At 36.0% G+C, this 72089-nt stretch overlaps 1 long non-coding RNA gene and 2 other non-coding genes across 4 annotated transcripts; 2 read left to right on the top strand and 1 right to left on the bottom strand.

Annotated features, from left to right (window-relative positions):
- The first annotated feature begins 15231 nt into the window (after window positions 1-15231).
- Window positions 15232-18221, top strand: LOC116110695. 2 transcript variants are annotated; one of them, XR_004124940.1, is made up of 3 exons: window positions 15232-15326; window positions 17357-17532; window positions 17731-18217. It is a non-coding gene; the product is annotated as an uncharacterized LOC116110695 (long non-coding RNA). The 2 variants fall into 2 exon arrangements; XR_004124941.1 differs by lacking the exon at window positions 15232-15326 and adding an exon at window positions 15341-15914 and having other exon boundaries at window positions 17731-18221.
- Window positions 18222-33019: 14798 nt separating this feature from the next.
- On the top strand, window positions 33020-33126 carry LOC116110700. The gene has a single exon (XR_004124943.1). It is a non-coding gene; the product is annotated as a small nucleolar RNA R71 (small nucleolar RNA).
- A 4476-nt stretch (window positions 33127-37602) lies between these two features.
- LOC116110707 lies at window positions 37603-37708 on the bottom strand. Its single transcript, XR_004124950.1, has one exon. It is a non-coding gene; the product is annotated as a small nucleolar RNA R71 (small nucleolar RNA).
- Window positions 37709-72089: the final 34381 nt, after the last annotated feature.

Here is a 72089-nt window from a genome sequence, read left to right as displayed (position 1 = left end):
GATTTCTTGGATGTTTCATTATCTTTCGGAATCACAAAAAATACAATAGCAAAATCAACCCCTTGAAAATGTCATGTTTTCAAGGGGTTCATTTGTCACTTTTTAAATGTATAGGGACTAAAGTGTAATTTGCCATATTTTTTATAAAAGGAGAGTGAATAGTAGTGAGAAGGGAGCCAACTACCCATTGCCCAAACCCTAGCTCATCTCCACCAGATTCCGACCATCTCCGATGACTGTTGGTTTTCCCCAAGCGTTGGTTCACCTTCTGTCACCATCCCCACCATTGTTCAAACGTTTTTCGGCGACGTTGCGCATTCCACCTCCACGCCTCTTCACATTCCAGCAACTTTGGAGTTTCTTTGATGTCTATTCACCTTCCCCAACTCAGATCCATCATTACCTAACCTTCTTGTCGTCGTTTCACCGATCGTTGTTGTGAGTCCATTTGCGCCGTCTTGTCTCTTCGTATTTTAGCAATGATTCTTCCACTTTTTAGCGCCGATTTGTCTTCCCTTATGTCAATCTACCTCCCAAGAGCTTTCCACTTTTGATTCGTCTTCTCTAGAGTTGTTTCGTCTTCCCTGGTTGTCTTCGCTAGCTACCATTAATTGAACTACTCCGACGTCTCTTGGACTTCCTAGCTGTGGCCATCACATCATCAACCACAATCCATTCCCCCAGCCGCCGATGACTCGATTTCCACCATGACCAGCCACCATCCATCATCTCCATCCTTCGTTGACGCCACCATGAGCTGTTGCGCACCAGTTGCCTATTAGGCAGAGGCAAGACCAAGATTCAGCCTATAGTTGTCTTCACTTAAACTCTTGACTGATTGGATTATTAACTAGACATTGAACATATGATTCGATGCTTGTGTATTGTGATTTGAGGATTGCTTTGTTTCGATATGATTACAATATGATGCATGATTTGAATTATGAAATGCTTTGATAGATTTGTGTTCGTTGTGAAATCAAATTGATTGCATGTTGAATGTTGGGTTTGAAAGTTCTAAATGATTGATTGTAGTTTCCAATTGTTTTGATATTGATTACAATCTTGCTATATATCGTCATTAGTAATGTTTTTGCTATAATTTCATTCAAGTGTGATAAATTTGTGATTGTATTACAAGGATTATGGATTGTATTTATTCTTCCTATACCAATTAGTGGTTTTAATTGTTCGAGTCTCTTTGTTAATTGAAGATAGTCTTTAACCAATCAACCTGTAGCTAAGACGACAGGGAGACATGATAGATTATACCTAGTGTTGAGAGACTTTTATGTGATTTCCCTTGCTTGTAGGTTTAGGAAGTCTAAAAGTGAGAAAAATAATTGTGTGCCAATCCTGAGTTAAGCTGAAGTCATAGGGCAACATCTTTAATATTGTGTTTCAGTTAGTAATTAGATTTCCTGCAATTATTTTCTTAGGATATCAATTGATTAAAACTTGTCATTTTTACTTTAGTAACTCTATCATACCTTAGGTTGATAGTAATTGCTCTTTGTGGATTTGATCCTACTTACCGCTAACTATAGTACTTAGATTAATTTTGTAGGTGTGATGATTGGTTTAACATTAAGAGAAGTGGGAAATATAAAAAATTTGATTTCTTTAGAAAATCACAAAAAAAGCAGCAAAATTGAAAGGTAGGGAAAAAATTGTGAATCATGAATTATTGTCAATGACAGAGGATAAGATCCATTTTTAATTCAAATTTAAAAAAAAAACTAAAAAAAAAAGATTCAAATCAGTAGTTAGGATACTTACAATTGATTGGTAAATGGCAAGGTACTTTTCCTTATAATTGAAAATTATTATTAATTTTTGTTGACATTTATAAAGAAGATTTGTGAATTACTGGCATTTTGCAAACACATATATATATATCAACAAAAATTAATAATAATTTTCAATTGTAAGGGAAAGACTCAAATCGGTAGTTGGGATACTTACAATTGATTGGTAAATGGCAAGGTACATTTCCTTATAATTGAAAATTATTATTAATTTTTGTTGACATTTATAAAGAAGATTTATGAATTACTGGCATTTTGCAAACACATATATATATATCAACAAAAATTAATAATAATTTTCAATTGTAAGGGAAAGACTCAAATCGGTAGTTGGGATACTTACAATTGATTGGTAAATGGCAAGGTACATTTCCTTATAATTGAAAATTATTATTAATTTTTGTTGACATTTATAAAGAAGATTTATGAATTACTGGCATTNATATTTGTAGTTTTCTTTAACAACCTAATAAGGGATTTCTTCTTCCTTTTTCACTCATGTCGTGCACGTGATTATTGTGATCTTGCTTACTTGGTTGATGCTGTTGCAGGAGCTGTTAATATCTGAAATATGCTTTGATGGTGAAAAATGTCTAAGTGCCATGGACAACCTCTCCTAGTATAGACCTTCTTTCTGTTTTAATGACTATGAATAGGCATGGTATAAGTCAAGTTCTAGTTGTGTTGGAGCATACCGAGGATCAGAGAGGACACTTTGTTAGCCTTTCAGACAGACCCTTCATTTTTTTTTTTTTTTAAATCCTATCTGTTAATGGATGAGCAAAATATTATATAAGTATGCACACATCAATCTCTACCTCGTGGAATTATCTTGTTCTATAATTTACCCTCATTCTCTAATGCTAAGTGGAAACATGATAATTAAGTGCACCCTTAATTTGTAGAATCTTAGTGCCTAAAAAAAAGTGGTGAATGAAAACTGCAAAATTCTGATCTCCAAAATAGTAGCCGCTCTCTCTCCCTCTTAAAATCCCCTTAAAAACTAATTACAACCCTTATTTATAGTGCTAGGGTTTGGAAGTTAATCTGGAAAGAATTAAATGCCTTAAACGAGTCAAATTCGAACTAAGAGATAAAAAAGCCCATCCAAACCTGCATTCCATCACTGCAGCAACAGAAACAGTTGTTGCGATGATCTTTCTTTCTGTCCCACGGGTCTGGAATCTTTAGAATTTGGCAAAGTCATCAACATAAACTTTGTAGCCCTCTGAATTACTTTCCAACACCACAAGAATAATCAAATTCTGATTTCTACAGCTCAAGTTATGATCAAAACATTGAAGCATGGTCATCTTGAAGAATTTTCAGGTTTTGAGTCTCATCTTTAGAGCATCATAGCTTCCTCATTTAAATTCCGATTCTTGCACCGTTTGTTCCTACTTGTCAAAAATTCCATCGACATCATTCTTCTTCATTCAAACATCATTTATAACATGAAAATACTCAAAATGCACTCGTGGTCCTTTGAAAGGTATTTATGAAATAATTAACTCAAATTTCCCAATTTAAATTAATTTTCCCACAAATAATCCAATTAAATCACTAAAAAAACACGTATTTTCAAGCTATTATCAAGCAACAAAAGAGCATGAAGGGCAGTGATAAGCAGTATAATAAGGCGAGGAGGACAGCTGGCAATGAGGTAAACCTAATGTTGGCAAAACTTGAAGCAATCAAGCAAATGCACATATGGAAGTGCCCTAGTAGTGAGGTTGACATCGACATTCAAGAGATTCCTTGACGAGAAACATGTATCAGGTTATGTTGCAACATACATGACTCCGGATACCAAATCAGTATTGTTTAGTTTCAGTACATGGATTTAATTTTGGAGCACATATTTCTTCTGATGGAAAATCATCTTCACCTGTTTCACTTTCCAAGTTCCCAACAACTTGAATGTTGGTTTAACATGTGCCACTCTGATCATTAAATAGGGCATCTTGAATGTTGGTTTAGCATGTGCCTCTCTGATCATTATGTAAGGCATCAAGGTCACTTGCTTTTATACTTTTCCAAACCTCCCTAATTATTGAGGTGCACCTCATCCTTACTCTAACATATATTTCATGTTGTAAATTAAGTCTAATTGAACAATCCTAAACACTAATCAATCAAACACAAACTGAAAAGTAAAGAATCAAGAGCAACACACCAATATACCGTGGTTCACTTGTTCAAGATCAAACAAGCTACATCCACGTTGAGCTCCATAATATGGAGACTTGCTGCATATGATTAAAGCCTCAAGATTACAAATTACAAACCAAATCTCACTCTCAAGTTTAACCTCAATTGCTCACTCACCATAGCCCCCTTTTTACACCGCAAATCTGAAATCCCTAGAGAAATCTCTACCCTTGAAGGAACACTCAACCCTCAATAAGATTCTAGACAGATTTACACAAAGAGAACAACTTGAATGACAAAACTCTAACACACTAGATTGCAATCGTGAATTACAGAGAGAAATTGAGAGACCTCACAAATTTGAGAAAGTGTCTTCTTTTAGACCGTTAACTTGCTGGGTGAATTGTGAGCCATTAGATCATGCATCCATCAAAGAGCTAGGATTTATTGGAGCTTCACAAAATGACAGCGCATTACTTGAGTTCAAAACGGCACCGCAAACTTCACAAGTTAACATTTCTCTAGTTTATCCATGGAAATTCACTTTTGTAGCTCATCACTGAGACTCTTTTATTTGTTTTTGCTTCCAAGTTAATTCACTTTATCCTTCTCAAACCATCATACTCTTATTCATCACTCTAAAAGCAATTTAGGCTACACAAATGAGAAAGGATTACTTGTAGTAATATCTATAGTTCTTTTGTAATGTTCTTCTTGTTTGGTTTCAATTAAAGTCAGATAATATTTAATAATAAAGTGACTAGTCATCAAAACAAAATTAATTTTATGTTTTTTAGTAAAAACAATTTAACATAATATTTGGCGATAAACTGTCTGAAGTAGCTGATGTTGTAGAGCTGGTTTTGGCTTCAGTATTAAAGAGAAGAAGAAATTGAAGTACTGGAGTTGTTACGAGAAATAACTAACTGGTTTTGGTGATCAACATGTAAATGTGGTAAGCTGCATCAATCTTCATTTCCTCTCTCCCAATCTAAGGTATCTTCTCTATTGGAATTAGTTTTCTATGACCTGTGGAGACCAGCTCCAATACTCTCCAAAGACGGTTATAGATACATATAGTATTCATAGACAATTAATGTAGGTACCTTTAGATTTATTCTCTAAATAAAAAATCTAATCTAGATTTTGTCCGACCAAACAAGGAAATGGGATTCCATTCCCATTCCCTTTTTCATTCCACCAAACCAAAAACCTTCTTAGTTTCTGTTGAATGATGAAGCACAAAATGGTGTTGCTGGGCATTACTTAAATGATGCCACCTCATAATAAAGCTCCAAGATTGATCTTGATCGTTGATTGCTTGCTAAATCTTATGGCCAAGGTTCTCCAACAGTGCTAGTATAAAAGAATGCCCTTTAGTCCAATTACATAGCCTTTAGACTCTCTGTTTTTGCCATTAAGCTCTTCTTTGTTACGGTTTCTGATTTCTTGTTTCTCATAGGCTTGTAATCTGGTACGATTGTTGTAATCGTGTTGTGTTTCCTTCAGGTTGTGAGGATCTGAGTTAGTATTCTCATATAGGATAGGTTACGGGTGAGTCTTTAAGAGGGTTACAGGGACTGAGTGATTTGATTGAGTTCAATTTAGTTATATTTGTAATGAATCTTGATCTTTAGTGTAGTAAGCCTCAAGTTTATTGGAGCTCGACGTGGATGTAGCTTATCCAATTTGGGTAAGTGAACCATGGTAAAAATTCTTGTCTTCTTGTTTCATTTTGCAATTTGATTTTTGATTAATTGTGTGAGATTGAGTGTCTTGGGTTTGGGAATCTTCTGATAAACACAACAGTTTCCAACTAAATTTGCATGCAACTATGCTCAATCTGACAAAGACTTTAAACGTTTAAGTCTTTGATGCTAATTAATTCACTTTTCTCTAAGAGATTAATTTTTCTTAACTTTGAAGTAGTGGTGGTGAGACTAATCTTTAATATATCTAATAAAATGTATTAATGACAATTCTCAATCTTTGTTTATAAAAGATGAATTGATTCTTCGATCTTTGGACAATGTATGCATTTATACTCACGAAACTATAGGATGCGGACGATTTAAAATTTTCAATGAGCGAATCAAAAGTTATTGTATGATATATATATATATATATATATATATATATATATAGATTTTGATTTTTGCATTTTGTGAAACTAACCATTAGTTGTTGACCTATAATCTGTCATATTAAAAACATTAGGAAACATGCATTAAGAACTGACTAGATACGAATAATTGGGTATTAAACTATGTTGCTTATCATCAACTAAAAAGTAGAATGATAGTGACTCTTTTGGTCCCAACTTAAATTGACTCATAGACTTTCCAGGCAAATGGTTGTGCAAAAAAATTTGATGGGACTTCGTTTCTTTATCTCACTTCAAAGAGTTCAACGAATTTGGGCTAGAAAAATGAGAACTAAGAAAATTATAAATGAACATAGGGACTGTTTATTACACTTTTTGAAAAAAGTTATGATGAAAAAGTGTTTTAAGTTGAGTTAAGTTGAATCAAATCGAATTGGATTTGAATATGAAAAATGTGTTTCGTAAAATATCTGAAAATTATATCAGAGTTGGATAAAATATTGACTAATTGTTTGATACATTTTTTTTTTAAACGGTCTTTAAGACAGAATAGTTGTTTGGTACATTTTCCGAAAATATTTATTATTTGATTCTGAAACTTTTTTTTCGGTTTAAATAATATTAAATAGTTGTTTGTTAATTTTTTTTATCACTGAATTTAAAAAATAGCCACTTCTAACAATGTTCTCTTTTATTTCAAAACTCAGCTAGACTCTAAAGCCAATATATGGGCTGCATTATGACTCATTCCAACCCCAGTGCCAAATATTTCTAATTCCTTAATCCTCTGTCTCAAACACGGCTTATGGGCCAGAGCTGGCATGCTTTTCTTCACATCTTCCATATACCACCACTAACAAAACAAAATAAAGTAGACACTGAAAAATAAAAAAACATAACATCCTTCACAAACATTCAGCATTATCTCTAATTGATGCCGCGTGAACAGCCACCAAGTCATCTATTCAACAAACCAATCAATTCCTGGCACAAATTCATTGTCCTCTCCCATCTACCCTATCAATTAACATAACTATAGCTCGTCAAAAATAAATATCTAAAGCTCGTATATGCGTTTATAACTTTATATAAATAAATAACTAACATAAATAATTAAATAAACAAATACCTAAGCACGAGCAAAGCCACAGAGTGCAAAAGTCACTACAAGGAAAATGACATTTGGCGTCTATCGAAAATAGACGCTAATAGTCGCATTTAGATGCTGATTGTTTATCGCATCTAAAATTCCTTAGTCGCCATCTAGTTGTAAAATCGATGTCCCAGAAAGTAGCAGCGACTAAAAACGTGGTTAGATGCCAAAACTTTGTCTTTAGCGACCAACTAGTTACTAATTGCTTCAAAAAATAGTCCCATAAATTAGACTTCAAATGAACAAGAGTAATTTGGTAAAATTGCATCAAGACTGTTGATTTAGTTGCAAAACGTAGCTTTTAGTGACTAAAAAATGGATGGTAATTCCCTAAAAAATAGACGCTGAATACTTAAGGGTAATTTGGTAAAAGCGTTTAGGCAACTACTTTTTTATTGGAAAATGCCTCTTATAGTGACTAAAACTTTAGTGGTAATTGCCAAAAATTTTACTCAGTAAATGTTGAACTGAAATATGGTAATTTCCTTTCCGCAACCATTAAATTAGTTGCAGAAAGTTTGTTTTAATGACTAAATTATTAGTGCGAAAGCAGCTCAGTTTTAGTTGCTAAAAGTGTTTGGCCAATTTGCTTTCTTTTATTTCGCAACTAATCATTTGGTTAGGAGAATGGATTTTTCTACATCTAAGTGGTATAGTTTCCCATAGTATATGAGATTTGGAAACTAATTTTTTTAGTCAGTAATAATTGATTACTCTAGGATTGTTTATTATTTCTACGACTAAAACTTTAGTGGCAAATAGGATTACATTTAAGAGCAATATTGTTGTTCCCTATAATTCACCTGGTGAACACATTGAAAATCAATAAGATAAGAGAGACACAATACAAAAATGTGGATCAATAACATCAATTGTCTTAATTGCCTGTAAAGTCAACAGTCCATATATGGATTTTTGGCAACATGAGCAATAAAAATCCAAAAAAGCACTATCATGTGTGCATAACAAAAACAAAAGCATGCACCCACCCATTGTTTTCATCAATATATATCTATCTATACATAACTCCAACTTACAAAACGCCCACCCTATGTACACCGTCTAAATATATGCACAAGCAATCCCAAAATGTCCCCAAAAAAAAAAAAAAAAAAACCTATCCTACCCCGATGTCAGAATATATGCTGCTATTGAGTGTTGGAAATACGGTTTTATTTAGTGATTTGGGGGTGAAACTGTAAGGAATATAAGGTTTAATGCATGATTTATGATGTGATTTCTTGGATATTTCGTTATCTTTCGGAATCACAAGTGTTGTTGTGTTTTCAAGTACAAAAGAATGGATTAATCAAGGTGAGAAGAAAATAGTGAAATCTTACTTTACGCTGCAACACGATTTTTCTTCTCTTCTCTTCTTTTCTTTTCTTTCTTATTTTTTCTTATTCTTTGCCGATCGGACTCGGTTGATGCATGGATTCGGAACCCTGGCCATGTGAGTGAGTACAGTCCTCATCTACATGCACTCTTACAGACTGTATGAATTCTTTTTCTTCTTAGGCCACTCATTAAAGGTGTCGTGCATGTAGGTATATTCTTTTGGGTACAGCCCTCATCCACATGCACTCTTACGGGCCGTACAAATTCTTCTTCCTATTCTTAGGCTGCTCACTGAAGGCGGCGTGCATGTGGGAATATTCTTCTTCTTGTCACCCACAAGTTCCTCATCGCAACAACATTTCTTTTCTTTTCTTTAGCACTTTTCTTTCTTTCTTTTTGTTCTTTAGTGGTTCTTTGTTCTTTAGTGCGCTTGTATGCATGTATGCATGTAGATGGATTCTTTTTATTATTCTTTCTCAATTCTTAGTTAAATGCAAAGATGCAATATGACATGTAAACATGTCATTTTCTACTTTCTCTACCATCTACAAACTCATTTCAAACTATTGTACTATCATAACCATACATGCACTTCACTTTGGAATTTCATCAAACAAGTGGTATGCACAAATAAGCACTAAATTAGCTACTCTTCTATCTCTTTTTCTAGCTACCAAAATTGAAACACAATTCTCCACAATTAACCTCAAACCTGGCCAGGAAATTCACACTTCAAAATTCTATTCCAACTCTTTCATAACTTCTTTAAACTTCCACCAATTCATCTCATACTAAACACTACTTCTCATGGTGGAGTTCAAACCACACTCAACATCAATTTCATCATCAATTCTCAATACTCAAACATGTAGATACATATAAGGAAATTCTCTACTCAAGTATTGCTCAAATCAAGGGCTAGGGTTGGATTTACTTACCTTGAACTTGATTACTTCCACTAGAATCTCTTTCTCTTTGGTAAACTTCCTCTTTCTCTAAAATCCTAAGCATATAAACTATAAGAACTCAACACTTTAAAAATTAATCTCACATCTATTTACAAGAATTCTTACCTTCAGATGCTTAGGAATAAATCTCTATCAAAAATCCAACCAAAAGTCCTCTAAAATACCTTGAAAATTGGTGAAGCAAATTGAGAGAATTGAAGATGAGAGTGGCATGTGAGGTGTAAAGAGTGATAGGGTTTGTATGCTTGAATCCTTAATATCTCATATTAATATGCATACTTTCCCATTTTACCCTTACACTTTGTTAGAAATTCCATCTTTATCCTTTAGTCAATTACAAGAATGCCCTCACCTTCATTGCATTCTGCATGAAATTTCCTTACTTTTCATTCCCCACATTTACAACTAATTAGGGGTAGAATGGTCATTTTTTCCTCAAGGAAATTTTCTCTAGAATCGTCTCAAGATTTCCAACCAATTCTTTGCCCTGGCGAAAAATTTTCTTCGTCTCGGTGAAGCATTCCAAAGCATACGTCGCCGCGGCGAAAGTTATTCTTCGCTGTGGCGAAGCCTGCAAATTCTAGAACACGGTTTGGATAGAGAGTTTGTTGCTGTGGTGACAAACTTCCTTTGCCGCAGCGAAGTCTGCACTTTCCAAATTTTTAAATCTTTCACTTAACACAAGCAAAACTCAAGGAATTAAAGGCATAAAAGCATAAATAACTTACCTCAATGTGGGTGTTACATTGAACATAATCTCAATTTTTGAATTCTTTTTTAGAGCAAAAGAGATTAAATGCGAAAGTTCTCTTAAGAAGTAACCAAGTGTAGCATTCACACTTGCAATGAGGTAGCCCTCTTAATGGTAGATTTTCCAAAGACAGGGATCTCTACATCTTAGAAAATTACTCAGAAATGACTTTAACACTGCTAGCAAGGTAGCTTTTTCACAAGGCGTCAATATTTCAATAGAAGCACTCAAGATGAAAGAAAATCCTTATACTTCAAGAGATGAAAACAGTGTAGATACATTTCTCACAGCATACACTTCTCAAGAGAGAAATAATTTCCAATTCATCACACAAATCTAGCATACTTGCAACACTAAAACAGAAGAATTTTTCTCATAAATTTATTCATTGACAATAGAAAATTACTCAAGTTGAAGCAGTCCAATAGACTTCCTCAAGTTAACAAATGATTGAAAATCTATGGCTTTTGTAAACAAATTTGCAAGTTGAGAGTTTGTGTTCACATGTGCAAGTGAAATGATTTTCTCCTCAACTAACTCTCTAATGAAATGGTGCCTAATATCAATGTGCTTAGTCCTAGAGTGTTTAACAAGGTTCTTTGAAATGCTAATGGCACTAGTCTGATCACAAAACAAAGTCATACACTCTTGATCAAAACCATAGTCACTCAACATTTGTTTAAGCCACAAAACCTGAGTACAACAACTTTATGCAGTAATGTATTCAACCTTAGTAATTGATAAGGAAATGGAGTTTTACTTCTTGCTATACCATGTTACTAGTTTGTTACCAAGGTAGAAGCATCCTCCTAACATGCTTTTTCTATAATCTAAGCTCCCAGCCTAGTCAGTATCACTGTAACCAACAAGAGATGAATTAGAGTCAAATGAAAACCTTAGACCTAAGTCAAATGCACTTGAGATGTACTTCATGATTCTCTTCACTACTATTAAGTAAAGTTCTGAGGGGTTAGCTTGATACCTTGCACAAATTCCTACACTAAAGCATATATCAGGTCTATTGGCAGTGAGGTACAACAAACCTCCTAGCATGCTTCTAAACAATTTGGTGTCTACCTTCTTTCCATGTTCATCTTTGGACAATTTAAGAGTATAACTCATTGCGGTTTTGGCATGTTTTGCATTTTCAAGACCAAATCTCTTTAGCATGTTTTTGACATATTTAGTTTGTGATACAAACATTCCATTTTCAAATTGTTTGATTTGAAGTCCTAAAAAGATACTAAGTTCACCTACCATGCTCATCTCAAACTCATTTTTCATTAACCATATAAACTATTGAGACTCTATCTGTGATGTTGAACCAAAAACAATGTCATCAACCTATATTTGAGCACACAAAGCATCACCATTAATGTTCTTAATGAACAAGGTTTTATCAGCATTTCCTCTCTTGTAGTTGTGATCAAGGAGAAATGATGTAAATCTCTCATACCAGGCTCGTGGGGCATGTTTCAACCCATAAAGAGCTTTTTTTTTTTTTTTTTTTTTTTCAATTTGTAGACATGATTAGGCTTGTAAGGGTCTTGAAAACCAACAGGTTGTTTCACATAGACCTCCTCCATCAACATCCCATTCCAAAAAGCACTCTTTGCATCCATATGATAAAGCTTAATCTACAAACAACAAGCAACAAGCAACAATCAACGACAATATGATTGATTCAAGTCTAGCTACTAGAGCAAAAGTCTCATCAAAGTCTGATAAAGCTTAATCTTCAAACAATAAGCAACAAGCAACAAGCAACAATAATATGATTGATTCAAGTCTAGCTAGTATTGCAAAAGTCTCATCAAAGTCCACTCCTACTTATGTGTAACCTTGAGCAACAAGTCTAGCCTTATTCCTTACAATGTTTCCAAACTCATCAAACTTGTTCTTGAAGATTCATTTTGTCCCAATGACATTGATCCCTTCAAGTCGAGGAACAAAAATCCAAACATCATTCCTCTTAAACTATTTAAGCTCTTCATTCATGGCAACCATCCAACAATCATCCTCCAAAGCTTGTTTGACATTCTTTGGCTCTGAAAGAGAAACATAGCACAAGTGGTTAATTTCACTTAACTTTCTCATTCTAGTAACCATTACCTCTTCAAGATCTCCAATCACAATGGATGGTGGATGAGTCTTGTTCATCCACGATGATGGTCTTTTCCTTGTTGAAGTTTTTCTTTGGGTAATCTCATCAAACAGATCAATAATGAATCCAATCCTTCATTTTGAGAAACTAATCCTTGTTCTTGTTGAGCTCTAGTGTGTTCACATCGAATGAAGATGTCGGCACACTTACATGAGCTTCATGAGGATCAGATGTGTTCACATCCTCTTGACTTGTGGTCACATCGTGAGGATCAGTCATGTCACCAATTTCTTCTTCCTGAGAAAACACTGAGTAATCTTTTGTATAAGAAAACAAAACATTAATTGATTCTATAATATGTTATAATTAATTTTGCTAGAATTAATTGCATGATTCAATAAAATTGGGGCTAAAATATTTCAGAGAAAAAATTGATTTGCTCTAAGGGGAAAAAAAAGGTAGGGTTTAGTTTTGTGAGAGTTATATTGAAAATTTTTATAGTGCAACTAAAAAGACCCTATTCCTTTTAGGATTAATTAAAACCTTTTCCTTAATTGGAATTGCCATCTATTCCTATTTGGAATAGATATTCCCTTTTTCCCAACAAGCATTAATGGTATTTAATAATTATTATTTATTAATTAATAATCTAATATATATATATATATATATATAATAAATATTAATATTAATTCTAATAATAATTTATTTATAAATATATTTACACAAATAAATATATAAATAACTATGTAACCTTACAAATTGAATTCCAATATAAAATTGGACATAGGCAGCAACCTTTTAGCAAATTTAATTGCACTGAAATACCCCTTCGTCATAAAATGACAAAACCGCCCTTTTATTAATCTTCCTTAATTTATCTTCTAAGTGTGTGACCGGTAGGCTCCTTATCATATCGGCAGTGGGTAATATTGTGATTAACACCCTATTAATCGTCTCATTACACACGTACCAACATTGACCTCTAGCAAGGCATCATGGCCATCTGATAGATTTGGATTCAGCGAAAATAGCAACCTATCAACAATATGGTTACTGTGCAATTCAATCATTTCATCATCTATTATCTCATCAAGGTATGAATCATAGAAATAGTGTCAGCTTCAAGTATGAATCACCTTAACATATTCATATTTAGTTACTAGACCAATCGACCAAATGAGTGACAACTCGATTCTACTGTGGCTACGGATTTGAGGTCATTGCCCTTTAGTGAATATCTCACCGAGATGATTTCTCTTGTACCCAGGAGTGATGAATCCATGGTGTTCTGGTGATCTCAAGTCTAAAGGTCAGATGCACCACCATCCATTAGAGGATGTATTCCATAGACACTAGGGTTACCATCTATATAGAATCCTCTATATCACTACAAGAAATATATTATATTGTGACAAAATTAATTTTGTCACGAGTAATATAGGTAATATGACAAAATAAAAAAACATCACATTAAGTATGATAAAGAGAATATATAGTGACTAAAACAAATATGGTCATAATATTTTATCACAATAAAGAAATCCATAATAAATGTAGTGAAGAAAAACATTTTTATGATAATATTTCGTCACAAATTTTTGGCACCAAATTTTGGCATCTAGGTAAATTGTTTATTGTGATAGACATATTTTGTCATCAAATATTTTAATCACTATATTTAGTTATACATGGTATAACTACAAATTATTTTGTCACAAAAGAATTTATTTATTATTACAAAAAAAAAAATAAAAAATTGTCATAATATATGCTAAAATAGAGGTATAAATGACAAAATGTTTGAGTCAAATTTAAGCGCCGAGATAAATTGTTTATTGTGACAAACATATTTGTCATAAAAAACTTTAATCAGTATATATATTAATACATGCTATAATTACAAACTAATTTGTCACAAAAGAATTATTTATCATTGCAAAAAAAAATTGTCATTTGAAAATGTTAAAATAGAGGTATTAGTGACAAAATATTTGAGTCAAATTGAATGTGATATATTGTGACAAAAATTTGTTAAAAAACATAATTAATACACGTACAAGTATTTGTCATTCCTTTCAAGTTTTGAGTAATAACATATATGTCATTATAAAAAAAAAAAAAAAACTCATTAATGCATAGGATTGGGTATGAGGTCAGGGGCTAGGTAATTTGGTCGGGATCAGGGGGTGATTAGGGGCGGGTCAGGTTTTGCTATATCTAGCTAGATCAAAGAAATTTATTCCAAAACAAATTACCAACAGATCAGCAATGAAAAAAAAAATTTGTTTGTAAAATCGTAGCAACACATTTCGATCCATTGTAAATATTTGTCCCCAAATTTTAATTCCTAATCTGTTGTTAAATTATTACTTTTTTTTTTTTTTTTTTTTAAAAATAAAAAAAATACACTTTCGAAAGTGTTATTGTAGACTATTTATGGTAACACTTGATGTTAAAATAGTATGGTAAAAATTTTCTTCAACTTTTTATAACATATTATATATCAATGGTAACTCTTTTTTTTTTTTTTTAAATGTCATTAATATATATTTACAATATCATTTTTAAAGTGTTACAATAGCCCAATAATATAATAGATTTTTTATAATGTTTCCCTGTAATCAAAATAAAATAAAATTTTAAAAAAGTTATCATATACCCAATTATTTAAAAAACATTTAATTCCCGCCAACACAAAATGAGGTTGATTTTGTTTCCTTTACATTGTTGAGGGGTCAAATGTTATATTATTTGGGGTTTACCTTGTTACTTTTCATTCAAATAGGGAGCAAACAAAATTTTCCAAAACTAGTATAAAAGGAAGATGGGGAGGTTGTGCAGAACGCAAAAGGACAGAAGATGTCAGGTGTTAGTAATCCACTGCAAGAGGAAGACAAGAAGCCCAACAATCAATCGGCACACATAAACCTCAAAGTCAAAGGCCAGGTTTCCTTCTTTTTTTTTCTTTTTCTTTTCGGGAAAAAATTGGCTTTAATTTCAAAACAAATCGTTATTTTTAGGGTTTTGTTTTTATTTGTGTTTTTTGTTCTATCAGTTCATTATTTTGTACCATTGCTTCAGGATTTCTCATAATAATGGTTATTATATAAGGGTTTGTTGTATTTGGTTTAAAAATTGGATTTTTACTGTTGTGAACCATTAAGGTTTGGTTTTTCTGGGTTAATATGTGTAGAAATTTGTATATCTGGGTTTGAGTTTTGTTTTGGCTTCAAGTAATGTTTGTTTGGGGCCTATATTTGAATGATGGTGTAGTTTTATTTTGTATAGTGGGTTTGTTTTTGTTTTGAGAAATTGAGTAGAAGGACCCATATCAACATCAAGTTCGTCTCTTTGCTTGTTAAATTGAAGAAGATGAAAGAGATGAACAGTTCCTCAAATTAAGCTCAAACCTCGCCAAAATGGGTCCTGCTTTCTGCGCCGACATTGGCTGCAGCATTGGTGTTAGCGTTGGTCTTGTTGGAGGCGCACAAACGAGCAAAATAAACAAAACCCTTGATGGGTTCTTTTGAATTAGTGATTTTTGTTTGGTTTAACCGTTAAAGTTGTGATTTTTAGAGAATTCTCTTGATGGGTTGTGGGCTCTTGTTTAAATTTTTTGATATTATTGTTTGATTAATTTGACATATTTTATCACTTATTGTCTTGTTTGAAGCAAAATCCTTGAGCTTTGTTATGTTTTAGAGTTAAAAGTTGTTTCGTTAATTCATTCCACTTTACCTCTTTGTGGCTTCTTTGAAGCAAAACCCTTGCTTGGTTCCTTTCAATTCGTGAGCTTTGTTGGTTTTAGTATTAAAGTTATTATCTTTAGAGAATTAATTTGATGGGTTGTCTTCATTATGTTGAATTTTTTATATTCTTTTTTGTTTAATTCACTGCATTTCATCACTTTATGTCTTATCCGAAGCAAAACGCTTCTTGGGTTCCTTTCATTTTGTGAGCTTTGTTTGGTTTTAGTAGTAAAGTCTTTATATTTGGAAAATTTTCTTGATGGGCTTTGTTCATTTTGTTGAAAGTTTTTGATTTTGTTGTTTGATTAATTCACTACACTTGACCACTTCATGTCTTATTTGAAGCAAAAAACTTGCTAGTTTCGTTCATTTTGTAAGCTTTGTTTGGTATTATCATTAAGTTGTTATTTTTAGAGAAATGCCTTAATGGTTTGTCTTCATTCTTTTGAAATTTATTGATATTATAGTTTGATTAATTCTTTCCACGCGACCACTTCATGTCTTGTTTTAACCAAAACCCTTGCTGGACTTTTTTCATTTTGTGTGCTTTGTTTAGTATTATCATTAAAGTTGCTTATTAGACAATTCCTTTGATGGGTATTGGGTTGTGTTTATTTTTTTGAAAGTTTTTGATATTTGTTGTCTTATTAATCTTGTATGTACTCTGAAGAACATGGTAAAGGAAATTATATACGCAATATGATCTACACCTCACAAAGTCACTATTGTTTTGGTAACTCAGAGTGTTTGTTGAATGCCAAATTTATAAAATTAAATGTGAAAATTTTAATGAAATTGAATTTCTAAACATGATATACTTTTCAGTATTTCTTATTTCTTTTTTCTATATATTTTAATTTAAAATTTTCTATTTTTACTTCTAATTTGGTGTTTGGTAAATTGTTATTATAGTGTGTTTATGTGTGTTAGTTGCAAATGTAAATTGGGAAGGGGAAGATTTAATCTTCTAAGGCATATTTCATTAATTCTTGAACCTTGAGCAAAAATAGTATGGGACCCTTTTGATCTCTTTCCCCCTAAGCATTTCTTTAGTGTTTTTTTTCTTTGAATCGAATTAGTTCTTTGGAAATCTTGATTGGTTGCCATGTTGATCAATAGAGCAAGGATGCTTTTCCTTTTACTTTGTTGACTAGTATGGGTCTAACACTTTTTCAAGTTTCAATGTAATTAATTAAATGTAGTTTTACTTTTTTATTGTGTGGCCAGTGGCTTATGGTCCAACTTTGACTGCGAGTATGGCATTTGTAAGAGCGGTTTCACAGACTGGGATGTCTCTTTCTACCATTAAGCATAGACCACGGGCTTTAACTGGTGATTAGCCATATATATATATACTATGGGGACTATACAACAACAAGGTTTTATATGCAGCGCCGTTAGAGGTAACAAAATCCCTGATATGAACTTGATATTTTGCATGTACTAACTTATTTAAGGTACACCAATTGAAGCCAAATTACATTTCATGCTTGCTCGCGTTCTGCCACCCAATTTCGCCTATTGTTATACCTATATAGTTCATCTTAATGTGGATTATTTTTGCAATTTCCTGCTCTAAAAGATATTAATAATTGGAACAGGGTTGTGCCTGATGGTCCTTAAGATACCTGATGATCCTTAAGATACCTGATGATCTTCCAATCACCATGAAGCTGGTGTTGAAGGACAAGGCTGTTTCCAAGACTGGTCGTCACTAGCATGCGTCACTTTGAGAGCAAATATAGCAGCTGTTTCATGGATGGGGGTGTCTCCAACAATAGTTGTTTATATTAAAGATGTGGTTTTCCCTCTGATGCATTTTTAAGGGAGAATGATCTGATGGCCTATGTACAGATGGGAATTGAAGATGATTTTTGTTGGTAGATTTTTTTTTTTTGAATGATTGGAAAGTATTAATTATTGTTCATAGTTAATTTTCCAATCATTTAGGTATTGTATATGACGTAAAGAGGTATAGTATATGACGTAAAGTGGTATTATATATGATGTAAAGAATTATGGCTGCAATTTCCTCCATTCTGCTTCCTTTTACTAACCCTTCATCTTTTTTTTTTTTTTCTCTATTTCAGTATTATATATGATGTAAAGTATAGACATGAATATTTTTATCATTATTGAGATGACAAACAATATTTGTCATGCCTATATTATTTTGACAAAAAAAATTTGTCATGTAAAATTATTTGTCATGCTATTAAAATTTTTACAAAATTGTTTTCGTCACTATACAAATTTTGATAAATAATATTGTCATATAAACAAATATGTGACAAACTAAATGTTGTCACAATAAAGTTAATGACAAATAAATTTATGTCACTATTAAAATTATGAGCAAATAATTTAGCCAGTATTTACAATTTTGACAAAATCAATTTTGTCATAATATGTTATTTTCTCACCATAAAGTTTATCATTTAGTCTTTAAATATAAATCAATTCTGACAAAATATTATTTGTAGTGATAAACAATGTCTTCTATTGTTACAAATAATTTACCACAATAAACTGGTTTAAAGTGACAAATTATTATTGTCACAATAAATAATTAGGCTATGGTGATCAAACGCTCTTTCGTCACTATACACTTAAGAGTACGAGCTTAATGTGACTAACTTGATGACTAATATAATTCGTCACATTAGCGAAATGGTCACAATTTTGATATTTCTAGTGACAAATTATTTTCTTGCGGTAAGCTGAAATTCTTGTAGTGATATGGGCCAATCCACTGAACTCGTGAATAACAAGCATCCATGTGTCACACCAAGTTGTCACCAAACAACTTTGACATGTAAGATCTATCACTACCTTTCAGTAGGGTCGTTTAACGCTGTGATAGTCTACCATATTATTTGTGCCCTAGGTCAGAATAATACTAAAGCTATGGATGTTTCTAGAATGGTTACCATATGTGCTCATAGGGATCTCACAATCAAGACTTATAATCGCTTGATTCCCTCGTCATGGTTTCACCACTCTAAAGACATGTATTATTACATATCATTAGTGTAGGTGCCCATGAGCCAATCATATTGTTGTATGTTGACTTTGTGGATCATGAATATTCAATATATATAAAAGGCATTGATTATATTATGTAAAGCATATTTCATATCTATGTATTAATTTATGCCCTTAGGGTGGTTGAACCGTGATGAGGGAATCAAGTAGTGATAAGTCTTGATTGTGAGATCCCTATGATCACTTATGGTGACCATTCTAGAAATGTCTATAGCTAGAGTATTATCCTGACCTAGGGCACAGATAATAGGTAAGGTTATTATAGTGTCAAACGACCCTATCAGAAGGCAGTGACTGATCTCACATGTCAAGGTTGTTTTGTGACAACTTGGTGTAGCGCATGAGTGCTTGTGATTCACAAGTTCACCGAATTGACCCATTAGAGGATTCCATATAGATGGTAACACTAGTGTCCATGGAATACATCCTCTATCAGATGGTAGTGCATGTGATCCTTAGAATTGAGATCACCAAAGCATCCTGTATACCTATTGGTGTAGTTTGACACTTACCAAACGTAATTCTGAGAGGGTTATCAATATGGGAGTGATTAGCTGCATTGAGAAGTACATCAAGACTATGGTAGATCGACAAAGGATTCATCACTCCTGTGTATAGGAGATATTATCTCGGTGAGATTTCGGTAAAGGACAACGACCTTGGAATCTATGGACTGACGCGTGTTTCCTACAACATGCAATATGTAGCAAGTATACTAATCGCTTGAGTAATAAAGTGATGAGTTAGTATCGTTCCCACGAGGATTGCTAGCTAAGCACTAAGTTTCCTACTTTTCTCAACTTGGAGCAATCGACTTCTTTTGGATAAATGGGAGCAAATTAAAATAAACACTAAATCTGAATTTACTAACTAAAATTTAACTATGAATGCGAAATGAAAAACACGGATAAAATCAATTCAAGTAAAACGGGTAGGGTTTTGACTTCATTCGGACTTTATGGGTTAAACCAAAGAATTAAACTAAATTCATATTCTGCATTGGTTGTAAATCGAACTCTCTAAAGTGTTAAACATACCTTCTCAGGCTATGTTTTCCTACTCTTCCTTATTAACCTTCCGCACCCAACAATTTGAAAGTTAACAAATCCAAGCTCATTAAGCATAAGAATCCTACAATGATTTCATTGATTCTTGAATCTATCTCTAGCATCCAATACTACAATGGTGATTACCCAAGAAGCCTAACATGATTCATTTCTCAATCTCATCATGTTCATCACATATAAGCATTAAAACTCAGAGCAAACACACAATCAAAGCATAATCATATGAAAATAAAACAATTAATCACTTAACCCATTAAAATCCAAATTACAATCAAAACCCTAACCCAAAATGGGTTAGTTCATAGCTAAATCAACATTACAAACAAGAAAAATGATAATATTAAAGTTCAGCATAATGAAAATAAGAGAAAAGACAAGAAATCTCTCCAAATGATGAATCCCCTGGTTCAAAATCGAATCTTCACCCTTGTTAATCTCTAAATCGCTCCAAAATCAATCTAAGAAAATGTAAAGGCTGCTAACCCTACTTCCTGAACGACCCTTGCCAAAAAGGCTAAGTGTTTCTTTTATACCTCACCCAAATTCCTCAGAAAAACATGCAAAAGTAAAACTGTGCGTTTTACAAAACTGGAAATTACGACCGTCGCCGTGGCGAAGGAAGAAGCAGATATGGTGCGTGACTGGTGCACTTCGCCGCGGCGAAGAACAAATCTTCGCCACTGTGAAGCTTCTTGAAAAGTTCTGAAATTACAGAATTGCCACTCTGCTTGCATCTTCGCTTGATTCTTCGATCCTCGGTGCTCTCCCTTGGGAACAAGCCTCATAGTGCTTTATCCTGCTTCAGAACTCTCCCAACTTCTGAGATCCGCTAACTTCTGAGTCCAGAATTTCCAATTTTGTCCTTATTTGCTCAAAACGTCCATTTTAACCTGAAACAGGAAATGTAAAGAATTAAGCAACAATTCAGGTCAATATGAACTAGAAAGTACCTGAAATCCGACTAAAAAGTCTAATGAAAACGGTATAATCCACAGATTATCAAATACCCCCAAACTAAAGTTATGCTCGTCCCCGAGCATACAGTACAAAACTCACGGAAACAAAAACAATAAACAAACGAACAAAAACACGAAACACTCAAACAACAAAACTGAAAAATTAACAAAACCAACAAGACTCAAACTCAACAAACGAATTGCCTAGAATTTACACAAGTCTCAAAAGTTGTTGAAAAATTATTATCAGGAAATGTTCAACACCCAAGAAGTTATAAGCTATATCGATTGTCTTCCTCAATCGGTCCACTGAGTAGGTGATCCCCACTTCAATCCACATTCCAACTTCCCGGATTATTTTATGCAAAAATGTAAAGTTTATCAAATGGTGGTAGACTCCATAAGCCTAAATATCGAACTACTCTCCACTAATGAGGACTAGACAAAGATAAGAATCAAAAGGTCTTTAAAAGCTTGTAACGTTAGGCTCGGGTAGTGGGTTCCAAGAAAAGGATAGGAAAGACAAAGTAAAAAAGCTCGGTTTTCCTCATGCAAACACTAAAATCAAATTGAACTCCACTTCTTCTCAACCACCAATCGAAATGTCCACAAATTTACAACCCTCAAACTTGTATCTTTCTTATTTCGGAAACCAACAATGCGGCGGGGGAATTGCGTTTAAGGTGTAAGTGGCGTTGTTATACCAGAGGTTGCCAAGTACTGCTAGGCAATTTTTAAGGCGGGTTCTGGTTTCCAGCCGGTATACCCTTAAACTAGGCAGAATCGTTTTTTTTTCTTTTTTTTTTTTTAAACAACAGAAATGAAATTCACAATTCAATTGATTTGAGGTGACTACCACTTTTGTTTTTATTTCTCTTCTCCCAAACGCCAAACTATTCTTTTGTCTTATTCGTACAACTCTTTCTATTCCTTGTGTTTGCATTAGGACCGAATTCTCCTAAGGGTACAATAAAGTGTTTAGGGTATAAGGATTGGACAATTTTGATGTTCTCCAAGAAAAATGTAACACCTGCTCTCTACTACTGTTCAGATAATGCATACTATGCAAATTATAGACATACATAGCATATGGAAGATAGTGGGCTCAAACTTTTCTTTACTCATAAAATACAATTTTCTACATATACAAAGTACTCTATATTAAAAACTTTCTACTTAATATAAAACATCATAACTGGTGGACAGTAGTGCCAATACTCTCCGCTCCTCGACGTCCATCCGACAGCTGCTCCTAATTCCTACAAAACAAGGAAGAACAGTGGGGTGAGCACAACAATGCTCAGTAAGTAAATCCTCTACTACCTGTCACCACAACTCACTCTTTGGTTCTTTCCTTACTCTACCGTTCTTCTATTTCTAATTCTCACTGTTTTTCTCTTTCTTGCTCATACTTTTATTCTCCTTTAACTCTGTTCTACTCTTTTTTTATTCTTTCTTTCTCTCTGTTCTCATTCTCTTTTCTCCTTCAACTCTGTTCTACTCTTTTTTTATTCTTTCTTTCTCTCTGTTCTCATTCTCTTTTCTCCTTTTCTTATTCTTACTCACCATGAAGGAAACTCATGGTTCTCTCTTATTCTCATCATATTCACCATGAAGGAAAATCATGGTTCTCTCTCTTATTCTCATTATACTCTCACTAACCATGGAAGAACTCATGGTGCATGCATGTATGAGATGTACATGCAATTAATGCAAAAGAACTGCATGTTTCTTTCTTCTACTCTCTATTCTTACTAACTCAAACTCTCTCATTCTTTCTCATACTCTCTCTCTTTCTATCTCATTCTTTCTCAAGCTTTCTCAAGCTTTCTCATTCTTTCTCATTCTCTTTATTATCTCATTCTCATTTCTTATAATTCATTTCTACTAACTCGCTCTTTGAATGTCACAACCCCATCTTACCGGAGGCACGGCCGAGACTTGTCCCGCTCTATGTGACTTCTACTGATTCTCTTTCTGTCTCTCTTTCTCATAACTCTTTTCTGTTAACTTTCTGTTGTAGGTCACGACCTCATCTTACCGGAGGCACGGCTGGGTACTCATCCCACTCTTCGTAACCCTACTCATTGTCTCTCTTTATTCTTTCTCATGTTTGCTCTGTTTTCTCATTCTTACTCATTTGAATGTCACGGCCTCATCTGACCGGAGGCACGGCTGGGCGCTACCACTCTACGTGACTTTTACTCATTTCTTTATCGATCGGACTCGGTTATGCATGGATTCGAAACCCTTGGCCATGTGAGTGTATATTCTTTCTCTCTATCTCTCGAATGTCACGGCCCCTTCTTACCGGGGGCACGGCTGGGGTTCACAAAGCACCCACTCTCGTGATGGTCACGGCCCCATCTTACTGGAGCCACGGCTGGGGATCACAAAGCACCCACTCTCGTGATTTTACTCATTACTCACGGGTTCCCCATCGCACAACCTACTCTATTCTCTTATTTTGTTTTTCTCTTTACTTTTAGAGTAGTTCATTCACAAAGTTCCCTACTCTTTCTCAAGCTATACTCTTAGAGTATTTTATTCACAAAGTTCTCCACTCTATCTCAAGCTATTACTCATAATGTAGCTCATACTCAACATTCTCTACTCTTTCTCAAGCTACTTCTCAATGCACAATTAATGCATATGGATGGTTCATGCTCATTAATGCACTTATGAAATGCCAAATACCATATTGCATCAAAACAGTCATTCTGCGCAGGTCACACTCAAGAAGCCATAACTTGAGTTATACACCTCGGATTGCTACGGTTTTGGTCTCGTTTTAAAGCTTAGAGACAGGGCTACAACTTTTATGTTTTGGTATAAATCCAGTTAAATCCGTAAAATGCCCAAAAATCACTTAGAAAGTCACGGCTATGACAGGGCAGTTTGGTAACATGTTTTCACTTAGGCATTTTATCAAACAACTCATGTGCATACCAAAGCTCTACTTATCTATAAATCTACTCTTCTCTTTAACCATCCAAAATGGGAGGAAAACTCCCTCATATAGTCATAATTCCTGCCAAGGAAAACACTCCCAAAAATATTCATACAAAACTCCTCCAACTTCAACTCAATTTCAATCTCTCTTCACACATCAAACACTTCTCATAATTAAAGTATATCCAACAACACTAGAATAAATTCTCATCTCAACTCAATTTCTCAGCAAGCATAACATACTCATGCATATATAAATCTCTACTAAATCTCTACTCAAAAGATTTCTCAAATCTCAACTTGGTTGGATTTACTTACCTTGTGCTTGAGTAGTCTCTCCTAAGCTCTCTACTCTTGTTGGATTCCAATCTTCTCTTAACCCTAATCATAAACTTCATAAGAACTCAACCTTTACACAAATAAATCATAGATAAAGAGCTTGAATCCTTACCTTTTGATGCCTTGAATCAAAACCCTATGAAAATCTACTCAAAAGCCCTCAAATTCCTTGGAGAAGTGAATGAAAATTTGAGAGAAAAAAGGAGGAGGAGTGTGGGGGGTGGAATGAACGAAAATAAGGGTTTCAAACCCTTAATACTTTAATTTATAACCACACTTTCCCATTTTGCCCTTGCACTTTTGCTAAAATTCCATCTATGTCCCTTAGTCAATTACCATAATGCCCTCATTTTTATTGCATTCTCCATGAAATTCTATCTCTTTTCACTCCCCACAATTTCAACTAATTTTGAGTGAAAAGACCATTTTACCCTTAATGCAAGTTTAAGGGATTTTCTTCACATTTTTCTCAAAATAACTTCAACAAAATTCAACTAAGGGCCAACTAACCAAAAATAACAACATGCAAGCTCAATTGAGAATAAATCAATAAACATTCAATAAATGCAACAATAATTTAACTACGTACCTCAAGTGGGGCGTTACAAAAAATAAAGCAATAAAATTCATATGGCTCAAATGGGTGACTAGGGACAATTTCATTCATGGGTCGGCTAGAAAGGCTCAAACGTTCCGAAAAATGCCTAAATCATCTTCTCAACCAAGTCTAATCCTAGAATTTCGCCTCAAGCACTTCTCTACTAGGTTCTAGAGTCCACCAACATTATCAAACTTCACTAATCACATAAAATGAATCTAAGCATGCCGAAATAAATGAAAATTGTGGCTGAACCACTCAACAAACCTCAATCAAAATCCAGTCAATAAACATAAACTTGAAGCAGTGCTTAACATTTCTCAACAATAAAATTGCAACAACCCTATTCTCATCATTGATTTATACAATTCATCATCGGCAAAAACAATCAAACTAAAGAAAAATAACTAATTTTTTTTTTTTTCCGTTTAAGGTGTACGTGTGTTGTTATACCAAAGGTTGCCAAGTACTGCTAGGTAGTTTTTAAGGCGGGTTCTGGTTTCCAACCGATATACCTTTAAACTAGGCTTTATTTCTATTTCCTACCCCCAAACTAAATATGACATTGTCCCCAATGTTCCATTATGCATAAATCAGGAATAGAAAATAAAAAATAACAAAGGTATGAGAAAGCTCCCTGGTTAATCCGTGAAGTGTCGCTCCATAATGCACACCCAGTCTCGGACTTTTCATCACCCAAAATCTGTCAAAACAATTGAAACTGTGGTATCCCTTGTGTTAGCAAAATTCACAAACTAAATTGAAAATATTACAACCTAATCTCATCCTTGCAACAATTACAAATTAAAAGAAAACAACTACACAATCCAAAACCAAAAAATAAACTGAGTTTAATGTTTCAAATGAAAAACCAATTCAACTAAAACAAAAAATAAATAAATAAATAAATAAAGAAAAACAAAAACAGGTGCTACGGTGCTCATTCTTCTCCTCCCTTGTCTTCCTCATCTTCCTCTTCTTCCTCGGAGCCCATCCACTCATCCGAGTCCTAATCAGCCCATTGGAATTCCATAGTGTCAACATTAAGCTTGCCGAAACTGCTCTTTTGCATATCATACAACATCCGGTTCTGTTCTGCCAACCAATCCTGCCGTTTTGTCAAACGTTTCATCATGCCCATCATCTGCTGCATCATCTCTTTCTGTGTAGTTGTGGAGCTGGAGGATGTGGCATGACCTTGTGTGGTTCTCTGTTGTTTTTCCCCTGCCCTTGGTTGCGCAGCTTCTGGATGGTTGAGATGTTTCTGATAATAATCTGAGTCTAGGACTGGGGCAGCATGAATACGGTGCTTATCATCTTGAACCTCGACTCCAGCTCTAATGCACAAGGCTGTGATGAGATGTGGAAAACCGTAACTTGTTCGCCCTGGTTTGACGGCCTACTGAATGCTGTTCCAGATCATGTCTCCCACATCGATACTCTTCCCTGTGGCAATAGAGTAAAGTAATACTGCCTTCTCATGAGTAACTGTGCAATAGTGCGATTCCAGCATCAATCTCGTACTAACAAAATATTGCCACAGTCGAGCCATCGATGTCAACTGAGTTCCCTTGATGGTCTTCTTTTGTTTCTTCGATACTGCCCAATTTGCATCCGGTTTTGCAATGACCGGAAGGATGATACTGTCCTCAAACTGTGATCTCTTAAACTGTACGTACTCATCCTGATCAAGGTTAGGCAGGTTGTAGAACTGATTGATCACCCTTTCTGTAAATGGCACATCAGCCCCTCTCACAAACACTGTACCTTCTTGACAATCTGGGAAATTGGCATAGAACTCCCTTACTAGCGGCTCTACAGCCGGTTGTGCAGAAGTACTCATAAACATCTCCCAACATCTCCTTCTACTCCGGTCCAAGGCCTGACTCGCGGTCAATCCGCGCTCAGGAATAATACCCTTATCTTTCCTTTGGATGGCCCTCTCATACCTTTTACGGGCTTCCTCACTCACAAAGCGGTTGTCCACTTTCTTTCCTTTGCCCTTACCCTTGAATGGATGCTTAATTTGGGCAGGCATTGTTCAAAATTAAAGTTCACTCAAGAATTATACCCAAACAATTCAAACCTAGTTGCTCTACACAACCAATTCAATCCTGCAAAAACAAACAACAGTTCCAAAAATTCGCGCTTTACCCCCCAAACTTCAAATTTTCAAATTTACACAAACACTCCAATATTTCAAAACCCAGACTCCTCACAATCACCCAATGCATGAACTACCCTTCCTCTAACAAAATCAACGCTCAAAATCACCCAAATTCCACAACTCAACTGCAACAAAAATTTTCAGATCTACAAACTAAAACTTGAAATTGTGCTATAAAAAGGTTAGGGAACTTGAGATCTTACCAATATGAAGGAGTATTTGCCACCAATTGAACCAGAAACAGCCCAAATTGAAAAGCCCCAAATTCTTGATCCAAAAGTTTTCGTGAAATTTTCGCAAAAATCGTTGTTGAAATGAGTTGTTTTGGTGTTTATGAGGGTTAAGGAGCAAGAAACTTGGTTGGATAAACACTGGGAAGGCAAAAGATTGAAGTTTGAAAATTTTTCTCTCAAGTGGATATGAAGAGTTGCGTGAAAAATGAAAAAGAAAAGTAGGTATTTATAGAAAACCACCGTCGCCGCAACAAAGTTCATCTTTCAAGAACCCCGCGGCGAAGAAAAATTCTTTGCCGGGGCGAAAACATACAGAGGCAACTCGCCTTTTCTTCACCACAATGAAAAAGCCTTAGAAAAATTTCAAAAATTTAATCCTACTTTCTTAGCCGCGATGAAGACAATTTCTTAGCCGCGGTGAAGACAATTTCTTCACTGTGGCGAAAACTTCTAAGAGCTCCCATGTTTTTCAGGTTGCTTCATCCCGGCAAAGAATACTTCTTTGCCAAGGCGAAGTCTGGGACTTTCACACCATATTTTTCTACACAATGCTTCGCCGCTGCGAAGTTTGGAGCATTTTAATTCCTTTCTTTCGTTGAAAACTTCACTTGAAACACTCAAAAACACACACATTAAAATTCATACAAACTCATAATGATTTCAAACAAATTCAAACAACCAAAATTAAAAAAAAAAATTAAAAACACTTGGGTTGCCTCCCAAGAAGCGCTTGTTTATAGTCGATAGCTTGATGTCTTTCACGTCGGAATGTCAAGTCGGATTGGGATTGATTTGCAACTTAGCATCCCATCTATGTAGGGCTTGAATCTCTGTCCATTGGCCGTAAATGTGCCATTTTCGTCATGTGACACTTCCACCGCTCCGTATGGGTGAATTCTTGTCACTGTGAATGGTCTGGACCATCTAGACTTAAGTTTTCCGGGAAAAAGCCTAAGTCTAGAATTGAACAACAACACCTTCTGTCCTACTTCAAAATCCTTCTTCTGGATATGCTTGTCATGCCACCTTTTTGTCTTCTCCTTATAAATCTGGGCATTTTCATATGCTTCGAGACAAAACTCATCGAGTTCATTCAAAGTCAGCATCCTTTCTTCTCCAGCAGCTTTCAAGTCCATGTTTAGCTGCTTGACTGCCTAGTACACTTTATGCTCGAGTTCAACCGGTAAGTGACATGCTTTCCCATAGACCATCCTGAATGGAAACATACCAATCGGAGTCTTAAAGGCAGTTCGATAGGCCCATAATGCATCATCCAATTTCCTTGACCAATCCTTCCTAGATGCATTAACTGTCTTTTCTAGAATCCCCTTAAGTTCTCTGTTAGAAAGTTCTACTTGCCTGCTCATTTGTGGATGGTAAGGTGTTGCAACCCTATGTGTCATTCCATACTTACTCAATAGCGCATCCATTTTCCTATTGCAAAAGTGGGATCCTCCATCACTAATGATTGCCCGTGGTACCCCAAACCTTGAGAAAATATTCTTTCTCACAAACCTAATCACTACCCTAGCATCATTAGTCGGTAATGCAACTGCTTCGACCCACTTTGACACGTAGTCCACCGCCACCAAAATATATGTGTTCCCAAAAGAACTTGGGAAGGGACCCATGAAATCAATCCCCTACACATCAAAAAGCTCAACCACCAGGATGTTGTTCAACGACATCTCATCTCTTTTTGAAATATTACCCATCCATTGACATTGGTCACACTCTTGAATCATCTGGAAGGAATCCTTAAAGAGGGTTGGCCAATAAAACCCCTATTGTAAAACCTTGGCTGCTGTCCTAGCTCCTTCAAAATGGCCACCTACTTCCTTCTCGTGACAATGCCGTAGAATGCTTTCCATCTCCTCCTCTGGGACACATCTCCGTATCATTTGATCAGCACAATGTCTGTAAAGAAACGGCTCTTCCCAAAAATAATACTTCAAATTTGAGAAGAATTTTCTCTTTTATTGGTATGTCATACCACTTGGGAGTACCCTTGATGATAGATAATTTGCAAAATCAGCATAACATGGTGCTTCATCCACTCTCATCAGTTTTTCATCCGGAAATGTTTCTCTAATTGGGATTTCCTCCTCAGTTCCCTTGATTGGTCTCTCAATCCTTGACAAGTGATTTGCCACAACATTTTCTGACCCCTTCTTATCTCAAATTTCCAACTCAAACTCCTGAAGTAGTAAAATCCATCTTATCAGCTGAGGTTTTGCTTCTTGCTTTGCCAATAGGTGCCTGAGTGCTAAATGGTCCATGTAGATGATCACCTTTGCACCTAACAAATATGAACGAAACTTGTCAAAAGCAAAAACTACAACCAACAATTCTTTTTCAGTGGTGGTGTAATTCAATTATGCATCAACGAGTGTTTTGCTAGCATACTGAATTACATGCAACACTTTGTTTTTCCTCTGTCCTAAAACTACCCCTAGAGCAAAATCACTAGTATCACACATTAATTCAAATGGCAGTCCCCAATCGGGAACTGCAATAATAGGTGCAGATACTAATAATTTTTTTTAGAGTTAGAAAGGCATGCATGCAATCATCATTAAAGTAAAAAATAACATCTTTATTCAACAGATTGCAAAGGGGTTTACAAATCTTAGAAAAATCTTAATGAAGCGTTTGTAAAACCCCGCGTGCCCCAAGAAACTTCGGACTGCTTTGACATTTGATGGTGGTGGTAGCTTCTCAATCACTTCTATCTTTGCTCGATCAACTTCTATTCCATCCTTGGAAATCCTATGCCCGAGCACTATTCCCTCCTTGACCATGAAATGACATTTCTCCCATTTCAGCACCAAGTTTGTCTCCTTACATCGCTGTAAAACAAGAGAAAGATTGGTTAAACAACTATCAAAAGATGAACTGAAACTGAGAAGTCATCCATGAAGACTTCTATAAACCGTTCCACCATGTCTCCAAAGATTGACATCATGCATCTTTGAAATGTTGCTGGTGCATTGCATAACCCGAAAGGCATCCTTCGGTAAGCAAAGGTGCCGTAGGGGCAAGTGAAGGTCGTCTTCTCTTGATCCTCAGGAGCAACGGCAATCTGGTTATATCCTGAATACCCATCTAGGAAACAATAATAGGCATGTCCTGCCAACCTCTCCAGCATCTGATCAATGAAAGGTAGTGGGAAATGATTCTTCTTTGTTGCCTCATTTAGTTTTTGGTAGTCAATGCACATTCTCCAGCCCGTCACCGTCCTAGTTGGTATCAACTCATTACTCTCATTCCTTACTATCGTGATACCTCCCTTCTTCGGAACCACTTGTACCGGGCTCACCCATGGACTGTTGGAAATAGGATAAATAATCCCCGCATCTAAGAGTTTCACCACCTCCTTTCTCACCACTTCCTTTATCGAAGGATTCAATCTCCATTGTGGTTGCACTCTGGGCTTAATGTCATCCTCCATGAGTATCTTATGCATACAAAATGATGGCGAAATGCCTTTAATGTCCGAAATAGTCCATCCAATTGCTAGTCTATGTTCCCTCAACACCCTAATCAACAGCTCTTCCTCCAATTTATTCAAACCTGAACTAATGATCACCGGGAAGGTTTCTGAGTCCCCAAGATATACATATTTGAGGTGGGAAGGTAAAGGTTTCAATTCAAGCCTTGGAGGTTCTTCATTTTTTTCCTTCTCCTTCTCTTTGTCAAAATCAAACTCCTCAAATTCTACATCTTGACTCTCATCAATCAGTTGAAGTGCTTCTAACATCCTAGCACATTCATTACTAGTTGACTCATCTATCTCCACTATTTTTGATTTGGCTATACATGCTTCTAGAGGTAATTATGGGGTGTTCTCTTCAATAGCGTCCACAACCAATTTGTCCACCACATCGACACTAAAACATGAATCCGTTTCAGCTGAAAACTTCATCGCCTCAAAGACATTGAAAGTTACTGTTTCATCTTGAACTCTCAACAGTAACTTTCCTTCCTGCACATCAATAAGTGCTCTCCCCGTGGCCAAGAATGGTCGGCCCAAAATCAGAGGAATTTCCTTATCCTCTTCCATGTCCAACACCACAAAATCTGTTGGAAAAATTATCTTGTCCACCTTCACTAACACATCCTCTACAATCCCCCTCGGGTGTTTTATTGACCTATCCGCTAGTTGCAACGACATGGTCGTTGGCTTCACTTCACCAATTCCCAATCTCCTAAAAACAGAAAAGGGTATCAAATTAATACTAGCTCCTAAATCACACAAAACACGATCAAAAGTAATATCTCCTATAATACAAGGAATAGTAAAACTCCCTAGATCTTTGAGCTTCGGGGGTAACTTCTTTTGGAGAATGGCACTGCACACCTCCGTAAGCATCATTATTTCCTCATCTTCTAACTTCCTTTTGTTCGATAGGATTTCCTTAAGGAACTTTGCATAACTCGGCATCTGCTGCAATGCATCAGCAAAAGGAATGTTAATATGCAATTTTTTAAAAATTTCAATAAACTTTGAAAATTGCTTATCCTGGTTCTTTTTCTTCAATCTCTGAGGAAAAGGCACGGGTGGGGTGTGATGTGCCAACTCTGGTGGTATCTCAGGAAATGGCAATTTCTCCTTCTTCTTTTGCCTTTCTTCCTTCTTCTTATTCTCTTCCTCTAAACCACTTGGTTTCTCATCAACAATGATCTTTTCATCAACTTCTTCTTCAGAATCTTCCTTTCTAGTTGTTCAACTTCTTCCAAAACTATCCCACTCCTCAAAATTATGGCATTTGCTTGCTCACATGGGTTAGTCACTGTGTTGCTTGGTAGAGACCCCTGTGGTCTATCATTTAGCTTCTCGGCCAATTGGCCCATCTGTACCTCAAGATTCTGAATAGACGCCCCTTGATTTCTAAAATTTGTCCTTGTCTCATTCATAAACCCTGTGGTTTCTTGCATGAATTTTCCAAACATGTCCTCCAACTTTGTCACTCTTGGATCTCTCGGTTGATTATTCACCCCTGGTTGGTTGTTTGGCAATGTCCTTTGGTTCCATTGATTATTTTGCTGGTTCTGATTGCCCCAAGCCAGATTTGGATGATTTCTCCACCCTGGGTTATATGTGTTGGAGTACAGGTTGTTTGGTTGCCTCTGATTTTCTGCTAAGTAGTTCACTTGCTCCGTTGATGAAGATGATGAAGCAAATGTGTTCCCAACTTGACATTCGCTGCTCACATGGTTTCCTGCACAAAAATCACAAGTTAGTTGAGGTGCCTGAATAGAGTTTACCTGCATACTTCCCAACTGTTTCTGAAGTGCCGTGAGTTGGGTTGAGATGGCTGTAAAAGCATCAACTTCATGTAGACCCAAAGATTTTCTTGGTATTGCTCTCTCATTTGGTCTTTGATAGTTGTTGCTTACCAAAACCTCAAGCAACTCATAAGCCTCCTTTGGTGTCTTATTCTGCAAGGCTCCTCCTAAAGCTGCATCAACCATGGTTTGCACATTACCCATTAGTCCATTGTAGAATGTTTGGACTTGAAGCCAAACTGGCAACCCATGGTGTGGACATTTCCTCATTAACTCCTTGTATCTCTCCCAAGCCTCATACAATGACTCGGACTCATCTTGTAGAAATGATGCGATATCATTTCTGATTTTTGCTGATTTAGCTGGAGGGAAGAACTTGGTACGGAACTTTTGTGCTAAATCATTCCAAGTTGTGATAGTTCCCAATGGTAGTGCCATTAACCACCCCATTGCTTTATCCCCAATGAGAATGGGAATAACCTCAACCTAATGGCATCATCTGACACTCCGTTCGATTTGAAGGTGTCACAAATTTCTAAGAAATTTGCAATATGCTGATTCGGATCTTCCTTCAAATCACCATTAAATCTTACTGACTGCTGGATCATCTGGATGATTGCCGGCTTAATCTCAAAGTTGTTGGCTTGTACCGTAGGCCTAGTAATACTCGACCCACTGCCATTAACAGTGGGAACTGAATATTCCCTCAACGTCCTGTTTTCTGGTTCTGCCATTTCAACAACTACTTCCTCTGCTTCAACCACTATGTCCTCTCTTTCTCTTTCTCTCTCTGTTAAGTTGTCTGACGGTTCTCTCAATCTCAAGATCAATAGGAACCATTGGTTGACATCTCACTCTTCGCATAAATTGCAAGAATAGAAATGAAGGAAAGTGAGATCACACACCAATTGAAAATTAAAAATGAGAATAAAACAGATAATGAAAAAAAAAAAAAAAAAGGCCAATCTAGCTAACTATAGAAAAACTCAATCCCCGGCAACGGCGCCACAAACTTGATGCATGTTTCCTATAACATGCAATATGTAGCAAGTATACTAATCGCTCAAGTAATAAAGTGATGAGTGAGTATAGTTCCCACGAGGATTGCTAGCTAAGCACTAAGTTTCCTACTTTTCTCAAGTTGGAGCAATCGACTTCTTTTGGATAAATGGGAGCAAATTAAAATAAACACTAAATCTGAATTTACTAACTAAAATTTAACTATGAATGCAAAATGAAAAACACGGATAAAATCAATTCAAGTAAAACGGGTAGGGTTTTGACTTCATTCGGACTTTATGGGTTAAACCTAAGAATTAAACTAAATTCATATTCACATGCATTGGTTGTAAATTGAACTCTCTAAAGTGTTAAGCATACCTTCTCCGGCTATGTTTTCCTACTCTTCCTTATTAACCTTCCGCACCCAACAATTTGAAAGTTAACAAATACAACCTCATTAAGCATAATAATCCTACAATGATTTCATTGATTCTTGAATCTATCTCTAGCATCCAATACTACAATGGTGATTACCCAAGAAGCCTAACATGATTCATTTCTCAATCTCATCATGTTCATCACATATAAGCATTAAAACTCAGACCAAACACACAATCAAAGCATAATCATATGAAAATAAAACAATCAATCACTTAACCCATTAAAATCTGAATTACAATCAAAACCCTAACCCAAAATGGGTTAGTTCATAGCTAAATCAACACTACAAACAAGAAAAACGATAATATTAAAGTTCAGCATAATGAAAATAAGAAAAAAGACAAGAAATCTCCCCAAATGATGAATCCCTTGGTTCAAAATCGAATCTTCACCCTTGTTAATCTCTAAATCGCTCCAAAATCAATCTAAGAAAATTTAAAAGCTACTAACCCTACTTCCTGAATCACCCTTGCCAAAAAGGCTAAGTGTTTCTTTTATACCTCGCCCAAATTCCTCAGAAAAACACGCAAAAGTAAAACTGCGTGTTTTACAAAACTGGAAATTACGACCATCGCCGCGGCGAAGAAGAAATCTCGCCGCGGCAAAGAAAGAAGCAAATATGGTGCGTGACTGGCGTACTTCGCCGCGGTGAAGAACAAATCTTCGCCGTGGCGAAGCTTCTTGAAAAGTTCTAAAATTACAGAATTGCCACTCTGCTTGTATCTTCGCTTGATTCTTCGATCCTCGGTGCTCTCCCTTGGGATCAAGCCTCATAGTGCTTTATCCTGCTTTAGAGCTCTCCCAACTTCTGAGATCTGCTAACTTCTAAGTCTAGAATTTCCAATTTTGTCCTTATTTGCTCAAAACGTCCATTTTAACCTAAAACACGAAATGTAAAGAATTAAGCAACAATTCAGGTCAATATGAACTAGAAAGCACCTGAAATCTGAATAAAAAGTCTAATGAAAATGGTATAATCCACAGATTATCATGGACACCGTGGAATTGAGTTGAAGCTTGATTGGTCGATTAGTTCAATAATTGAATCTGAATAGGTGAAATTGTTTATATTTGAAGCCAACATTACTTCTATTCTTCAAACCTTGATGAGATAATAAATGATAAAAGGATTTGATTGCACGAAAACCATACTATTGACAAGTAGCGAATTACACTGAATCTAAATATGTTGGGTGGCCCTGACGCCTTACTAGAAGCCAATCTTAGTCTGTGTGTAATGAGATGATTGATTGGGTGTCCATCGCGATATAACACACTATCGGTATGATGAGGAGTCTTCGGGTCACACACATAAAAAGCAACTAAAGAATAGAATATGTGAAGGGCATTTTTGTCATTTATTGATAAAGGGGTATTTTGGTAAATTTTACGGAGCAATTAAATTTGCTGGAAAGGTTGTTGCCTGGATTCAATCTTGTATTGGATTTAATATGTAAGATTGGTTATTTATTTAAATATGTATATTGTTGTATATATATTGTAAATAAATAAACCGTCAATATTAAATATATGTATTGGTGTATATATGTTTTAAATATTGAAAGAATGTTATTAATGGATACAAATGATAACTAAGAAATACCTAGGATGTGATTTTGTTCCGGAATCATGGACACTAATGAAATAATTAGTGGAAGGGTATTATTGTAAATACACCTTCAAGGGATTTTTAGGGCAACCCTATAAAAGGGCACTTTTCCCTAAAAATCAAATAACACTCTCATTCTTCTCTTGGTCGTGAAGGGTATAGGTTCATTGAGAGAAATTTTTCTCTCACCCAAATCTCACTCATCTTCTTTAGTCTTCACATCAAGATCTAGTAAATCTGATCCTTGCCTTTGTGTGGATACTGGTGGTTCGATCTTACTCTTGGATTGTGAATGTTTTTCATCCGGATCTTGAAAAGGAGGTGGAGCCTCCAAACACGAGTAAAGATCTGAATCATTCATTGGTCTTGTTTATTTTATAGCATATGAACATCGTCACACTCATATTTGGATTTCGGGGCTTAATAGTGTTTAATCGGTAAATTTTTGTTTTCCTTTGTGTTGTCTTCTCAATTAAAACTCTAACAGATTACTTGCAAGGAACATCCCTCGCACCATCTTTCCTGAATGTTGGGGGGTAGGGTGCTCTGGGGAAGCATCTTCCGCCACCTCCACTGAAAACCTCCTTATCTCCTCCTAATAGTGTGGGGGAAGGGAAGAGAAGTCTATAGTCGGATTGTCCTCCCATATCAACCTAAAGAGGGAGAGGTGTTAGAGTAGGTGCCCTAGAGCCAATCAATTATTGTAAAATTGACATTGTAATATGTTTATTTATCAATAAAAGGCATATTCTTCTATATCATGTAATTCATAATTGTGTGTGTTGATATATGTCCTTAGGATAGTAGAACCATGATGAGGGTATCAAGTGTTTCAAATCTTGATAGTGAGAACCCTATGATCACATATGGTGGCCATTATAGAAATGTCCATAGCCCTAGTATTATTCTGATCTCACTTGTCAAGGTTGTTTGCCGACAACTTGGTGCAACACATGGGTGCTTGCTGGAGGCAAGTTCAGTGGACAGACCCACCAGAGGATTCCGTATGGATGGTAACCCTAGTGTCTATGGAATAAATCCTCTAATGAATGGTGGTGCATGTGATCCTTAGACTTGAGATCGCCAGAGCGCCTTATGCACTGATTGGTGTAGTTGACACTAGCCCAACATAGTTCTATTTAGAGCTATTAATACGGTAGTGATTGGCTACATCAAGGAGTACATCAAGACTATGATGGATCAATAAATGATTCATCAATCCCAGGTATAGGAGAAGTTATCTCGCTACACAATTTAATAAATGGCAATGACACCAAATCTGTGGCCATAGTGGGATTGAGTTGTTGTTCAGTCCAATTTATTAGTCTGGTCATTGGTTTAGCAGCTGAATACAAAGATATTGAAGATAACTGAGGTTGACACTATTTATGTACCTCGGCCTTAATGAGATAACGTATGATGAAAGGATTTGATTGCACGATAACCATATCATTGATAGGTAGCTATTTCACTGAATTTGAATCTATCGGGTGGCCATGATGCCTTGCTAGGAGCCAATCTTGCTCTGTGTGTAGTGAGACGATTAATTACTGTTAATCACGATGCTACTCATTGCCGATATGGTAAGGAGCCTACGGGTCACACACTTAGAAGACAATTTAAGAATCAGTTTGTGAAAGGTGCATTTTTGTCTTTTAGGACAAAAGACAAAGCTAAGAGTTGGTTGACCTCATTACCATCAGGCTCTATTACAACCCGGGAGCAAATGACACAAAAATTCCTGAGTAGGTATTTTCCTCCTGCAAAGACTACACAATTGCGTAATGATATTACTATGTTTGTACAGGTGGATACATAGTCACTATACGAAGCATGGGAAAGGTTCAAGGACATGCTCCGGAGATGTCCCCACCATGAATTACTGATTTGGCTGCAAGTCCAGACGTTCTATAATGGTCTTAATAGTGAAGTTTGAAATATGATCAATGCTGCTGCGGGTGGTACTTTAGGTAAGAAGACGCTAGAACAAGCTTATGAATTGCTGGAGGAAATGGCTTCAAACTCTTATCAATGGCCGATAGAGAGGTTGCCTATGAGAAGAACATCAGGTGTTCATAACATAGATGCTATCACAACTTTGGCAGCACAAATGTAGGTATTAAATAAGAAGATTGATGGACTTTAAATGCAAAAACCTGCAATAGTTGCTTCTATGTGTGATTTCTGTGGTGAAGATCACCCTAACCATGAGAGTCAATCAGGTAACATGTTTGCTATTAATTCTATGCCTGATCAAGCTAACTATGTTTCAAATTTTTGCAGGCCTAATAACAATCCATACAGTGAAACATATAATCCAAGGTGGAGGAATCACCCAAATTTCTCTTGGAGTAACAACAATCAAGTGAAACCTCCACCGCTAGGTTTTCAATCTCAAGAGAAGAAATCAAATTTAGAGGAGATGATGGCGAAGTTCTTAAGTACTACAGAGACAAGAATTCAGAATCAAGAGGCTTCCATCAAGAATTTAGAAGCTCAAATTGGCCAGTTGGCCAATATCATTTCTCGGGTAACAGCAGGGCATTTCCAAGTGACACAGAAAAGAACCCAAAGGAGCAATGTAAGGCCATAAACTTGAGGATGGAAAGGTGATTGGTGAAGAAGAATCACAAAAGAAGGCAGAAAGTGAAGCAGAGTTATGGTCTCTATTGAGGAAAAGAAAGCAAATTCAGAAAAAGAGACAGAGACTAAGATAAGGGAAATTGCAGAGGTAAAGAAAAAGGTACGTCAAATTATGATTCTATTGTTGTTGAAAAGATGTATCTAAATTTCCTTATCCTGATAGAATTAGAAAGGTAAACTGGTCCAACAATTTTCAAAGTTTTTAGAGGTCTTTAAGAAATTACACAATAATATTCCATTTGCTGAAGCTTTAGCACAGATGCCTAGTTATGCAAAGTTCTTAAAACATCCTTTCTAACAGCGGAAGATCGAGGAGCATGGAACGTTAGCTCACTGAAGAAATGCAGTGCCATACTGCAAAATAAATTACCTCCTAAACTGAGAGATCCAGGAGTTTTCTATACTTGTTGCATTAGGAGTTCATTCTTTGATAAAGCATTTGTGATTTAGGTGCTAGTATTAATTTAATGCCTTTATCAATTTTCAGGAAGCTAGGACTTGGAGAAGTGAAAGATACGAACATGTCGCTCCAGCTTGCTGATAGATCGATCAAACGACCTAAAGGAATTGTTAAGACATTTTGTTAAAGGTCAACAAATTTATCTTTCAGGGTGACTTCATAGTTCTTGATAGAGAAGGATGGGAGGTGCCCTCATATTTTGGGATGTCATTTTTAGCGACAGCTCGTGCTCTGATAGATGTGCCAACGGACAATAATTCTAAGACTAAATGACCGAAGAAATAGTGTCTGATGTCCATAAAGCTTGAAAAATCCTATACATTTTATATTGAATCTTGTTTTCACTCTGACAGTGTTGGTAGATTGTAGGTGATCACAGAGAAGAAGTTTTACAGAAGGACTCTTTGGAGAGATGTCGAATGGAGTCAGCACAACAGAAGATGATACCCGTGCTTGAGAGAAGAAGCTAAAGCGTTAGAGAAAAATCTTTGACTGATATAATATGGAGCTAAAGGGATTTGCATAACACCCTAATGAGGCTCCTAAACTTGAGCTTAACCCTCTTCCTTCACATTTAAAATATGCTTTTCTAGATAAAGATGCTTACCCTGTGATTATTTCTGCATCTTTAACAGATTTGGAGGAGAAGTCACTGCTAGACATTTTGAGGAAGCACAAGAAGGCGATGGGATGGACAATTGCTGATATCAAGGGAATAAGCCCTTCCATCTGCATGCATAGGTCCTCATGGAGAGAATTTTAAGCCAACAATACACTCTGCAAGGAGATTAATCACCATGCAAGAATGGTAAAATTACTCGTGCAGGTATTATTTATCCTATCTCTGATAGTAATTGGGTTAGTCCTGTGCAAGTAGTGCCTAAGAAAAGGGAATGACTGTAGTGAAGATGAAAATAATGAGCTTATCCCCATAGGATGGTAACTGGATGGCGTGTGGTGTATAGACTATAGAAGATTAATTTCTGCCACTAAAAAGACCATTCCCATTGCCATTTATTGATCAGATGTTAGAGAGATTAGCGGGTAAAAATTTACTGTTTTCTTGATGGCTATTCTGTTATTATCAAATTCTATTGCTCTAGAGTACCAAGAGAAAACAACATTTACTTGTCCTTATGGCACGTTTGCTTATCGACGTATGCCATTTGGTTTATGTAATGCGCCAGGTAGTTTCCAACGTGTGCATGATGGCAATTTTCTCTGACAAACTGAAATTTCTGGAAATTTTCATGGATGATTTTACATTGTATGGACTAACCTTTGAATCTTGTTTGCAAAATCTTGCGTTACTTTTACAGCTTGTGAGGAACAAATCTTGTGCTGAATTGGGAGAAGTCCATTTTATGGTACGAGAAGGTATCATGCGGTACACAAGATATCTGAGCGGGGATTGAGTAAAGCAAAAGTGGAAGTGATTGAAAAATTACCTTCCCAACGATGGTTTGAGCAGTCAGAAGTTTCCTTGGCCATGCAGATTTATAGAAGATTTATTAAGATTTCTCAAAAATTGCAAAACCTCTATCTAATCTTCTTGCCAAGGATGTAAATTTAACTTTGATTCTAAATGTTTGCAAGCCTTTAATTTTGCTGAAGGAGAAGCTAGTGACAGCAATAATAGTGGTCGCACCGATTGGGACAACCCCTTTGAATTATGTGTGACGCGAGTGACTATGCCCTCGGTGCTGCTCTCGGTCAAAGGAAAGACAAATGTTTCAGGTCATATCCTATGCCATCATACCTTAATGGTCCACAATTGAACTACACAACAACTAGAAAAGAATTACTAGTAGTGGTCTTCGCATTTGAGAAGTTTAGATCTTACCTCATAGCACGAAATCCATAGTCTACAAAGATCACACAACTCTACGACATCTCTTTGCTAAGAAGGATGCCAAACCATGCCTTATCAGATGGGTCCTTCTACTTCAAGAGTTTGATTTGGAGATTAAGAGAAAGGGGACAGAAACAAGTTATGTCATTTATCCCGACTAGATAATTCAATCCTTGAAGAGGGAGATATTAGTGCAGAATTTCCTGATAAGCAAATTCTATCCCTTAACTCTTCTTTTTCTAAATCTCCAGTTTGCTGATTTGGCTAATTTTCTTGCAGGAGGCTAGATTCCAAAGCATTTTACATTCCACGCAAAGGAGAAATTTTTGGCTGATGTCAATATTATTTGTGGGAAAACCCTTACTTGTACAAACTAGTGTAGATCAGTGTTTGAAATGTGTGCCGAATAGAGATTGGATCTATTTGAGTCATTGCCATGATAGAGAAACCGAGGGCATTTCAGGGCGAATTGCACACGGCAAAGGTGTTGCAATCAGGTTTTTATTGGCCCACTGTGTTTCGGATGCTCAAAGGTATGTATCCTCTTGTGATGTTGCCAAAGAACAGGTATATTTCTAAGAAGATGAGATGCCTTAAATAATATACTATTATGTGAAATTTTTGATATTTGGGGTATTGATTTCATAGGACCGTTCCATCATCGTATGGACCGCTTTATACCTGTGGCATTAATTACGTTTCTAAATGGGTGGGGCAATTGCCACCAAAACTAATGATTCTAGAACAGTACTCCAATTCCTTAGGCGGAATATTTTCACTAGATATGGAACTCCTAGGGCAATCATTAGTGATGGTGGGAAACATTTTTGTAATCACCAATTTAATGCACTCTTAAAGAAATATGGATTCACACATAAGGTAGCCACTCACTACCATACCCAAACTAGTGGTCAAGTAGAGGTCTCTAATAGAGAGCTAAAACGAATTTTGAAAAGACCGTTATGCCTCTAGAAAGATTAGGCGATAAAGTTAAAGGTGCTTTATGGCATATAGGACAGCCTTTAAAACACCTATAGGTATGTCACCTTATAGGTTAGTATTTGGAAAAGCATGTCACCTGCCGGTAGAATTAGAGCACAAAGCTTATTGGGCTACTAAATTTTTGAATTTTGATTGCAAGCAGGTGCTAAACGTCTTTTTGTAGGTGAGTGAGCTAGTGAATTTCATCATTGGGCATACGAGAGTGCTAGTTTGTACAGGCGAAGACAAAGAGAGGCATGATAGACACATTGTGAAAAAGAGTTTGAGCTGGGACAACAAGTTCTTCTTTACAATAGTCATCTTTGTCTTTTCCTAGGAAGCTAAATCAAGATGGACGGGTCCATATGAGGTAATTCAGGTAACACCTTTTGAGCAATTGAGATCCACCATGGAGATAGGTTAAACATTTAAAGTTAATGGACACCGTTTGAAGCACTATGTTGGAGACGTTTCGATCCAAACACCGCATCCTTCCATTTCTTGAATAAGAAAGTGGAGAAAGTCAAGCTAACGACTCTAAATTAGAACTATAAATTTTTTTTTTTCTCTCTTCCTACAATTATTTTATTTTTGTGTGATTTTGTTTTTATTTGTGTGTTTGTTATCTTTGGAACAAGGAATAAGTTTGGGGGAAGCTTAGTGATAGAAGAAGAAGACAATTTTGAGCGAATAAACACATGGGCTACCCTGTGTTATTTTACACACCTGGTCATGTTAAAAGATAAAAGAGCTTGCATATTCTGTCTTCACCATGGGGTACCCCGTGTCATGTACCAGCCGCCGGGCCATGTGACAAAAAAAAAATTCTCTTCTTTTTCAGGGAAGTTTCTCTTTTATTTTCCATATTTTCTTTTTTGTTTTTGTTTTTCATGCATTAGGCATTGCATTCTCTAAGTTTGGGGAGTGCAGTTTGATTTGTGTTGCATTGTTGTTTGGTTTATGTTGCATTGTTGATAGTCTGTTTCTTTTGTTTGGTGGGTTTGTTTTTAGGAAGTGTTTAGTTATTTTGTGTTTTTGGTTTGTATTTTTGTATTTTTTGCCATGGTGGTTATTATGCTTGTGCTTTTGATACAATCCCGACGAAACTTTTTGATATCCCAAAAAAAAAAAAAAAAAAATTTGCCTTTTGTGATGAACTTTGTAATCATTTGGAGTAGTGGTAGTATCAAGTCATTGAAAGGATTCAAACATGCTCATATCTCTAGGAATGCTGAAGAGTACATAATTCTAGATGGTTGTGCAATCTGGTTTTTTATTACTTGACTTTGTTGTGTACTAGCTGAGCTTGTCTTCACTCCCTACAAAAAAAAAAAAAAAAAAAAAAGGAAGCTGTATATACAATCTTGAAATAAAGTAACTATGCTTATTGTTTTGTTTGAATGAACACTCTGCTGTTTCGACTTCTTAGACCAAGAGTATTCATGACCCCATGTTTACTTTTTTGCGTCAAACCGTGGCTTGAAGTATGAGTATGCAAAGCACTTTATGTGTTGTGACATTGTTGAGTAACTGGGGGCACTCATCACAAATTTGTGCATTCGCGTAAAAAGGTGATGTGACAATCTGAGAAGCAATTGAAAAAAAAAAAAAAAAAGCAGAAAATAAGTAGGGGTTGAGTATAAAGTCTTGGTGAGGCATGATCGAGTTGAGGAAAGATTAGAGTTGTCCATTAGCTAGGTTGTATGTTTGGTAGCATGAATATTTTTAAAGCATGTTTTGCTTTCTTTTTCCTTGATTTTGGAATGCTACGAATCCTTGATGATTGCTGAGTTTATTTTTTCTGATATTTTCTTTACTCGGGGACAAGCAAAGGATTAAGTTTGGGGGAGTATAGTTGCATAATTTGAGTGTTTTTAGGGTTGTTTTGATGTTAGTTTTAGTTAACTTCTCGTTTGTTTCCTTTGTTTTTATGTTTGTTTTTGTTAAGTTTGCGATATGAATGGTTACCTATTGATTTGGATAACTTTTATGTTTTTTTTTAGGCTTTGATTGAGAAGATTGGAGTATTGGAATGAAATTGGGACTTAAGGCTTGAAGAAGTTGAGATTGCCCTTCAGTCTTGAGACCACGACCATGCCTGGTAGTTCACCATGGCCATGGTGATGGAACAAAGAGAAAATAAGAGACCAGTAAGCACCAAGGCCTAGGCTGTGGTACTTAAATTTGGCCATGGCCAGGGTTGTGGCGGAACCTATTAGTGCATTTTATCAGTTTTTCTTTCTTTTTTTCACTTAGACTCTTTTAGGTATTTAAGTATAATTGAGATCAGTTGTCCAAGGGATGAATTTTGCATATTTTTGAGAGGAGAACGCATTCTTGGGCTTGAAGATTGAAGATCGATTTAAGAGTTTGATTTTTATTTATTTTCAAGTCTGATTATGTTTTCTTTCTTCTTTATTTATTTCTTTTTTTTCTTAGGATGGAGTAAATCTCTTTTGTTAGGGGGGATGAAACCCTAATTATGTTTTGAACAAATTTTTATTCTTAATACCAATTTAGTTTATGAATTTGTGCAAGAGTTTAGGTTTAATGCTTTATGAATGTTGGATTGATCTCAATTACCTTAATGATGTTTTCGAATAGAGAAGTTAGGGTTTATTGCTAATTCATATTCATAATTGTTTTATGGGGATAACATGCACCAGCTTAAAACTAGAATTAATCGAATAGAGATTCTAGGATTAATTTTGTGGTCCATCTAATTCATAACCGATAGGGTGATTAGTCGTAAGGGATTGAAATTTATGCTTCTTAATTCAGAGTAACCGAATATGGATCTGTATTAAGTTGATTTATGCCTGAATAAGGATAATTGGCCTTAGAGAATCCTAACCAATCATAGTACAACAGGTATTAAGAGTGGTTGTCAAGCATAATTAGGGGGAAATTTGTACCCTACTTCATTAATATTGGCAATTCATCACGTTGTTTATTTGTTTTCATTTAGTTTTTATTTTAATCTGTTCTTTTACACTCTAAATTTCGTTTTCCTCAAATAACGTGTAAGTAGTTTTAGGTAATTACAAATATTCGCTTTGATCTCTATGGGACAATACTCAAACTCATCACTTTATTACTTGAACACGACTAGTGCACTTGCTAAGGTTGATTTAGGATCGCATCAACTACATCAAGGAGTACATCAAGTGTAATACCCAAGATGTCAAAGGTATGTTCCTAACTCAAAATAGTCCTTTAAATGTTTTATTTTATGTTAAAAAAGCATAAAATCTAACTAAGGGCAAAAGTCAATTCATTGGAACGGTATGAATCAATTATCCATAAAGAGGCTTAGGGGCAAAATGGTTATTTACCTATGGATAAGCATTGAAAAAGTCAAGGATGAGTAGGCTTCATTGCATTTAATGGCATTAATTAAGTAATAATTATGTCTAGTGTGAAATGACCAAATGCCCTTATATGAGAATTAAGGACTTATGAGTATACAATTAAAATATTGGCCAATTGCTAATTTTGGAAAATAATGAATATTTTCCTATAAATGAGATGAAATTCGTTCAAGCCAAGGAGAGCCTTTCTTCTCAACATTTCTTCCATTTTCTCTCAAATCTTCCATGAACAGCTTTCTTTCTCTAGTTTTCGGAGTTTTTGCATATTTTTCAAGGAGAACAAGATAGGAGCCTTGGATCTTCAATTGAAGGGTTTAAGGTAAGGATTAAAAACTTTAGTTTTGATGTAATTTGAAGATTTGAGGTAGATGTGAGGTAGATTTTGAGGTATAATATTATAATGTAGGATTAGTGTAAAAGAATCAAAGGCAAAGATTTGTTGGAGGAAGTCTTTAAAAAGGTAAGGAAGAACCTCCCTGACTTTAGGGTTTATGCTAGGTTTTGTAGATTTTTATGAACCTTAAATTAAGGCTTTAAGGCATAGAATTAGTTATGGCAAGTGTAGTTGAACTCATTTATTCTACTTATTGCCTTGAATTCATTATACATGAAGTTATTGCTCTTTATGTTTTTATGAGTTTGTTATGTTTGATTAAAAAATGAAGTGTGGATACTGATTGTGTCGGCAAAAATTGTAGTATTGAAGGCCACATGGTGTTGAATGGTTGCTATTAAAGTGTGTTGTTGTTTGCATTAGCTTACAATGTTATAGCATAATGGAGGATTATGGAAATGAGATTTTACACTTCCTTTAAGATGTTAAAGACTATCAAGGGGAGGTTTATTTGATCCCAAGTTAACCTATTGGTTAATGTCAATAGGAATGATGTGGCATAGTTAATATGAAAATTCAGATTTAATGGGCTTAGGGTTTTGGTAACCCTGCTTCTGTATTCGACCATAACTTGAGTTATAAAAATCGAAATGAGATGATTCTTGAAGCATTAGAAATCAAGACACAGACCTATAACTTTTATGTTATGGCAAGACCCAATTCGTTTGAGAAAAGGATGGAAAATGGCCTGAAGCATAAACTGGTTATTAAAGTTTTAAGATTTAACATAATCAATTCTTTTGATTATGAAATTGATTATTAATGTATTATGTAATATAACATGTACTAATGTTTACCCATTAGTTAGATGATTTGAAAGATATACATGGTCGATGTTAATACATGATTAATGTTATGAAATGGCATGAAGATGCATATATACATGTTTTAAAGATGATGTTGTGAGCAAGAGGTAATGTAAGTGGATTGATAATCCATAGATGAATTAAAAGTATTAAGCTCACCAAAATATGTATTTACATGCCATAGATGTTAGAGATGCAATACATGATAGAGATGCATATAACACGATGGAAAACGCGTAAGCTATCCTCGTATACCGGTTGAGGAAAGATGAATATATGCTTTAGATGCTAATAAACGCGTAAGCACGCCTCCCGATGATATGAGCTCTAGATAAATTTGAGGCTAGATGTATGAAGTGCTTAAGATGCTAAGAAGGTCCGATCGGCTAGATGTTAAATGTTTATAATGCATTTAGTTCATTACAGAGTATTATGTTATTTACTCATGAGATGATTTATACTCATGTTAGATGATTTTAGATGTTATGTCATGATATGTGATGTGTGTGTACACATTGATGTTTATATAGCCGGGGATAAAATGATGAAAAGCTATGAATTATAATAAAGGGGAAGTTCCCTAGATGTAAAAGAATGATGTGTTAACAGATAAACGGATCATTCCTTACTGAGCGATTAGCGCTCACCCTTCATTGTTGATTGCTTTGCAGGTAACTAGAACGAGGGATGCTAGAGACAGCGGGACTACACGTGAGGGGAGATGATTTATTATCATCTCGTATTTTATCTTGATGTAAATAGTAAATGATAAATATCTGTGAAATACATTTGGAAGCTTCCACCCTATAAAATGTTTTGATCTTGTAATTTCTTAAAGTTTGTAAATTATAAGTTAGATCCTGCGTGATATTTTATGCATGTTTTGGATTATTATTATTATCCTTATACAGATTTTTTCTAAATACAACTCGTTCTCCAGACATGTATCCTCGGATTCTCATTGAGGGATATTCAGAGGATACTTAGCTGAGGGGGGGTTTTACATTGGTATCAGAGCAAGTATTTTTTTTATTACTTTAAAAGGGGTGTTTTAAGATGTTTTCTATTCGGAGTCAGGCATTTATGAGAGTTGATGACAGTATCCCTCATTTAAAGTTCCGCTGCTCAGTTTCCGATCGCTGTAAGTATGTTTACCTAATTTTATGGAAGGATTGATTAGATGATTAACGTTAGTGTGACTGTGATAGGAATAAATATGAGGAAAACAGCGGAAACAGATCCAGGTCGCATTGATGCTTCAATGCACAAGATGTTCCAACTGCACCTGAAGCTCCTAACCCAACAGCTGCTACTTCAAGCACTCCAGGTTTAGATGTTGCAACATTGGAGCGTATGATCCAAGAGGCTGTTAATAGAGCTTTAAGGAGAAACCCCGCTGGAAAGTACAAGTGCTCCAGTAACCGCAGCGACAACCAATGGTACATCAATCAGCAGGGACAAGTACTCCAAAGCAATGGTTGTCCCAAGCAGATTGAACCAATTTTGGCCTCTCAAGTAAACATCAGCCTCCAGAATTTTATGGCACTATGATCCAGTAGTAGCAAACAATGGATCAAGTTGTGGAGAAAGCTACTCTGCTTTATTCCTATGACAGATCAAGAAAGATCCGGAATGCTACGTACTTGTTGAGAGGAGATGCTATGACATGGTGGGAGCTTATGGAGCAGACTCAAGATACCACCGCTCTCACTTGGTCAGGGTTCAAGGAATTGTTTGAAGAGCAGTACCGGATAGCGACTGATATCCTCAAAACTACAAGAATTTATTATCTGCAACAAGGAAATATGACGGTCAAGAGTATTCAATCAAGTTCAACTCCTTGGCTAAGTTTGCACCCACACTGGTCCAGTACACACAGACCCATTGAGAGATTTGTGGGGGACTTCATCCCACTATTGCCAGAGATGTTATGTCGGTCATCAGCCCTCCCAACCATATATGAAGCCTGAGACTCGCCAGCCATCAGAGTAGAGGTGTACTTACGAAGGATACCAGATAGCTCTTTCCCCAACAGTGGCAAGTAGTCCTCTCCAGCTTGGCCACCTAGTAGTGCAAACAAGTTGTTGGCAAAGACGATAGGGTAGGGCAAGAAAGGAGTCCTACCTAAAGCCAACAGGAAAGACATGAAGAAAAGGGCCACAAAGGAAAGGTGGGATCAGTTACTGTAAGACAATGTCAAAGAAGACCCCGGGGTGAATGTCTAGTGGGACCAATGTTTGTTTCAGGTGCCGCCAGCCGGTCATATTGCTAGAGACTGCCCCATTGGTTCTGCAACTTCAATACCTGCAGTTGGAGGCACGACACCAGGTATATAATGTGGCCTAGATCAGGCAGATGCCAGCCCTTCACATCATGTCAGTTATTATTCCATGATACTCCCTTGTATGCCTTGATTGATTCTGGTGCTACTCTTCATTCATCTCCTATGGTATGATTAAGAGATTGGTTAATGCCTATTAGATTAGAACACCCATTGTTGAATTGCCTGATGTGTGATGAGTAGACCATGAAGTCTTAATGGGAGTTATGACTATTAAACTCGAAAAATGATGGTAGATTTGATTGTCTTCAATAGCCGACTTTGACATCATTCTTGGGATGGACTTTCTTAGTAGATATGGAGCAGAGATAGACTGTCGCAGGAAAAAAGTCAAGTTTAATCTGACTATGGGATAACTTCATTTTTGAGAAGGACACCCAACTAGCAGTGATGATTAGTGCAGCAAAAGCTAGAAAGATGTTGAAAAAGGGGTGTTCTGGGTACATTCACATGTAGTAAATAAGGGGAAAGTTCGAGCTCAAGTGTACATGAGGTACCTATGGTAAATGATTTATTGACGTGTTTCCAGATGAATTGCCAGGTTTACCTCCAGAGAGGGAAGTGGAGTTTAGTATAGAACTAGCCCCGGTATGCACCCATTTCTAAGGCCCTTATCGCATGGCCCCAGCTGAGCTCCAAGAATTGAGAAGCATTTACAAGAGTTGTTAGACAAGGGCTTTATCAGGCCGAGTCATTCCCCATGGGGTCTCCAATTCTATTTGTGAAAAAGAAGATGGGTCTATGAGATGTGGTATAGATTACCGTGACTGAATAAAGTAACCGTAAGAATAAGTACCCATTGCCGAGGATAGATGATTTGTTTGACCAATTAAAGGTGCCTCAGTGTTTTCAAAAATTGATCTAAGGTCAGGATACCATCAAGTTAGAGTGGCTAAGGAAGATATAACCGAAAACGGCTTTCCGAACAAGGTATGGGCATTATGAATTTGTTGTGATGCCATTCGGATTGACTAATGCACCTGCAATTTTTATGACTTGATGAATAGATTTTTTCATGATGTCCTTGACAAGTTCTAGTGGTGTTTATTGATGATATCCTAGTTTATTCCAAGACTTTAGAAGACAATGCCGGGCACTGAGATTTGTTTACAAAGATTGCGAGAGACAACGCTGTATGCCAAATTTTCAAAATGTGATTTTGGTTGGATCGGGTTACCTTTTTGGGTCATGTGATCTCTAAAGACTGTGTATCAGTGGATCCTATAAAGTAGAAGCAGTGCCGAGTGGCAGAGCCAAAGACAGTGAAAGAGGTTAGAAGTTTTCTAGGCTTAGCAGGGTACTATAGGAAGTTCTGGAAGGCTTTGCAAAGATAGCCAGACCACTTACAACTCTCACCAAGAAAAGTACCATTTGAATGGACTGAGGCATGCGAGCAAGCTTCAGGAGTTGAAGAAAAGATTAACTACAGCTCCAATTCTTACATTGCCAGAAAAGGAATTGATTATGATATTTACGTGATGCCTCCCACAATGGTTTAGGGCAGTGTTGTGCAGCAAGGGAAAGTCTTGCTTATGCCTCTAGACAATTGAAAGACTAGAGAGCAGATATCCTACCCATGACTTGGAATTAGCAGCAGTGGTTTTTGCTTTGAAGATATGACGACACTACTTGTATGGAGTGAAATGCAACATATACACTGACCATAGAGTTTGAAGTATTTCTTCACTCAGAAAGAGTTGAATATGAGACGAGAGATGGTTAGATTTGGTGACAGACTATGACTGTGACATCAGATCCATCCAGGGAAAGCTAATGTAGTAGCAGATGCCCTTAGTAGAAAAGTCTCTTTATCTCAAATCACTTGCAGGGACATTACAGGAATCCGCCAAGAAGGAATTGAAATTGTGATCAAAGGAGGATGGCCCAATGAGATCAAACCCCCTTCGGTGGAGGAGATCAAATAACAGGGTAAAATGATACCTGCAAGATAATCTGCCAACGGATATAGAGGGTAAAGAGACAGACTTTAAAATAGTCAATGGGGCACTGATTGTTTAGAATAGAATATGTGTACCTCAAGATGATGAACTAAGGAATAAATCCTTAGTGAGGCACACAATACACTTTATACAGCCACCCTGGGAGTGTAAAAATGTATCAAGATGTGAAGAAAAGTTATTGGTGGTCAGGTATGAAAAACGACATTGCCGATTATGTTGCCAGATGTTTAACATGTCAACAAGTAAGGCAGAGCATCAGAGACCATCAGGATTACTCCAACCCTTAGAGATTCCTAAATGGAAATGGGAGGATATCTCAATGGACTTCATTGTGGACTTCCTAAAGTTCAGCAAGGATATAATGCAATCTGGGTGGTGGTTGATAGATTGACCAAGACAGCTCATTTTCTACCTATAGAGATAAGATAGATGCATTTCGATTGGGGCAATTATATGTCAGAGATTGTGAGATTACATGGAGTACCCAAGACGATCGTATCAGACAGAGATACCAGGTTCATATCAGCTTTCTGGATTGGAATGCAGAGAGCATTGGGTATAAGTTTGGCCTTCAGTACGGCTTATCATCCTCAAACTGATGGTCAAACTGAAAGACCACCAGGTATTGAAGACATGCTGAGAGCTTGTTGTATGGATCACAAGGCAAATGGAATGATGTGCTTCCACTAATAGAATTGCCTAACAACAGCTACCAATCCACTATCCAGATGGCCCCATATGAAGCATTATATGGAAGAGGTGCAGATCCCTTTTGTATTGGGATGATATTGGAGAAAAAGACTCATTGATTCAAGCAGTTGGACCAGAGATGACCCAGAAAATGATTGAAGATGTTAAGCTTATTAAGAAAGAAAGCAAGCTCAAGATCGACAAAGAGCTATGCCGACCTAAAAAGAAAAGAGTGGAATTCCAATGGGCGACAAAGTTTTGGTAAAAGTTGCGCCCTATAAACATATTTTGAGATTTGGAAAGAAAGGCAAGCTCGCTCCACGTTCATTGGACCCTTTGAAGTATTGGAAAGGGTAGGCAAAGTAGCTTTAGACTTGCTTTGCCATAGCATGGAAAAGTCCATAATGTTTTCCATGTCTCTTTGTTGCGTAAGTATGTTAGTGATCCTTCACATGTGCTTCAGATGGAGGAAGTGAATTACAGATAATTGGCTTATGAGGAACGCCCGTTCAATCCTTGACAGAAAGGTAAAAGAGCTCAGAACAAGCAAATTCCACTATTTAAGTACTTTGAGGAATCACAAGATAGAAGAAGCTACTTGGAAATGGAGCGATATATGAAAGTCGATACCCGAGCTGTTTCTATAATTTCGAGGACGAATCATTGTAAGGGGGAGGAAATGTAATACCCAAGATGTCAAAGGTATGTTCCTAACTCAAAATAGTCCTTTAAATGTTTATTTTATGTTAAAAAGCTAAAATCTAACTAAGGCAAAATAGTCAATTCATTTGGAACGGTATGAATCAATTTCCATAAAGAGGCTTAGGGCAAAATGGTTATTTTACCTATGGATAAGCATTGAAAAGTCAAGGGAGTAGGCTTCATTGCATTTAATGGCATTAATTAAGTAATAATTTTGTCTAGTGTGAAATGACCAAAATGCCCTTATATGAGAATTAAGGACTATTGTTATACAATTAAAATAATTGGGCCAATTGCATAATTTTGGATATGAAATATTTTCCTAAAATGAGATGAAATTCGTTCAAGCCAAGGAGAGAGCCTTTCTTCAACTTTCTTCTTCTTCCATTTCTCCTCAAATCTTCCATGAAACAGCTTTCTTTCTCTAGTTTTTCAAGGAGTTTTGCATAATTTTTCAGGAGAACAAGATAGGAGCCTTGATCTTCAATTTGAGGGTTTAAGGTAAGGATTAAAAACTTTAGTTTTGATGTAATTTGAAGATTTGAGTAGATGTTGAGGTAGATGTTGAGGTATAATGTTATATATGTAGGATTAAGGTGTAAAAGAAGTCAAAGGCAAAGGATTTGTTGGAAGTCTTTAAAAAGGTAAGGAAGAACCTCCCATGACTTTAGGGTTTATGCTAGTTTGTAGATTTTTATGAAACCTTAATTAAGGCTTTAAGGCATAGATTAGTTGATGGCAAGTGTAGTTGAACTCATTTATTCTACTTTTGCCTTGAATTCATTATACATGAAGTTATTGCTCTTTATGTTTTATGAGTTTGTTATGTTTGATTGAAGAAAATGAAGTGTGGATACTGATTGTGGCAAAAATTGTAGTATTGGAGGCCACATGGTGTTGAATGGTTGCTATTAGAAGTGTTGATGTGTTGTTTGCATTAGCTTACAATGTTATAGCATAATGGGGATTATGGAAATAGATTTTACACTTCCTTTAAGATGTTAAAGACTATCAGGGGAGGTTTATTTGATCCACAAGTTAACCTATTGGTTAATGTCAATAGAATTGATGTGGCATAGTTAATATGAAAATTCAGATTTAATGGGCTTAGGGGTTTTGGTAACCCTGCTTCTGTATTTCGACCATAACTTGAGTTATAAAATCGAAATGAGATGATTCTTGAAGCATTAGAAATCTAAGACCAGACCTATAACTTTTATGTTTATGGCAAGAGCCATTCGTTTGAGAAAAGGATGGAAAATGGCCTGAAGCATAACTGGTTATTAAAGTTTAAGATTTAACATAATCAATTCTTTTGATTATTAATTGATTATTAATGTATTATTGTAAGTATAACATGTACTAATGTTTACCCATTAGTTAGATGATATTTGAAAGATATCATGGTCTGATGTTAATCACATGATTATGTTATGAAATGGCATGAAGAGCAATATAATACATGTTTTAAGATGATGTATGTGAGCAAGAGGTAATGTAAGTGGATTGATAATCCATAGATGTTAAAAGTATTAACTCACCAAAATATGTATTTACATGCCATAAGATGTTAGAGATGCAAATAAACATGATAGAGATGCATATAGACACGATGGAAAACGCGTAACATATCCTCGATAACCGGTTGAGGAAAGATGAATATATGCTTTAGATGCTAATAACGCGTAAGCACGCCTCCCGATGATATGAGCTCTAGATAAATTTGAGGCTAGATGATATGAAGTGCTTAATATGCTAAGAAAGGTCTGATCGGCTAGATGTTAAATGTTTCATATGCTTTAGTTGCATTACATGAGTTATGATGTTATTTACATCATAGATGATTTAATACTCATGTTGAATGATTTTTAGATGTTATGTCATGATATGTGATGTGTGTGTACACATTGATGTTTATATAGCCAGGGGATAAAATGATGAAAGCATATGAATTAGTAATAAAAGGGGAAGTATCCCTAGATGAAAAGATAAGTGATGTGTTAACAGATACAACGGATCATTCCTTACTGAGCGATTAGCGCTCACCCTTTTCATTGTTGATTGCTTTGCGGTAGACTAGAAGCGAGGGATGCTAGAGACAGCGGACTACACGTGAGGGGAGATGATTTATTATCATCTCGATATTTTTATCTTGATGTAAATATGTAATGATAAATATCTGTGAAATACATTTGGAAGCTTCCACCCTATAATATGTTTTGTTCTTGTAATTTCTTAAAGTTTGTAAATTTAAGTTTAGATCCTGCGTGATATTTTATATGCATGTTTTTGGATATATTATTATTATCCTATACAATTTTTTCTAATACAACTCGTTCTCCAGACATGTATCCTCGGGATTCTCATTGAGGGATATTCAGAGGATACCTGACTGGAGGGGGGTTTTACATCAAGACTATGATGGATCAATAAATGATTCATCAATCCCAAGTATAGGAGAAGTTATCTCACAACGCAATTTAATAAATGGCAATGACAACAAATCTGTGGCCATAGTGGGATTGAGTTGTTGCTCAGTCCAATTTATTAGTCTGGTCATTGGTTTAGTAGCTGAATACAAAGATATCGAAGATAACTGAGGTTGACACTATTTCTGTACCTCAGCCTCAATGAGATAACGTATGATGAAAGGATTTGATTGCACGATAACCATATCATTGATAGGTAGCTATTTCACAGAATTTGAATCTATCGGGTGGCCATGATGCCTTGTTAGGAGCCAATTTTGCTCTGTGTGTAGTGAGACGATTAATTGCTGTTAATCATGATGCTACTCATTGCCGATATGGTAAGGAGCCTACGGGTTACACACTTAGAAGACAATTTAAGAATCAGTTTGAGAAAGGGGCATTTTTATCTTTTAGGACAAAACGGTTTTTTTGTGATCTCATAATGCAATTAAATTTGTTGAGGTCGTTGCTTGTATTTAATTTTAATATTAAAATTAAAATTAGTGAGATTATATTTAAATATGTGTTCGAATATATTTAAATGAATTATTATTAATTAAATGTTAATATATATATATATATATATATATATAGATTTTAATTATAACAATAATTATGTAAAATTAAAATACCATAAAAGGGTGTTTGGTTACAAAGATGGATTAATATGCGAATCCATGGCTATTACCAATGGGATTAGGGTTTTAACTAAGTGACACTATAAAAGTGAAACTTAATTAAAACAAATTAAGAGAATTATTCTCTCTCTCTCTCTCTCTCTCTCTCTCTCTCACGGTTTTGGTAGATTGAATTAAAGAATCATTCTTTGATTTTTTACGTGATTCTTGAAGCTACAAATTGTTCTAGCAAAACAATTGTCAGTTCTCCGGATTGTCTTCATGTGGATCAATGTTTGTGCGATTCTATACTAAATTGGAAGTGAAATCAAATCAGAGACAATTGAAGGAGCCTCCAAACTATTAGGAATCGATCTACCCAATGCAACGGAAAAACAAAAATCAAAGGATGAATCAATTCCTTTAAAACCCAAGATCTGAGTACAAATTATATAGTTAACATGTTAAATCAAAATTCTGTAGAAAATATAACAATCCACACAAGGATTAGAGATCTTACGCACATTTGAAGGCTCTTTCACTTTGTCTTTGATTTGGATTCGCCACTGATTCAAAATAGAATCGAACGAACGGTAATCCACACGAAGACAATCTGAAGAACCAAAGAGGGATTTGTTAGATCTTTTATTGGCTTCAAGAATCAACTTGAATTAAAGAAAGTTCTTTGATTCAAGCACTAGGGGAAAACGTGAGAGCGTGGAGAGAATGAGGGCTGCCTTTTTCAATGAATGAAAAGAATTAATTCATTTGTTCTCTAAACACACAAGCACTTATATAGTGCATGTGTGAAAACCCTAATCCTCTTAGGAATTGGATTGGGCTCCAACCCAAATTAGCCCTTGTGTACAAACACTCTAAATTTGTATTTTATTTTAATTATTATTATTATTGTAATTAAAATCAATTAATGTATTTATCAAATATATTAACATTTAATAATAATAATAATTCATTTAAATATATGCGTATATATATTTAAATATAATGTAATATACTATATAGCTAGTAATTCTGTAAGAAATATAAGATAAAATTTACTAGATAACGTTTACAAACATATATACATAATGTAAATCCAAAAATTCTAATTTTTAATTCATAAATATATATATACACATAACATTGATATACTTAAGTAACATAAAGTAATCTTGAACAGTGCCGCCAAACTCCACCACTTCTTGACGTCCCACCTGATCGCAAATCATCTAGTACCTGCAAAACAGTAAATTAACAGAGTGAACACTAATTGCTCAGTAAGTAAACCAAACTACACTACTGTTTTTCCTCCATTACTCATATTCTGATTTTTCTTTTCTCACTTTATTCTTTGATTATACTCTTCATTCTTTTCTGTTTCTGTTTCTCTTATGTTGTAATCTCTTTCTTTTCTTTTCTGATTCTCCTTCTTTTATTTCTTCTTTCTAGTTTGCTAATCGGACCAAGTTGATGCATGGATTTGGAACCCTGGCCGTGTGAGTGAGTACCATCCTCATCTACACGACTGTACAAGTACTGTATCTCTCTGATGTGGCCGCTCGCCCGTGGCGGCGTGCACGTAGGTATAATCTACTGAGTACAGTCCTCATCCACATACACTACTCACGGACTGTACAAATACTATATCTCGCTGCTGATGCCGCTCGCTCGTGGCAGCGTGTATGTGGGCATCTCTATCACTCACGGGTTCTCCATCGCAGAAACCTTATATCATAGTCATAGTATAATATAGAAAGAGAATAGAAAGAGATACTATACACATTTCAACATGAATTTCCAAGCTATGGAAATTCTACACTTGCATTCTTAAAAAAAAAAACATACACTTTCCATATATGAACATAGCCTCCATGGTCATTCATTACATCAAACATATATGTTCATACAAATCATTAAATAATCACAAAGACCACTCATTCAAACATGCTTCACAACCCTTTAAGCATCATTTTCGTTCTTGGAATCAATTATAGATTATTAGACTACAAATAAACTAAAAAATTGGAAGCACTCTTGAGATAGTCATTCTGCACATGTCATATTCAAAAAGGAATATCTCCAGTTATACACATCGGATTTCTATGATCTTGGTCTCATTTTAAATCTTAGAGAAAGAGCTACAACTTTTATGTTTATGACTCAACCCAGTTCAATAGTTAAGATGCCCAAAACTCACTCAGAAGATCACGAATTTGACAGGGCAACCTTGGTAACATGCCTACTTTAAGGCTTTTCCAAACCTATTTACCTCCACTTACTCCCTAACCTTTCCAAACCATTCTTCCCTGTGAAAACAGGTTAAAAGATCAATAATATGCATTCAAACTTCAAGTCTTGCCTTTCTCCAACCCTTTCCTCATTAGGGTTTAGCCAACTCATGCATGCACTTTCTCTTTGGATTTTCATCAAACACTTCATATGCACATGCAACTACCTTGTTGGCTACACTTCCAAAACTCTCTAATTCAACCAAATTGTGAGCAAAAACTCACAAATTCTAGCATCAAACCTGTCCATTTTCACTAATTCTCTACACTTAAAAAATTTCAACACCAAATCTTCCACAACTTCACCAAATCATCACATAACCATACACTACTTCTCATGGCTAGAATTAATACATCGATAAACATCAAGAACAGCCCACAATTCTCTTATACCATCACATACAAACATGCAAAAATTCATTCAAAGTAGGTTTACATGTTTTGCTAAAATTAAGTTTCAAAGTAGGTTTATTTACCTTGAATATGTGAGATCACTTCCCTTTTTCTCCAAATCTCTTCCTCTTGGACCTAAATCATATAAAAACCATAAGAATTGAAAACTTTAAAGTTTAATCACACTCCTTTTGCTAGAAGTTTACCTTAGGATGCTTGAAGATTGAAAATCTCTAAAACTCCAGACCAAATCCTATGATTTTCCTTTGAAGTTAGTGAAGAAAATTGAGAGAAAAATGGGGTAGAGTGGTGTGAACAAGGGCTGGATATGGGTTAGGGTTTCTTCAAATAAAGCCTTATATCAATTAATATAAGCATGTGTTCCCATTTTGCCCTTGCACTTTCTCTAAAATTCCATCTATGTCCCTTAGTCAATTACCATAATGCCCTCATTTTATTGCATTCTCCATGAAATTCTATCTATTTTCACTCCCCACAATTTCAACTAATTTTGAGTGAAAAGACCATTTTACCCTTAATGCAAGTTTAAAACATTTTCTTCACATTTTCTCAAAATAACTTTAGCAAAAATCAACTAAAGGTATAAGAGCATACATTAAATTACATACCTCCATGTGAGCGTTACATATAATTTCACTTACTTGATTGAATATTAAATATAGGCAACAACCTTAGCAAATCTAATTGCACTGTGAAATTACCAAAATATCCCTTCGTCCTAAAAGACAAAAATACCCCTTGCACAAACTGATTCTCAAATTATCTTCTATGTGTGTGACCCGTAGGCTCCTCATCATACCGGCAGTGAGTAGTATCGCGATTAACACCAATTAATCATCTCACTACACACAGACCAAGATTGGCCCCTAGCAAGGCATCATAGCCACCCAATAGATTTGGATTCAACAAAACAGCTACCTGTCAACGATATGGTTACCATGTAATCAAATCCTTTCATCATCTGTTATCTCATCGAGACTAAGGTATAGAAATAGTGTCAACCTTAGTTATCCCCGATATATTTGTATTCAGTTACTGGACCAATGATCGGAATAATAAATTAGATTGAGCAACAACTCAATCCCATTGTGATCACAGATTTAGTGTCATTGTCATTAACTGAATTGCGTCGTGAGATAACTTCTCCCATACTTGCGAGTGATGAATCCCCTGTGGATCCACCATAGTCTTGATACATTCCTCGATGCAGCCAATCACTACTGTATTGATAGCTCTAAATAGAACTACGTTAGGCTAGTGTCAAACTACACCAATCGATGCACAAGGCGCTCCGGTGATCTCAAGTCTAAGGATCACATGCATTACCATTCGTTAGAGGATTTGTTCCATAAACATTGGGGTTACCATCTATATGGAATCCTCTAGTGGGTCAGTCTAGTGAACTTGCCTCCAGCAAGCACCCATGCGTTGCACCAGGTTGTCAGCAAACAACCTTGACAAGTGAGATTAGTCACTGCCTTTCAATAGGGTTGTTCAACACTATGATAGCTTTACCGTATTATGTGTCCTTGGTTAGAATAATACCGAGGCTATGGACATTTCTAGAATAGCCACCATATGTGACCATAGGGTTCTTACTATCAAGATTTGAAACACTTGATACCCTCGTCACAGTTCTACCATTCTAAGGACATATATCAATACATACAACTATGATTTACATTATATAGTAGATAATGCCTTTTTTTTAATTTTTTTATTAATAAATATTATTACGAAAAGTCAATTCCACAATAATTGATTGGCTCTAGGGCACCTACTCCAACAATCTCCCACTTGCACTATAGCCAATCATTCATTTATTTAACATTGAATGACCCAAAGTGCCCATCATGCTTCTGTTGCAACAGAAACTTCAACAGTGGGTTAGTAGGTATTCTGCAAATCTATACATTCTCTTTCTGATCGACTTCTCTGATCAGATTTAATCAACTAAGTAAGTGTTTGGATTACTAATGATACCATGATTCCTCAGCCATAATAATAGTTCCATTGTTATCGCAGTAGAACTTTACTGGATTAGTAATGCTTGGAACCACATCAAGTTCAGTAATGAACTTCTTGATCCAAACCGCTTGCATGGCTGTATTAAATAATATGATATACTTAGCATCAATTGTAGAATCCATTGCAGTACTTTGATTCGAGCTCTTCTAGCTCACTGCAGCTCTATTGAGTCAAAATTTCAAGCAAAAATCATCTTTATCCATTTGGAAAATACCATCACTGTATTCTCTTACAGTGAGCTCATATTCCCCTCCATAATCCAAGAACATATCCTTAGTCCTTTTTCAGGTATTTAAGGATGTCCATTGACACTCATCCAATATCGCCTACTTGGATCTGATTGATATCTTCAACAAGTGCTGAATGCACATAAGAGATCAGTCTGAGTACATAACATCATATTGCTCACTTGGATCTGATTAATATCTTCTGTAAGTGCTTAATGCACATGAGATATTAGTCTGAGCATGCAACATAGCATCGCTCACTTGGATCCGATTGATATCTACTACTGGTTGATAAGTGCTTGAAAATACACTTACACTTAGTGGTTTATAGGTATCATTTGTGGGAAATTAGGATTAATTCGCATAAATTAACTTAATTGTTTCATAAATGCACTTTTCGGGATCACGGGTATTTTTGTTGTGTTTTCAGGAAATAAGGCTCAAAAATAATATTTGGATGAGAGATGATGTTGGCGAAAGAATTTTTGATGACTAGAAACAAATGGATCGAGAATCGGAGTTGAATTGAAGAAGTTATGGAAGTTGAAGTAAAGAGAAGATTCTAGATTACGTTCCAGCTTGAGCATGCCTTGGTATTTTGAGAATATCTTGAGCTGTAGAACTCGGATTAAGATGATTATTGGACTTTTGGAAATTTGATTTAAAGGGGTAGATTTCATATGTTTACCACTTTTCCAAATTTCATCGTTATTGAGTTCAAAAATCACCATCTCTAAAGAACAGTGGAATGATACGAGAAGAAGACTAGTAGCTATTGTGCCGCGGCACACTTTTTCCAGTAGCTACTGTGCTGCAGCACAGTACCGCGGCACAGTCACGACAGCTGGGAACTTTTCCTCTGTTTTTTACTAGGAAAATAGGGTTTTAAGAGTCCTAAACTAACTAGAATTAAGGAAAACAAAACCCTAACCCTTGTGGGATATAAATAGAAGTCTTTTAGCATTATTTTGGGGGAATTCTTTTAGAGATAAAAAAAAGAGAGAACAAAGATATTCAAGAACTGAAGAAAAAGGGAGATTAAAGAAGGCTTGGAGAAGAAGAATTGGAGGAGATCATCATCAACTTCAATAATCCAACCAAGTTTCACTAAGTTTCTCTTCTTCTTTGTTATTATTATTTGTTATGAATAAGACAATGATGTTCTCATATTTATTCATGAAGAACTAATTCTTTTGTGATTGAGGGTGATTTCAAAACCCTAGACATGTCTTATGTTTAATAAAATCCGCATCTTTTTATCTTTTGATCCCTCTTGGTTATGTGATTATTTCTTTGAAAATAGGGTCTAACTAGATTCTTCTAATTATTTAAGTGGCCAATTAAATCATTAGGATTAATCTATTAATGCCAATTTAGGTTGTTTAGTACGGAATCGCTTTATCAACCTAAATAACTAGTGGTAAAGTGTATGCCTGCATACATGGGGGGTAATTACTCAAGATAAATAAATCGACCATATGAGTTTAGCCTTGATTCAGTAGGTCTCTCATAACTTAATGTTTTTATTACTTTGAATCTAGAGATCGTATCCCAGGATATCTAATAAATAGTGAGTTGGGTTATGACCGTGTCTTATCCAATGACTTAGTAAGGAGAGATAGAACTTATCAACGTTTGGTATTTTCTGAGCTGATGTGATTAAGAGAGTAAAAAGTTAAAGAGTGCTTTTATTATATATAATTCATGTCTAGTGGTGGCGAATAAACCTTCAATCCAGTTTATCTTATTTATCTCTTTTGTGATTGTCTGCTTGTTTTATTTTGTTTGATTTTAGTTTGATAGTTTTTGTTAAGTTTTTATAATTCGTGACAAACCCTATTTGAAGTAGATAATTAATTGATTTCACAAATCCTCTGCGGGAAAGACCCTTACTTGCTCTTTGCTACTACACGACATTGCATTAGAAGTTAGTGAGGTAAAATTAGGTGTTGCATTTGCATGCATCACTAGTGCTTAAAGCACATGAGACATCAATCCGAGCATACAACATGGCACTTGAATTCGATTGATATCCACTACAAGTGACTAATGTGCATGAGACATCAATCTGAACATACAAGATGGATTCAATTGCTGACACATATGGGATCCTCTTCATTCCATCTCTCTCATCGTGTGGTTTAGGACACATATCCTTAGAGAGATAGACACCATGTGCCACCGGAAGAAATCCCTTCTTGGATTCTTCCATACTGAATCTGTTTAGTACCTTGTCTATGTACCCTGACTTAGGCTAAGCAACCTACTTGATCTATCAGGATAGATCTTTATTCCAAGAATGTAGGCTGCTTCTCCTAAGTCCTTCATGGAGAAGCACTTGAATAACCAAGTCTTTACCAACTGCAAGTTTGGTATATCATTCCCGATCAGAAATATGTCATATACATACAACATTAGGAATGCCACTACGCTTCCATTTGCTTTCTTGCAAACACATGCCTCATATTCGTTCTTTGTAAAAACCAAAGTATTTTACAGCTTCATCGAAACGAATGTTCTAACTCCTTGAAGCTTGCCTGAGTCCATAAATGGACTTTTGCAACTTGCATATCCTTTTAGCTTGTCCATCAAGAACAAGATCATCGGGTTGTGCCATTTCAAGGCTTTCATGCAGGAGAGTAGCTTTGACATTCATTTGCCAAATCTCATAGTCATTTAGCTTGTCTTTCGAGAATGAAACCATCAAGTAATGTCGTACACACGTCCTCTTTAAGGTTTCCATTCAGGAAAGCCGTTTTGACATCCATTTGCCAAATCTCACAGTCATGATATGTAGCATCGCAAGCATAATCCAGATGAATCTGATCATGGCAACTAGCAAAAAGGTTTCTCCATAGTCAATACAATGAATGTTTATGAAACCTTTGGCAACTAGTCGTGCCTTATAGGTATGCACTTTGCTATCCATGTCAGTCTTCTTCTTGAAGACCCATTTACACCCTATGGGTTTTACCCTTTTAGGTGAATCCTCCATAAACCATGATTGGTTTTGGTACATGGAGTTCATATAACATTTTATGGCTTTAAGCCATTTAACTGAATCTGGATTCGATACAGTTTCGTCGTAGATTCTGGGTTCATTATCTTGGTAGACCAGTACGTCACCATGTTGAGTCATGAAAAAATTATATCTCTCAGGCTCACGACATACTCTCCCAGATCTATGTAGCTCCTGTGCTACCTGAGGTGGTCCATTTTAATCCACAAATTATGGAGAAACCTCCTCACGATGTTAACCACCTCTTGTGGCACATCTTCCCATCCTTCGTCTAATGTATCATGTGGCACTAGAACTTCATCAAGTTCTACTTTTCTCCCACTAGTACTTCTTAAAAATTATAGAAGACACCAGGACGAGTGACAAAAATTTGGTGCTATTCTGGATGGTAGAAATAGTATCCTTTGGTCTCTTTAGGATACCCTACAAATATACTTTTGCAGTATTTCGGGCTCAGCTTGTTCGAAGTCCATTTCTTCACATAAGCTTCATAACCCCAAATCCTTAGATAAGACAAGTTACGCTTTCGCCCACTCCACTATTCATATGGAGTCTTATCTACAGATCTTGACGGCATATGATTCAGTAAGTGAGTCACAGTCTCTAGGGCATAACCCTATAATTATGTGGGCAAATCATAAACACTTATCACGGACCTAACCATTTCAAGTAAGGTTCTATTCCCTCTTTTGGACACACCATTATGTTGGGTGTACATGGAAAGGCAAGTTTTAATACTATCCCACATTCCTTCAGGTATGTTTAACTCAACTTGCGACAGTTGGCATAGTTGTCATTTTGAGATTATCCTTATTGTCTATCTTAAGAACATATTATTATGAAACAGTTCCACAAAGAATATTATTTATACTCAAGGACAACAATCTATTAGTAAAGTGATATTCTCATTTGTCCTATGTGGACACAGAAATACAATTTCTAGAAACTGAAGAAAGATCATAATAATCCACAAGTTCCAAGAAACAAACCCGTAGGCAAAATCAGACGATAAGATCCTACAGCAAATGCAACACCACGTGCTCCATTTCCAACTGGTAGGTCTACCTCTTCCTCAATGAGCAATCTACTTTGCCGTAGTTCCTGCACATCAAAACAAATGTGAGTACCACATCTTGTGTCAATGATGCAAGTTGTTGACGGGAGAAGTCAATCTCAAGAACGTACCTAACGAAGAAGTAACATTCTTCTTCCTTTTTGCTAGGAAGGCCTTGAAATGTTTCCTCTAGTGTTTGGGATTCCTACAGTGAGCATGAGGACAAACACCCTTCCTTTCTGTAACAGTTCTTTCCAACGACTTCTGAGCCTTTTCCTTCTCACTTGAGCTGGCTTTAACCAATATCAACGTTCCTAGCATTTTCATGCCTGACTTAGTAGCCTTCAACATATCTAGAAGCTTGGAAAGGATATTTTTCTTATCATCCTTAATGAAGTCATAGACAAATTGAGAGTAAGAATCTGGCAAAGACAGTAATATTAGGTTTATCGCTAAACCCTTATTAAGTGTGCCTCACAAAATCTCAAGTTTGTTCATATACTCGGTCAACTTGAGTATATGATCGCCAATTTTGGTACCTCTTCAATCTTACATCTAAACAACGACCAAGATACCATATGCTTCTCATTTATCTGAAGAAAATGAAGAATGAAAGCTAAGTCCATTTTCTGGCACTACTGTCACAGTAATGGTGTCATTGATGCAAGCACAATGTATCTAGTCATTTCTACTTTTGCATCATATGTATGCTTCATATATACATACCCAGTCTCATGGATAGAACTATCAGCAGGCTCTGGTGACAAAGCTTGCTTAATGGTGCATAATCTATCGCTTGACTGAAGTATATCGTTTACACTTCTATACCGGTCAACGAAATTCTCACCATTCCATTTCTCTCCTAGTTCGATGATTTGTCGCAGTGATGATGGGATCATATTGCTCAATTTTTTAAGTGAATCTACAAGTGCAGAATAAGTAACCGTTATTACAATGTTTATTATTATTATTTAATAAGGCCTTTTATTAAACAATCACTCGCACTATTTTCCTCAAGTCAATAGCCCTCACTATTAACTCCGGAAAGCCTGTTCATTTTTCTAGTGGACTGAGATCCCATCTAGCCCATTTCAAACCTTCGCTTTGGTGAACAAGCCAAAATGGGTTGATTAGGTAGGCGAACAAACTTAATCGACACCAGTTGATAGCTCCCACTACCAACCTCAAATGTGAAGCAAGCCAACAAGCCAATCACACAATTCAATGGCCTAGCCATCGTCCTCAAGTGTGATTCTTAGTATCAGTAGAGTGAACACTACATGTCGCCACGTACACATAACAAGTGTACTTCTCTACTATGCCTATCACATGTTTATCAACATTTGCTTTGATGAATAAGCAAAACAGTCATTTTAAGTCGACCCATCACCATTAAGGAAAACTCCAATGAAATTTAACATCCTACTGGTAGAAGTGTACCTTTCGTTTTGGCAAACAAGGTTCTGATGAACAGTGGTTTGATTAAACCCATGGTGATGGAAGGCTTACACATGACTTAATATACTTCAATTGAGGGTTTTTATTTCACATCTCACTAGTTTTATTATCTTTGTTAGAATGACATCGTTTGACATGTTATTAAACATTCAACCTTACCATGCATTCTAAGCAAAATGTAAACGTACCGGTACATGGCCTAGCTAAAACCTATTTCCTTGAGCCTAGAGGAATCAGTGGGTCACCTAGTCTTCAAGTATGAACACTTCATCCTTGCTCCATCTTCAAGTACATTACAAAATACATCATGCTAAATTTACAGTGAAATTAATCTTAAACTAATTTTACATCAATAAATTTAGAAACCTCGATTTACATTCAAGGGGAATGAGATGAGAAAAGAATGTACATCGAGAAGGTAGGAGAAAGGCAGGGCACGCAGACCCTATTTAAAATTACAATCATGCATACCCAAAAATACTTTAAAACATTCACCATAGGTCTAAAGCTCATATATCGGGCACCAAGCAATTTTTCCAACAAGAATTATTACATACATTCAAAACAATCAATTTTGAATTGAGTGGCTGAAATTATTGATTACCCTTTGACAATTTACAGATTTACATTTTGGTCCAAAATTTTTGAACCTTTTCACTTAGGGTCCTACATACTCAAAAGTACGCTCGCTGTGGCGATGAGATATATCAACGCGACATGCGTTGGTTTTTGTCACATACACGCAATATGTGTGATTGGTGTGGCGATGGGTTATATCACCGTGACGAGCGCTGATTTTGTTTAGCTTGCACGCTAGACTGTTATCACCATGGCGATGGGTTATATCGCAGCACCAAGCACTGATTTTCAATCAGCAACCGCGATAAAGAACAATTGTCGTGGCGATGGGTTATATCACCACGGCGAGTATGCACTGATCTGCAATAGATCAGTTCAACTAGTCACATAGAACGCCAAACGGATTTTGCAATCAATCTTAACATCCGATCTCAACAAAAATCACATCATATTATACCAATCTTCCAGATCATCAACAAATTAAGATTTATCAAGTTTATTGAGTCAATCAATTTCTCAAAACATGCCATCAACACAAATTTAAACAGATTTAACAAACTAACATGGTATTAATCTCATATTACACTATATAATCTAGTACCCTAGGCTCCGATACCATTACTAGGAATTGATCTACCCAACGCAGTGGAAAAAAAAAATCAAAGGATGAATCGATTCCTTTAAAACCCAAGATCAGAGTACAGATTATACAGTTAACACGTTAAATCAAAATTCTACAAAAAATATAACAATCCACACAAGGATTAGAGATCTTACGAACGTTTAAAGGCTCCTTCACTTTGTCTCTAATTTGGATTTGCTATCGATTCAAAGTAGAATCGAACGAACGGTAATCCACATGAAAACAATCCGAAGAACCAAAGAAGGATTTGCTAGATCCTCTATTGGCTTCAAGAATCAACTTGAATCAAAGCAAAATCTTTGATTCAAGCACTAGGGGAAAACATGAGACTGTGGAGAGAAGGAGGGCTGCCTTTTTCAATGAATGAAAAAGAACTAATTCATTTGTTATCTCAACACACATGCACTTATTTAGTGCATGTGTGAAAACCCTAATCCTCTTAGGAATATGATTGGGCTCCAACCCAAATTAGCCCTTGTGTCCAAACACTCTCAATTTGTATTTTATTTTAATTATTATTATTGTAATTAAAATCAATTAATATATTTATCAAATATATTAACATTTAATAATAATAATAATAATTCATTTAAATATATGCATACATATATTTAAATATAATCTCACTTACTTGATTTAATATTAAATCTAGGCAACAGCCTCAGCAAATCTAATTGCACTATAAGATTACCAAAATACCCTTTCATCCTAAAAGACAAAAATACCCCTTGTTAGAGTAGATGCCCTAGAGCCAATCAATTATTGTAGAATTGACTCTTTGTAATAATGTTCATTGATCAATAAAAGGCATTTTATACTATATCGCGTAAATCATCATTGTATGTATAGATATATGTCCTTAGAATGGTAGAACCATGATGAGGGTATCAAGTGTTTCAAATCTTCATAGTGAGAACCCTATAAGCACATATGGTGGCCATTCTAGAAACGTCCGTAGCCCTAGTATTATTCTGAAGTAAGGGCACAGAGAATATGGTAAGGCTATCATAGTGTTGAACGACCCTGTCGAAAGGCAGTGACTGATGTCACTTGTCAAGGTTGTTTGGTGACAACCTGGTGCAACACATAGGTGCTTGCTGTAGGTAAGTTCACTGGACTGACCCACCAAAGGATTCCATATGGATGGTAACCCCAATGTCTATGGAACAAATCCTCTAACGAATGGTGGTGCATGTAATCCTTAGACTTGAGATCACCGGAGTGCCTTGTGCACCGATTGGTGTAGTTTGACACTAGCCTAACGTAGTTCTATTTAGAGCTGTCAATACGGTAATGATTGGCTGCATCAAGGAGTGTGTCAAGACTATGGTGGATCGATAGAGGATTCATCACTCTCGGGTACGGGAGAAGTTATCTCACAGTGTAATTCAGTAAATGACAATAACACTAAAACTGCTGCCATAGTGGGATTGAGTTGTTGCTCTATCTAGTTTATAATTCAGGTCATTGGTCCAGTAACTGAATACATAATATTGAGAGTAACCAAGGTTGACAATATTTCTATGCCTTGGTCTCGTCGAGATAATGTATGATGAAAGGATTGGATTGTACGGTAACCATATCGTTGACAGGTAGCTGTTTCGCTGAATCCGAATCTATCCGGTGGCCATGATGCCTTGCCAGGGGCCAATCTTGGTCTGTGTGTAGTGAAGACAATTAATTGGTGTTAATCGCGATATTACACACTGCTAGTATGATAAGGAGCCTATGGGTCACACGCATAGAAGATAATTTAAGAACCTATTTAAAAGAAGGGCGTTTTTGTCATTTTAGACGAAAAGGGTATTTTGGTAATTTCATAGTGTAATTAAATTTGCTAAGGTCGTAGCCTTTATTTAATTTGTTAATAAAATTAAATAAGTGAAATTATATTTAAATATGTGTTTGCATATATTTAAATGAATTATTGTTATTGTTAAATGTTAATATATGAAATATATATTAATTGAGTTTAATTGAAATAGCAATAATGATAAAATATCTAATTGGGGCTGTTTGGATATAGGGGTTATTTGGGTTGGTGCCCAAGCCTATTCCATGATGGAATAGGGCAAAATGTGCACTACATAAGTGCAACACTTTGTGAGAAATAATTCATAAATTCATTCAATCATTTCAATAGAAATTCCAGCCCCTTTTTCCTCTTTTCCACGCCACTTCATCTTTGATTGAATCAAAGTTTCATTTGATTTTTGTTCTTGGTTCTTAAGGCTAAAGAGGATTAGCAAATCCCTCTTTAGTTCATTGGGGATTATCTTCGTGTGAACTACCGCTGGTTCGATCATATTCTTGGGTCGGTAGTGAAACCCATTCCTAGACAAGTTAGAGGAGCCTCCAAACGTGGGTATGGTTTCTTAACATTGAGCTAATTTTTCTGTAGATTCTAATATGTTGTATAAACTGTAAATTTGTGCCCTGATCTTGGTTCAATGGAACGATCTATGATGTTTATGTTTTTTTGTTTCCGCTGCCATAATTTGATCGTTTCCTAACAGCCCTTGCACAAACTTGTTCTCAAATTATCTTCTATGTGTGTGACTCGTAGGCTCCTCATCATGCCGACGGTGAGTAGTATCATGATTAACACCAATTAATCATCTCACTGCACACAGACAAAGATTGGCCCTCAGCAAGGCATCATGGCCACCCGATAGATTTGGATTCAGTGAAACGCTACCTATCAACGATATGGTTACCGTACAATCAAATTCTTTCATCATCTGTTATCTCATCAAGACTGAGGTATAGAAATAATTTCAACCTCAATTATCCTTGATATATTTGTATTCAGTTATCAGACCAATGACTGGAATAATAAACTAGATTGAGCAACAACTCAATCCCATTGTGATCATAGATTTAGTGTCATTGTCATTAACTGAATTGCGCCGTGAGATAACTTCTCCCATACCCGGGAGTGATGAATCCTCTGTCGATCCACCATAGTCTTGATACACTCATCGATGTAGCCAATCACTACCTATTGATAACTCTAAGTAGAACTACGTTAAGCTAGTGTCAAACTACACCAACAGGTGCATAAGGCGCTTCGGTGATATCAAGTCGAAGGATCAAATGCACCACCATTCGTTAGAGGATTTGTTCCATAGACACTAGGGTTACCATCTATATGGAATCCCCTAGTAGGTCAGTCCAGTGAACTTGTCTACAGCCAGCACCCATGTGTTGCACCAGGTTGTCGGCAAACAACCTTGACAACTGAGATCAGTCATTACCTTTCGACAAGGTCGTTCAACACTATGATAGCCTTATTGTATTATCAGTGTCCTTGGTTAGAATACTACTGGGGCTACGGACATTTCTAGAATGGTCACCATATGTGATCATAGGGTTTTCACTATCAAGATTTGAAACACTTGATACCCTCGTCATAGTTCTACCATTCTAAGGACATATATGAATACATACAACTATGATTTACATGATATAGTAAATAATGCCTTTTTTTTAGTAAACATTATTACAAAGAGTCAATTCCACAATAATTGATTGGCTCTAGGCCAACACAAATGTACGTAAGTTTTCTAATCCTTGAATAGATTAATTTTGTTTTATACATATTTGTTTTTACAGTGAAAAAATATTGTAATCAATAGCCGGATCTTGGCACAAAAGTAATTGATTTTTCTGGTTTATTATTGTTCTTCTGCTGCATATGGGAGATTAATTACTTACAAGTTGCACGTGTCCCAAGTAGTAGCCTAGTCACTGGCAACTTTTTTTTTCCAACTCGACCAGCATCTCCCAAGCCTTAGACACCTTAGTAGCGCATTTCTTTAGCTCCAACCTCAAGTCTGCAACTTGGTTTACAATTGTGTCGACCTCTAGGGCTATTGCCTTGTATCTTTGCTTAAACTTGACAACCAATGCAACCAAAAAAATCTTTCTCAACTAGGGCCTTGACCCTAACACCTTCAAAAGCCGCAAGCTTTGCAGCAAAATCTTTCTCTCTTTAAGCCAACAAAAACTAAGAGGCCTCGGCTTGCCTCCTCAGCTCTACTTCAAACAGCTGATTTCCACTTCTTCCCAAGCCCTAGCAACCTACTCCAAAAATGGGTACCCATCTAGGAACAGGGAAGAAAGGATGCCTTGAGTCTATAGGAAAGGAAACCAAATCCAACCAAATAAAGTATGCATTAGATAAGCTAAACAAGCTAAGTGTCGAGCATACCTACATGAACAAAATGGTCGCTTACTGGAACCGCCCAAGAAACAAAGAATCAAGCCCACCTTTGAAAATCTCATCAGAAGCTGCCCTCATCAGCGCGCGAACCTCTAGAACAGGTTTGCGTGAATGCTGAAGGGATGACCCACTAAGCTCTATGCTTGCCATCGATATAGGTGGTGTAGGAGCAACCAACCGCTTAGGTGGGAGCAACAAAACGTCCAACCTTGGCTTCTTCAGCAATGGTGATCGAAAACCCACCCCTTTGCAAGTGGGTAAGTCCGCCTATGAGCTTTCTGGTAGCTCGCTAACCGACCTTTTAATTTAAGCCGCTGCGCTTCAGGCAACCACACTATCTTCTCACTCTAAGGAGGGAGCAACCTTTTTTCCCCTATCGTTAGGGCAATTGTAACACCCACATCAAGGTACGTAATTTTACTGATGCCCTAATACCCTTAGTTGGATTTCTTTGAAGTTACCTTAGACAAATGTGAAGAAAATTCCTTAAAAATTCATTAGGGGTAAAATGGTCTTTTCACTCCTAATTTGATGAAAAAGTGGGAAGTGAAAGGAAGCAAAATAATGTGAAGAAAATAATAAAAATGAGGGTATTTTAGTAATTGACTAAAGGACATAGATGGAATTTCATAGAAAGTGCAAGGGCAAAATGGGAATACATGCTTATATTATTTGATATAAGGTTTCATTTGAAGGAACCCTAACCAAAATGCAGCCCTTGTTCACGCCATTTTCTCTCAATTTTCTTCACTAAATTTCAAAGGGAAATCATAGGATTTGGCTTGGATTTTCATAGATTTTCAATCCTAAAGCATCCTAAGGTAAGATTCTAGCAAAAGGAGTGTGATTAAAATTTAAAATTTAAAATTTTTATGGTTTTTATATGATCTAGGTCCAAGAGGAAGAGATTTTGAACAAAAGGGAAGTGATCTCACATATTCAAGGTAAGTAAACCTAATTTGAACCTTAATTTGAGCAAGACTTGTGTTGAATGAATTTTTGCATGTTTATATGTGATGGTATGAGAGAATTATGGGC

The sequence above is a fragment of the Pistacia vera genome, unplaced genomic scaffold, assembly GCF_008641045.1.
Source record: "Pistacia vera cultivar Batoury unplaced genomic scaffold, PisVer_v2 Contig609, whole genome shotgun sequence".
Classification (NCBI taxonomy): domain Eukaryota; kingdom Viridiplantae; phylum Streptophyta; class Magnoliopsida; order Sapindales; family Anacardiaceae; genus Pistacia; species Pistacia vera.
The sequence above is the reverse complement of the archived record's forward strand: the minus strand, read 5'-3'. Positions and strand labels throughout refer to the sequence as shown.